General features: G+C 53.9%; 2 protein-coding genes across 2 annotated transcripts; both read left to right on the top strand.

Moving 5' to 3' along the window:
- Positions 1-14,828: 14,828 nt before the first annotated feature.
- Positions 14,829-40,050, top strand: LAPTM5 (lysosomal protein transmembrane 5). Its single transcript, XM_060017761.1, has 8 exons — positions 14,829-15,007; positions 29,772-29,865; positions 30,550-30,626; positions 32,237-32,371; positions 33,425-33,547; positions 34,752-34,847; positions 37,522-37,614; positions 38,883-40,050. The coding sequence occupies exons 1-8, from the start codon at positions 14,921-14,923 to the stop codon at positions 38,970-38,972; spliced, it is 795 nt and encodes a 264-aa protein (XP_059873744.1). The 5' UTR covers positions 14,829-14,920; the 3' UTR covers positions 38,973-40,050.
- A 10,922-nt stretch (positions 40,051-50,972) lies between these two features.
- MATN1 (matrilin 1) lies at positions 50,973-58,791 on the top strand. Its single transcript, XM_060003315.1, has 8 exons — positions 50,973-51,063; positions 52,783-53,129; positions 54,245-54,467; positions 55,424-55,549; positions 56,019-56,435; positions 57,002-57,154; positions 58,037-58,117; positions 58,742-58,791. The coding sequence occupies exons 1-8, from the start codon at positions 50,973-50,975 to the stop codon at positions 58,789-58,791; spliced, it is 1,488 nt and encodes a 495-aa protein (XP_059859298.1).
- The last annotated feature ends 10,707 nt before the right edge of the window (positions 58,792-69,498 follow it).

Genomic DNA, 69,498 nt, shown 5'->3' with positions numbered 1-69,498 from the left:
TGAAGCCACCAGCTCCCTGGGGCCACGTGGATGCCATGCCTGTGCCTCTGTGGGTGCAGGGGAGGATGTTCATTGCACCTGCCCCTCTGAGGGGAGAGCTTTCTGCTCACCGGCCATGGGGTGGGGCTCTGGCTGCCCTGTCCGCCCCCAGGAAAGGCCATGTCCCCAGCTCTTGTGCCAGGTGGGAACTCCGATCTCACCACATCCCAGCTCTCTCCCACTGTCTTGGGTCTCCAGGGCATCCGGAGAACTCCCACTCTAGTGGGGGCTCGGGGACCCCTAGCCCCTCAGCTCCCCCCACTGCTTCTTGCATCTGTTCCCCTGCAGCCCCCAAATCTACCTGGTCTCAAGAGCGGACGTCTCCGGTTCATCACCAGGGCTTCCACAGTTTCTACACTATGGCAGAGTCTGGACTTTTGAAACTCAAAAGCCAGTGAATTCGACTCTTTGTTACCTGCACTCTTCTGGGTTATCCCTGAGGATAGCAGTGTGCCAGGCTGCCCCAAGGTGGGCACCGGGGAGCAGGGGGGCAGGAGTGGGACAGGACACAGAAAATTCTAGGGAAGGAGGCACTGGTGGATATTTCCACATGTTATCCTACCACGTGCTGATAAGGAAACAAATGCAGAAAGGTTCAGTGACCTGCCCCAGGTCATCCAGCGGGTCAGAGACCGAACCCGCTGAACCCAAGTCCCCGCAACTCCCAGACCCACAGAAAGCCATGGGTGAGTGAGGCAGAGCGAGGACGGAACTCAGGGCTCTGGTCTCTGTCTGGTGCTGGCCCCATGGGACCAGGTGCTGCCCAGAATCCTGGGAGGCCTCAGAAGGCCTGAGGGAGGGAGAGAGAAACACAAGAAGAAAGGAGCTGCTAGTGCCTGCTGCCCCACTCGCTGTGTGACCTCAGGCAGGGCTGTGCCCTCTCTGATGTCCATTTCTTATTTCATTTGCTGGAAGTGCTATGAAGGAGGTAGAGGCGCTGGCCTCCTTCGAGGCAACACTTTTCTCCTCCTGGTCTCTCCCGGGCATCTTAGCTCGGGACTCAAAGCTGTAGATTCATGAAGTCCTCCTCCCCTCTCTAATTTTCTAATGATCTTGAACATTATAGAAAAGTTGCAGGTCAAGTATGAAAAATCATTTCCCCCCGACCCTTTGAGAGTAAGTTGCTGCCGTGGTGACCCATCCCCCTGAATATTTTAGTGTCTGTTTCCCACCAACAGGGACCTTATCCCCACAAACACGATTCGACCTGGAAATCAGGACACTGATGCTGACACATCTCAAAGGACATTCTTGAGCCCCATACGAGGTTGCCTGTGGTCCCAGGAATGACCTCGCGTGGAGTTGTCCTCACGCTGAGTTGTCTCGTCTCTCCAGTCGCCTTGGGCCTGGAACAGCTAGTCCTTCATTTCCTCATCTATTCTTCACTTTCTTGGCCTTGATGCTGCTGAAGATGGGGGGCCAGCTGCTTGGCAGAGTGCGCCTCACTTGGGGTTTGTTTCCTCGTGGTTAGGTTCAAGCTGGGCCTCTTCAGCTGAGCTGTCACAGAAGTGATGCTGGGATTCCCGCTACTTCCTGCAGGTGGCCCGCACTTGGGATTTGCCCCGTTACTGATGAAGCCGCTCCGGACCCTCGGCTGGGCTCGACCTTCAGGCCTCTCCAGAGTCAAGCTACACTTTCCTCTTTGTATCGGAAAAGCATTTTCAGGCTGGTACTTTGAGATAGTGCAAATCGCCGTTACTCATCACACTTCTAATTCATTTGTTCATTTATTCAAGGCGATAAGTGATAATTCCTGTTTTATTCAGTGGGTGATAATGTGTGACTGTCCGTTTTCTTCTGATGCTCAAGGGAAGCTGGAGGGGGCCCTTCTTGCTGGCTCTGTGGCTCCAATGACGGCCTCATTGCTCTTTGAGTTCCTCCTTACTTCCTGGCACAGAAAGCTGTCCCGGGCTTATCTCGTTCTGTCCCTGGCCTGACCCTGGAATCAGCCATTTCTCCAAGGAAGGGCCTCATTTTAAGCTTTCCATGTGATTCCCAAGTGAGGGAGAACCAACAGTTATTGTATCATATGTGTGTGTATGGGTGAGTGTTAGATGTGTGTTGAGAGTATATTTATAAGATACATTAAAAAAAAGAAAAACCCAGACATTTGACTGTGTTTGGGCAAGTTCTTATTTTTTATTTTTATTTTTTTTGCGGTACGCGGGCCTCTCACTGTTGTGGCCTCTCCCATTGCGGAGCACAGGCTCCGGACGCGCAGGCTCAGCGGCCATGGCTCACGGGCCCAGCCCCTCCGCGGCATGTGGGATCTTCCCAGACCGGGGCACGAACCCGTGTCCCCTGCATCGGCAGGCGGACTCTCAATCACTGCGCCACCAGGGAAGCCCCAAGTTCTTATTTTTAAAAAATACACTAGAAGCTTTAAAAGCTGGGCGGCGGGGTGGAGGTCATGGGAAGGTGCTCTGGGCTTCTTGTGGATTCTGCTTGGCCCCCTGGCCTATGAGGTGCACGTCTGGGCCCCTCCTGTCTTGGTCGGCATAGCTGGAGCTCAGAGGGGCACAGGCGAGGCTGGGGGTCCCGCCAGAGCAAACACAGCCCCTGCACAGGCCAAAGGAAAGAGCCCTAGGTCAATATTAGCTCGTGCGGAACGGGTCCGAGGAACGCGCGGTATGTTCCATGTGGCCTCTGGGGGGGGGGGGGGCGGAGGCTCAGGAGCTCATGGGAGCCCTAGATGTCATAGGTCCAGCCTCCTTCTGCGTGGATGGGAACACTGAGGCCTGGAGGTGGCAGGGACTTGCCTTGCGTCACAGTGTGAGTGGTGGGACTGGCCATCAGTGGAACATTCATTTGTGTTTTCCATTCTTTTCCTTTAGGTGCTTCCGATTTCTCCTCTGTGGCTTCTGAGAGGCAGCGGAAGGCAGGTCGGCGAGCACTGGACTGGGGGTCAGGGATCCTGGATTCTATTCCCGGTGCTGCCCGGGTCCACGGTGGGACTCCAGGATGTTACTCTCTCCCTCCCTTTATCTCAAAGACCCCCTTTCCCTGCAAACCGTCATCTCTGCCCTTCTGTGCTTCTGCTCCACGAATTCAGGTCCTCAAACTGAAAAGTCACTGGGGGCCAGGTAGAGAAGGTAGCTGTGTGATGCGAGCAGTTGTGAGGTGGCAGGGCGAGCTGGAAAACACGGGCCCTGCATGACAGCGCTCACGGTACAACGAGATGAACACACCAGCCAGTCACAGGAGGCACTGAGAGTTTGCAGGTCCTGTTGACTGTTTTCATGTGTAGGTGCCGGGAGGCAGACAGACAGACTACATGCTTCCTCTCCTTGTCCTGTTGTCTCCCAGGACCCAGTGGAGAGGGAGGCCTGGCTGGGGCTGCAGCATGCAAAGCGCAGGGGAACATCCCAGGAGGTGCTGCAAAGCTCAGCCGTGAGACGCGGCCGCGAGAAGCAGGGAGTGGGCTTACTGGGGCCTGGGAGCAATGTGATCCCTATTCTAGCCTTTGCGTTGGGCTAGTCGAGATTTCATCTAAACTCCAGCTGCCGGGATGTGCACATTGACCGCCCACCTCCTGCCTTATCTGTGGGCTCTTGGCCTCCTATCGCCCAACTCCAGCTGCTTCCCCATCCAGCCTCCTACCACGAAGGAGCATCACTGACCGCCAACCACCGTCCACACCCTGAGACAACCTCCCCCCACCACCGCCAACTCCGGCTCTCAGAGAAGCTGAGAACCAGCTTCTGCTCATCCTAGGCCGGCATCTGAGTTCCAGCTCTACCATGGACTGGCTGTAGGATCCTGGGCAAGTTACTCAACTTCTCAAAGCCTTGGTTTTCTCATTTGTGAAATGGAAAGAGTGAGGTCTCACTGGCTCACTGGGTTGTTTTGAGGACTGAAGCAGATAAGGTAAGAGAGTTTGGTACAAAGCAGACGCTTCTGTCATCCTCGGCTCCAAGACTGGATCTGAGACTCAGGTCTCAGCACATCAGGCCTGGCTGGAGGCCTGCCTTCTCCTGGAAGCCTTCCCTGATTTCCACAGCCCAGGCTGAATTCCAAACTCCAGCCTCAAAGAATAAATAGATCAACAGTTGGAGAGAGATGGGAAGCAGGAAGGGACCTTCTTCATGAGCACTGAGGACAACCTCCTTGTTCTGAATCTCAGGGAAGAGACGGGACTTGAGCTAAGGTTGCACAGTGACCGAGGGACAGAGCTGGATCTAGAAGTCCCCACTGTTCCTCCTTCTGTAATCCCCCTGCTCTTCCCGTTTAATGTCCTTCCAAGTGATATAACCACCGAATATCCACGAGGGATGTCTCTCTTATTTGGTGAATGGGTAAACCGAGGCACAGAAGACTCTGTCTGCACAAAGCAAGTAAGACCGGCTTCCAGTATGGTGCTCTTCCCAGCACAATGCTGGCCTCCTGTGCTCTGCATCCCTTCCCTTCCAGTCACCCACGGGGCGGGGGGAAGCGGTGGACAAACGTTTATGACACCCATTCTGTGTCCATCCTCACCCCTGCCTGGTTGAGCCTCCACTCTAGACTAACACAAAAACAGGATGAACAGACTGTATAATTAGGGCCTGAAAAATGGTACAAATCAGGATACACAAGTAATTCAGAAGAGGGAATGATGTAGAAACAACAGCATAAAAATACTAGAAAAAAATTGAATATTTTTATAATCAGACACTTAAACAAATAACTATAACTTAAAATAGCAATGAATTCAAGTAGCCTTTAAAAATGGTAAAAAAAAATCCACAAGCAAATCAAAAGATAAACTGTGTGAAAATACTTACAACTTATATTACTAACAAAAGATTAACTTATGTAATATATAAAGAGCACCTCCAAATCAATAAGAAATAAATCACCAACCAATAGAAAAAATGGGTAAAGGATCTGGACAGTTTTATTAGAGGGGGAAATACAAATGGCTCCTAAACATATGAAAATATTGTTAACCTTACTTATAAAATGAATTGAACTGCAATGCAAGCCATTTTTCATCTATCATGTTGATAAAGATCAAAAAGTTTGATAACTCACTGTGTTGGTGAGAATGTGGGAAACAGGCACTCTTTTACATTGCTGGTGGGAGTATATACTGGTACAAACTTTATGAAGAATGATTTGTCAGTATTGATCAAAACTGGCATGTTTGTACCCGTGAACCTAATAATTCCACCTTTCAGAATTTATCTTACATGTGTACTTACTCAAACATGTGAAAGTGATGCATATAGAATGATACCTACTGCTGTAGTGTTTGTAATTGCAAAAGTTTGGAAACAATCTAATATCCACTGGTTAAAGGTTATTTAGTTATGAGACAGTCACTCAAAGGAATACTATGCAGCTGTAATAAAGAATGGGAACTCTCTTTATGCACGTAAATGCCACAGGCTCCAAAGTTATCCTTCAGGGAACACCTGGTGCAGAACGTAAGGTAAGCTACTATTTTTGATAATGAGATGTATATGAATTTGCTTGTACATGTGTAGAAATCTCTGGAAGGAAACACTAGAAACCAGGTCATAGTGTTGCCCCAGGGGAGGTTAATGGGGCAGCTTTTGGACAGGGGTGGGATGGATACTTATTTTTCACTGTATATCTTTTTGGACTTCCCTGGTGGTCCAGTGGCTAAGACTCCACCCTCCCAATGCAGGGGGCCTGGGTTCGATCCCTGGTCAAGGAACTAGATCCCACATACCACAACTAAGAGTTTGCATGCGGCAACTAAAAAAGATTCTGCGTTCCGCAACTAAAGATTCCTCATGCCACAACTAAAGATCCTGTATGCCTCAACGAAGATCCCGCACACAGCAACTAAGACCCGGTGCAGCTAAATAAATAAATAAAAAATAAAATTTTATACCATGTGCATGTTATCTATTCAAAAATAAATTTAAAAAAGTGAATGGTAAGGGTATGACTTTACCCATAGGGAGAATGTACTCCCAACAAACCCATTCTCCCCTGGAATCCTCAGTTTCTTAGTCTGTAAAATGGGGACAAGAACAGCACCTTCCCAGAGTGAAAATGAGACTATGCGTGTGAAAGGCCAGCCCTCCAGAGATGCCCTGTGATGCTGCCCCTTCAGTTTCCCCGGACCTTATCACTACCCTCTGTCGTCCTGGGAACCCCCCAGGAGGCAGGGCTCAGCCCCCTGCCCTCCTCAGGCCGGAGCACAGGGCCGTGTTGCTTAGCAAAGCACCTGGGGGGTGGGGTGGAAAATGTCAACATCAGATTAGCCCTGATGGGAAATAGCACGCTTCTCCAACCACAAACACCCCCACATTTCCCTCCAGTGTAAGGGGGTTTTGGGGGAATGGGGTGGGGCTGAGGTGGGTGATACCAGTGACACCTTCAGGCCTTGTACACCCAAGGCCTCTTGCCAAGGTATCCTTGTGCGGGGGTGGAGCATGCATCTGCAGGGGCTCCAGCCTCATGGCTGCCCTGCTCTCTGGGATCCGGAAGAGCTCTGCCCCAGAGAAAGTCTTGGCTTCCCTGGGGAGCTGCAAACAGAGCCCCTGATTAGTGGCTGCCAAAGAATAGACCCTGTAGGCCCTAGGGAGCCACTGAAAATTCTTGAGCCAGACAGGGCTTTCTCAGAATCAGCCTTTAAGAAGTGTGATTGGCAAGGGGAAAGGTGATAGGCTGGGCCAGGGATAGATGCCTCAGATGCCACCTGTCTAGTCCAACGTCCTTATCGTTATCTTAATTTTCATAGTGATTCTGCCAGAAAAGCCGGCCTATTGTTATACCTATTTTACAGATGAGAAAACTGAGAGAGGCAGTGAGACTAGCCCTAGGTCACACAGCTTACCAGGGGCGAAGGTGGGGTATGAACCCAAGTTTGTCCCCCTCCAAGGTCTGCGGATTTCCCCTAAACCTGATGCCTCTCGAACTGAGGGTCCAGCTATTTTTAGACCACCAAAGTCATCTTGATTATGCCTTTTACTAAGAGGTGGTATTGTCACCTGTCCCTGTGATGCTATTAATAATGTTGTGACTATTACTGCCCTCTGCCTTCCCCAGTTGAGTTTTGGCTGGAATCCCTGGGGCTGCCACCTGTGGCCCCAGGCTTGAGGCAGCCCTGACTGGCAGGAGGCCCTCACTTCGACTTCTAAGAGTGGTGGCTGGGATCTAGCTGGAACTCTTTCAAACGGCAGACCCTTGCAGGCGGGGCCTCTGTCTTGCCCACTGCTCCATCCCCGAGGCCTAGCACTGTACCTGGCACACAGTAGGCAGGCAGTAAAAGCTTGTCAAATGAATACAGGGATGAGGCTGTCACCTGTCAGATTAGCATCTCTGCACTGTCTCCCCAGAGGAGGCGCCGGAACAGACCCAGGTTCCCTGGACCGTAAGGCCAGCGTGGATGGGGCTGCAGGGTCTGAACAGGGCATCCTCACAAGCACAGAGCTGGACTTCAGGCACCTGGGCAGATTCTGTACGAGGAGATGCGGCCTTCGAGTCAGGCATGTGTCCTACGTGGGCTTCTTGTAGTTTGTCCAGTGCTTTTAATGGTTAAAGTATATATATATATTCATGTCAATTACGCCTTTTGCTAGGAGGTGGTATTGTTACCCATCCCTGTGATGCCATCTCTCTCTCACTCTCTCTCTCTCTATATATCATCTATCCATCTATTCATTGATTCTGAATTGGTGGCCCAGACCACCTCCTCTTCAGACACTTGTAGGGGGGCAGAGGGCCCTGAGGTCCAGGTCTGACAGCAGATCCAGCCCTCCAAAAGCCCTCGGACCAAAGAAACACCTTCCCTCCTGGGAGAGTGTGTGGTCTGGGACTGGGCAGCAGCCCCCGGAGCCGGCTCAGCCCGGGGGCCGCTTCTCCTTCTGCCCCAGCCTCTCTCCACAGCTAAGTCCAGTGGGAGGTGGTGGTACTGGGGCCCTGGAGGTGGGGATGGAGAAAGGCAGAGGATTTGGGAGGTGAGAGGGAGGCTGAATCCACAGGGCTTGGTGACTGGGAGGAAGTGAAGGTGAGGGTAAGGTGAGAGGGGTGCTGGGCGATGGGGAGGCTGGAGGGTCCACACGCAGAGGGCTTGGTTTGGGACGTCCTGAGTACAAGGTGGATGCAGGGGTACGGGTGGGTGGGGCTGAGGCTCAGAGGCACACCTGGGCAGGGGTTCCCCAGAGCAGGGATGGTGGCCTGGGACAGCAGCAGTGGTGGCTGCAGAGTACAGCCTGGCCCCCTCTGGCCTGGCTTTCCGACATGACCAGGGTCTTGCACTGCTGGCAGGGAGAGGCCTTGACCACAATGGGGCTGTTCAGTTGCAGCCGGCCGGGAGCCGACCTTTCAGCAGTTGCTTGAGATTTACTGGAGACTCTGAAAGTGCTGCAGTCAGGAGGCCTGGGCTGACTGACCAGGGGCCTCACAGCTGTTTACCCAATGCCGAGAAGTTCAAGGGCAGCAACAGCCCAGACAGCCTGGAGGGTGTCCAGGCTCTGCGTGCAGCTTCTCAGGGTAAGTAACCTGCCTGGCACTGGGGCCTGGCCGAGGAGGGCCAGGCCTCAGGAGGGTGGCTTTGGACCACTCCCTGATGTTACAGACAGGGACACAGAGGTTAGAGTGGGCAAGTGATTATCCCAAAGTCCCACAGCAAGTCTGTTCTCTAGTAGAGACCAGAAGCCAGGGTGGCAGAGGCAGCAGAACAAAGTGATTGAGAATGATCACTTATTGAAGTGAACTTGTTTACGTGGGTTCTTGTTTACTTACTATCTCCCCTACTACACTGTTCACCCCATGAGAGCAGGGACCTTGTCTGTCTTGTCCACTGTTGTGTCCCAGGCACCTAACACAAGCCTGCTGTTGAAAGGATGAATGAAGTCAGAATTCCTGGGTAGGGTTTCTTTTTCTCACAGTACAGGATGACCAGAGAAAGGGGGTTCAGGCCTGTTACAGAGGCTTCATGATGCCATCAGGGCCCCAGGCTCTTTCCATCTTTCTCCTCAAGTATTCTTAGTCTTTTGTCCTCATGCTTCCAAAATGCCTGCTGCTCCTCCAGCCATTGTGCCTACATTCCTGGCAGGAATAGGAGAGTTAGGACAGCGGGTAGACAGCATGTACTTATAGAGTCTGTCCCTTTTTAATCAGAATAACCATAGTTTTCCTAGAAGTCCCTTAGTAGTGCTTTGGTCAGAACCATAAATATTAGTTCTCAGTCTTTCTTTTTAAAGAAATCTCTTCCAGGGACTTGGCTCTTTGCAGGGCCTATCACTTTTGTTGTTTGGTTGTTGTTGTTTTTATTTGATTAAGTAAAAATCCCCTATCTGGGGGAAATGCCCTAATGAGGTCATTCTTAATGTGGGGTTAATGGCAGGTGTGCGGCTTTGCAGGGACCTGGAGCTTTGAGGCTCTTTCCGAGGGTGGGGTTGACAGCTGGGAGAAGGGAAGTGCTGCCGGATACAGATGCTTCACAGGGATTACCCTCCAGTCCTCATAGCAGCCCTGGACACAGTACGACAGTTCCCGCTCTAAAGCCTCAGAGCAAGAAAGAGGCTGGGTGGAGACTAGAGCCAGGAGGGGAGCTGGGTTCCCAGCTCCGGGATCAGCGTTCTTTTCCCCATAGACAGCACCGGTGGCACCCATGGTCCAAGGTGCTGGTGAATCTTTGGTGAATGCCCAGAGCTGATGTTCCGCCAGAGGGCGCTGGCACGGCTCTTCATGCTATTTCTAGCTAGCACCCTTTACAACTGCAGTGCCGTCACCCTAGAGCCTCCTACTCCGGAGCCTTGGCTGTCCTGCCCAGGCTGACCCTCTGAGGTCAAGGCCTAGCTCCCTTCCACACGAGTAAGGAGGGGCCCTCAGGTTGCACGTGCAGGCCCCAGCCCCTGGTGAGCCTGCTGAGTTGGGGGGGCAGGAGAAGGGGAAGGAGGCCTATGTGGTTTCTCATATTTTCCAGGCCTCTGGCCTTGGCCCTGCAGGTCCCAGCTCCAAATCTCACAGGCAGAAGTGAGGTGGTGAGGGCTACCAGGAGGAAATTATAGGCCAGTGGTCTGGCAGGAAGCTTGAGCCTCGGCCTGGGCGAGCCACAGAGGGTACCCAAGACCCCCCCGGGGAAGAGAGCCCTGGAGTTACCCTTGGCTACATCACTCACATGCTTCCCAAGCAGCTGTCCCTGAGCAGGACCCGATTTCCGGTTCTGCTGTGGTCCAGCTGTGTGTCCTGTGGCAGGCCACTGTCCCCTTGGGCCTGCCAGGTCCACATCAACACCTTTATGCAGCCTTCCTCTCCAGGCTGGGTCTGGGGGAAGCTCAGCTGAGCTATGAGCTGGGAAAGCGCTTAGCTAATAACAGAAATAATCATAACAGCAATCATAATCAAAAGAGCTCCCTGTGCTGGGTCTTTGCTGTGATCCAGATCCTCCAAAGTGCTTTGCCTGGTTCATTGAAAGGACACAAGACTCCCCAACTCTTTTTTTTTTTTTAATTTATTTTATTATTTATTTATATTTATTTTTGGCTGCGTTGGGTCTTCGTTGTGGTGCACGGGCTTCTCATTGCGGTGGCTTGACTTGTGTAGCACGGGCTCTAGGCCTGTGAGCTTCAGTAATTGTGGCACACGGCCTCAGCAGTTGTGGCTCGCGGGCTCTAGAGTGCAGGCTCAGTAGTTGTGGCTCGTGGGCTTAGTTGCTCCATGGCATGTGAGATCCTCCCGGACCAGGGCTCGAACCCGTGTCCCCTGCATTGGCAGGTGGATTCATAACCATTGCACCACCAGGGAAGTCCCTCCCCAACTCTGTTTAAATATGAAACCTGATAGAGTCATGGGTTTTATTTTTATGTCCAGGCACGTGGGTGAAGAGGGAAGTTCCAAAGATGTTCTTCTGGCTTCACAAAGAAAACTCACAAGTAATTCTGCCTTTGAGGAAACAGAGGTGTCTGTTAAACATGAATATACCATGGCAGCAAATTATTAAGCAAGACAACCAGCCAGAATTATAGACTTTTTCTGGATTAAGACTTTCTAGGTTATGGGAATCATCCCTGAAGTCAGGGAGTCTTAGAAGACTCTTTTGAAAGAAGTGGAATTTAGGAGGACAGTTTCCTAAGCAGTTTCATCTCTGCGGAGATGTGGAACATTTCATCCTCCTTATTTTGAGTAGTTTGGAAGGTCTGAAGTTTTCAAAGCTTCCACCGGTGAACAAAGATCGTTTAAAGACTAGTCTGGAGGAGCCCAAAACTTGTCATTTGTAACGGAAAAGGGCAGAATAGGAGCCAGGGGCATATACAGCATTGCCACCTGCATGTGCATTTTCTTATTTAGTCCTCACAGACGATGAGATGGGCGTTATCATTATCCCCACGCTGTGCAGGAGGAAACTGAGGCTCAGAGAAGTCCGTGACTTGTCCAAGATCACACAGCAGGAGGTCAAGGGCTGCACTTGTGAAGATGGGGACTGGGGCTTCCATGGAGTGTGCTGAGACTCCAAGGTCAGAGTCTCCCAGGTTCTACTGTGGACTCTGCTGAGTAGCCGTATGAGCTACCTGTTGCTGCTGTAACAAATTAGCATAAATGCAGTGGCTTAAAACAACACACATTTATTATCTTACAGTTCTGGAGGTCAGAAGTCCGAAACGGATGTCACTGGGCTAAGATCAAGGGTTACATTCCTTCTGGATAGGGGCAATCTGTTCCCTTGCCTCTTCCAGCTCCTAGAAACTGCCTGCATTCCTTGGCTTGTGGCCCCTTCTTCCATCTTCAGAGCCAGCAGTGTAGCATCTTGCAGTCTCTGTCTGACTCTGACATTTCTACCTCCCTCTTTCACTAATGGGGTCTCTTTTGATTACATTGGGCCCATGTGGATAATCCAAGATAATCTCAAGATCCCTAACTTAATCATATCTGCCAGTTCCCTTTGCCCTGTAGGGTAACATATATTTGCCGATTCTGGGGATTAGGATGTGACACTTGGAGGGCCTTTTTTTTTTTTTTTTGCAGCGCCATGTGGCATGCGGGATCTTAGTTCCCTGACCAGGGATCGAACCCGTGCCCCCTGCAGTGGAAGCTCAGAGTCCTAACTACTGGACCGCCAGGGAGTTCCCGGGACGGCCTTTATTCTGCCTACCACGGCGATCTCGGCCAAGGGACCTCGCATCTGGGATAACAGCTATCCTTTCCCTAGGAAGTTAGAGGGGGTGAAAATAAAGAGGGTCAGGCTCCAGCCCGCAGGGACCAGCGTGCGCTGGAGGCTGGCCACCCAGTGAGGAACAGAAGATCCCTCAGAACCCTGGTGCTTCTGGGAGGGAGACAGTGCTTGGGGGATGTCACCTGCCCACAAAGCGGCTGCCCCTTGCAGTCACGGGCCCCTCCCCTCCTAGAGGCGTGCCCCAGGACTCAGCATCAGACAGATCAGAGTTCAAATCCCAGCTCTGCCTCCTCCCAGAAGCCTGGATGTGGTTGAGATGGGGGAGCAGGGTGGGCCGGAAAGGGAGGAAACAAACAAGATGCGTGTGCACATGACCTCATTTCATCTTCACTGAGGTGGAGCTTCTGCCTCCATTTTGCGGATGTGGAAAGAACAGCTCAGAGAGATCAAGTGCCGAGCCTGAGGCCACACACCACGGTGGGATTTCCCATGCGCCAGCATTCCCAAACCGGTGACGCCCACACCGCCTCCATGGCTGTCTGCCACATCTGCCTGCCTCCTGGGCTGTGGCTGCCTTGATAGTTTTCTTTAAATCGACTTACTGCTTTTTTAGTTAAATGCACCTGTTTTACCTTTTTTTTTTTTTTTTTTGCGGTACGCGGGCCTCTCACCGCTGTGGCCTCTCCCGTTGCAGAGCACAGGCCCCGGACGCGGAGGCCCAGAGGCCATGGCCCACGGGCCCAGCCGCTCCGCGGCATGTGGGATCCTCCCGGACCGGGGCCCGAACCCGCGTTCCCTACATCAGCAGGCGGACTCTCAACCACTGCGCCACCAGGGAAGCCCAAATGCACCTGTTTTAAAATGAGACTTTATATTACTCCCCAAATGGAAAATCACAGACTTCATGGGCTAGTTATATATATTTTTATAATGCACATTAAAATGAATTTATCATCATAAAAATGAAAAGTATTCATCCTTTTACCATGTAAAATGATCTCTTCTCCATTAGTACACTTGGCCCTCTGGGAACTGGCTCTGGTTTCACACACCTGCTCTGGTTTCACCAAATCATAATACTATTCATGGCTATCGTTTATTACAGTATTAAATTTTCAAATGTCTTCCCAGCACCATTAAATCCAGACTCCTTAGGCTGGCCTCAGGGCTCTACTGGCCTCTGCTGTCCTCATCTCTAGCCAGTCTGGCCTTGCTGCTCTTGGGCAAAACGGGGCTTTTCTTGCTTCATTGGCTACCCAGCTAGGAGGTGCCAGGGTTTGAACCCAGGCACGAGCCTTGGAGCCAAGCTGATAATCACTACACTGTACCACGTTTCTATGATGCCTGGTCTCAGCAACGCCTATAACAAAGGAAAGACAGGCCTGAAAATGAAGTAGTGAAGGGATTGGCTGGGTCACCCAGGAGCCCCAAGCTTGTAGAGCCCCCCTTGGTCTCATTGGCAAAGAGAAAGGCTTGATCAAGTCCTCCAGCCAAGTTTTGTAGGTCCAATAGAGCAACTCCTGCCAAGGGGGAGGAGCTAAGAGACCTTTTATAACCTCTCCTGGTGTAAAAATGATGGGCAGCTGTAGTGACCAATCCTAAATCTGAGATCTCATAAGAGGGTGGGACTTCACGGCAGGTCCTGCTGTGTTCTCCATTGGAAGATTCACATAGTGAGCTCAGTGTCTGGGCAGAGCAGACTTCTTACAGGAATTCTGCAAATGCCTCATATTCCCTTCCTTTATTGCCCTATGGATGGATAATTTATCATCTGAGAAGGGAGTATAGATCCCAGTGTAGCTTGCTTAATAGTCACGGTAGATTAATTCCAACTTTTCCCAGGAATGAGGTGGGGGGGGATCCCTGATTGCCTGGGAGCATCAGGGGGCCTTGAGGCTCACAAAGGGGGGCTTGACGGCAGGTCTCCCAGATTGCTGTGACGCATTAATGACCCAGCTGTGGGAAGAGCCTAGCCCAGGGCCTGACGCACGTTGATGGACTTGTTTAGTAATTATTCTTGTCCTGGTTTGGACAGAGTTCAGGAAGACATGCTTCTCTCTGAGGCTTGGGGTAGAGTGAAGAGAACACCAGCTCCGAGGGGACAGCTTCTAGAACCAGTCAAGCCTTAGTTCAAATTCCCACTCCTCCACGGGCTAACTGTGTAACCTCGGACAAATCACTTCCCCTCTCTGCGCCCCAGTTTCTTCATTTGCAAAGTAGGGATAATAATAGTATCTCTCTCAAAGGGTTGAGGAGAGGATTAAAGGGATGGTTAGAGGATTCAAGGTGAGGATCCAGGACCATGCTTAGAACATGTAGGAAATACTAGACAATAGCTATTTTTGTAGCCGGACAGACCTGGGTTTGAATCCTGCCACCAGCACTGACTACTGTGTGATTTGGCTGAATGCCTTGACTTCTCCGGACCTCTGTGTCTGTATCTGGAAATGGGATTGCTAACAGTCCTTGCTTCCAAGGGTGGTGGTGAGCATCCTCTAAGCAAGGCATGGGTGAAACTGCTTAAACCCCAGGACTGGCAAGTGGTAGGTACCGACGGTGTAAGGGAAGCCCCTCCTGGGAGTGGCAGGGGCCTGCTGCCGTGCTCTGAGGAAAGCTGGGGCCCTTCCCAGCTGCCCCGCCCCAGTTGTGACGCCCTTACCCCTGCCTGTCTGAGGGGCAGGAAGGAAGTGAGGAGGGCGCCCGCAGCTTTCCCTTTTCTGCCCTGTTTCAGGCTCCTGGCTCCTTCTCTGCTCCAGGCTCCTGGCTCCTTCCCTGTCAGTGCCTCGGAGGAGGGGAGGCAACACCATGGCCCCCCGCGCGGCCGCCATCCGCCAAACCTGCTGCTGCTTTAACGTTCGCATCGCCACCACTGCCCTGGCCGTCTACCATGTGGTGAGTGTGCAGGCGGCCCGGGACACTGTGTGCGTGTGTGTGTGTGAGGGCGGCCCCGATCTATAGAGACCCCTCGAACGGGAGGACCGTTGCTCACCACCTCCTCTTGGAACCCTGGACAAGTCCCTGCCCTGCTCCGGGCCTTGGGCTCCTTCTCTGTCCAAAGCGGGGGAGGGGACCCTGCAGCAGTGGCAGGAGTGGGAGGCGGGGTCCTTGTTCTAAGCAAACGTACCTCACATTCTCTCTGAGGCTCAGTTTCTGCCTCTGTGAAATGGGACCTTTAGCAGCCACAAGTTCATCCGGGTACAAACGGAGCAGCAGATGTGAAAGTGCTTTGGAAGCCAGGAATCTTGAGAGACATGTGAGCTGGGATCATTGTCAGGAAATGGGGTCAGGTCACAGGCATGGGGCCTGGGCCACTGGAGGGGATGAGAAGTGCGAACCTCCCCTTTGTGCTTCCAGAGGCGAGGGAGGGGGCTGTATCCTCTTAGCTTACATACGAGCAGGGTGCCTGGCCTGGCCTGAGCGCCTGTGGGCCCAGCCGAGGAGGAACGGGCCCAGAGGTTCCCCTTTGGAGGCTGGTGTGCACAGCCGGGTACGGAGTCTTGTCTCTTATTAACTCAGAGTGACTCTGCGTGAGTCACAGCCCCTGGGGCCAGAGGCTCCCCCTCTGTCTTGGTGGCTGGAGGTTGGGGTCTCTGTTCTGCCCCGTCCAGAACTATCCCCCCAGCCCACAGCTCCAAGCCACACTCAGCTCCCCCAGACCCGGGGGCCTTCCTCCCAGGGTGACTCAGGGCCTGTGGTTAACAGTTCTTTTATGAGCCTGGAAGGTCTTCCTCAAAATTAGCCTAAATCTGGCACACTGTGGTGGGCCGCTGGAAACTGCTCAGACCTGGCTGCATCTGCTTCCTGCCGCACGCAGAGCAGGCAGGGCTGCTGGCAAGAGCCCAGCCTTCGGAGGGCTGGTGCTCTTCAGTGTTTGGTGCACAGCCTCTGGATCCAGACTCCTGTGTGCAAATCCTGGCCTCATCACTTCCTAGCTGTGCAGCCTCAGGCCACTTCCTTAACCTCTCTGAATGTCCATTTCCTCGTCTAAAAAATGGGCATGAGAATAATAATACTTCTCTGTTAGGGTTGTTCTCAGGATCAAGGGAGTAAATACCTACAAGGCACAGAGCAGTGCTTGACAGGTGTTTGACTGCTTTATTATTAGCAGTGCCTCAGACACGGAGCCTGCTGCCAGCACACCTGTAAGTCAAGCAGTCAGACCTCAGAACACTGATTTTGGGCGGGGCCCAGAGGTTGCTCTGCCTAGCTTCTCCAACGCAAGAGTGCTCCTGAGAGGAGTGAATGGCTCTTGACTGTCCCCAGACCAAGTCCTTAGGGCCTCTTCAAGCTCTCAGATTGTGCAACATTCTTGGAAACACAGTGTAGTAAGCAGGGGTGTCGCCGTGGGAAGCAGGCCCCTGGGTCCCTACCCCTGCTCTGCCACTAACTGGCTATGTGACCTTGGACAAGCTGCTCCCTTGGGCCTCAGTTTTTCCTTTATAAGATGATGGACAAGAGGGTATGGACCAGCTCAGAGGTCTCAAACTCCAGTGCCTCCAGGGGCCAGGCAGCTCCTGTAAGTGAGCGTAGTGGGGCAGATGGACCTTGCAGTGACCTGGGGAGCCTGCTCTGGGTCTATTCTGGCGGCCGCTCTCTGTTTCCGCTGATTGTTGCCATGGAGGAATGTGGGCCCCAGCAGCTGCTCTTTTGACATTTGGAGAAACAGGAAACAGAGGCTTTTATGTCACAATTTCTGCTGTTTCCATGTTGATGACTGATTTGAGGTAAAAAAGAAATCCCTGTGCAGACCAAGTCAAATCCATTTGCAGGCTGCTGGGTCTGACTTGCAAACCCTGGGTTTTGTAACCCTTGCGGTTTCTTTTTGATCATGCCGTCCGAGGTCCTCACCTGTACACAGTTAAGTGACATCAGTTCCTGCCCAAAGAGCTGGAGGATGTGTGGGCAAGTGATCAAGGAAGGCTTCTTGGAGGAGGTGTCACTGGCAGAGGTGTAGAGTTTGGTTGTGGGGAGTATGGATGGGGGAGGGATAGGTGTGCAGAGGTGTGGAGGCTGAGGACAGTGGCTTGTGCAGGGGACCCTACATAGACTAACCCGGGGGCTTTAGGTTGGGCAGCGAGAGGTGGGAGGGATTTGGAGGGACAGGCTGGAGGCTGGGCCTTCACTATAGGGCACTATTGATATTTGGGACTGGAGAATTCTTTGTTGTGGGGACTGAACAGTACATTGTAAGATGTTTAGCGGCATCCCTGGCCTTTATCTACAAGATGCCCGTAGCACACCGCCAGCTGTGATAACCCCAAATATCTACAGATATTGCAAATGTCTCCTGGGGCTGAAATCACTCCCAGTTGAGAACCACTGTCTTTAATGTGGGTCATGGGGAGCCATGGGATGTTCTAGACCCGAAGGCAGGAGAACAGAAGAAAAGTCTGGAAGCTGTACAACTGGCCCCGGGAGGTCTTCTCTGGGCTGGGGTCCTTGAGTGATTCCAGTGGAGGGTCATCCTCCTGCTTCCTCTGTAAGAGGCCTCTGCTCCTTCCCAGAAAGGGCAGGGCCTGGGGGCTTTCTCTGTGGCCTGGCAGTTGGGCGGCAGGTGTGCTGTCAGGGCCTCGAACATCTGGATGGAAAAAGAGAAGCTGCCATCCAGATGTGTTGATCACCCAGATTGGTCGTCGTCTGGAGCCAGTCATGGGCGACGGCCCTGCGCACGGAGAGCTATTCGTGGACCGGACCCCTCTGGGGAGGGTTAAATCGGGCTCTTGGCATCCTGAGACAATGCCCCACTTTACTGAGTCATCGGGCCGTTATTACTGGAGGACATCCGTGTCCAATGGCTGGAGGACCTTCCTCAGCATTTCACTGGGTTTGTGTAGAGGATTCCCTGGTTCATGAACATTTTCTGACTCCAACTTGCACACACAGAGGAGTCAGAGAACTTTTGTAAATTGGCCTCTTTGGTTCTGGTTTGCCTGGCAAGCCAAAGCATGTCTGTCCCAAGTTAATGGCGGGAGATAGGGACCCAGAAGACCTTTTTGCCTAGAAATATCTCCCTCCCTAACCTCTCCTGTCCAAGGCACCTGGAATTCCATTAGAAATTTGTTGTCTGATCAAAAGCTTAAAGCTGTGGCGATTTCAACCCTGTAGCAACAGGATACACCAAAACAGGGCCGGGAGGAAATGAGACTGATGCTGGCCATGGCTTGTCTCTGGGTTATAGATTGTGAAAGCTCTCATTTTTTGCTACTTTTCTGTATTCTTTGTATTTGGTACAATGAACATGTATTACGTTTTAAAATAAACGTTTTATTTTAGAACAGTTTTGGATTTACAGAAAAATTGTATAGCACAGAGTTCCTGTATACCCCACGTCTGGGCTCCATGACTGTTAGCATCTTATATTAATATGGTACATTTGTCACAACTGATGAGTCAATATTGATATACTATTATTAACTACCGTCCATACTTTATTCCGATTTCTTCAGCTTTTCTCTAACGTCCTTTTTCTCTTCCAGGATCCCATGTTATATATAGTCATGACACCTCCTTAGATTTCTCTTGGCTGTGAGAGTTTTCAGATTTTCCTTGTTTTTGAAGACCTTGACAGTTTTGAAGAGTACTAGTCACGTATTCTGTCAAATATTCATCAAATGGGACTTGCCTGGTGCTTTCTCATGGTTAGACTTGGGCAATGTGTTTGGGGAGGATGACCACAGAGGTAAAGTGCCCTTCTCCGCACTTCATATCAAGGGGGTGTACTTCCGCGTGTCTTATCACTTGATGTTGACCTTGATCACCTGGCTGAGGTCGCGTTTGTCAGGTTTCTCTACTGTGAAGTGACTTGCTCTACCGGTGCTCTGGGGTCTGACCACTTGACTTACGGTTGTGCTGACAACAGGCTCCGTGTCTGAGGCACGGCTAATAATAGAGCACTTAACCTCCATTATTTAAAGGAGCCTCCAGTGAAGGCAGATTTGTTCTCAAACGTGTCTTTCTTTTTGGTGCCCAGCCCCAGGCCAGCACATGGGCCTGACTCACTCCTGGCCTCTGCCCTCTAGGGATTCCAACCCGCCAAGGAAAAACTGTGATGATGGCGTTGATGGATGACAGTGCTGGCTCTTATGGGGGCACAGATGAGAGGCCTTAGCCCAGCCCTGGGGTGGACGCTGGGGATTCAGCGAGGGCTTTTGGGAGGAGGCCGGAGTGATAAGGATGAGTGGGACTTTGCTTGGGAATGTTGGGGGAGAAAAGGGCATATGCTTGTGGAGGGAGCAGAGAGCAAAGGCGGGGAGGTAGGAAAGGTCAGGTGATGCTCTGGAAGCACGGAGAAGCTCATAGAGCTGGGGTCAAGGGCAGGATGGTCGTGAGGTGTGGTGGGGGAGGCTACAGAGGTCAGCAGGGTTAAGACTGGACCAAATGCCTGACTTCTTTCAGGCTTCATGGTAGAAGGATGGATCTCTGTTTGACCCAGTTCTCTCATTTAACAGATGGGTGAACAGAGGCCCAGGAGGGTCCCTGACTTGCTCCAGGTCACACAGGGAGGTGGGGGAAGGTCTTGCTCCAGGCCCCAGCTACCAGCACCCTGGTGTGTGGGATGAGCCAGCAAGTGAACAAATGAATTCTTTACCTGGCCCACGGCCCAGGGGTGGTCTGTCTCTCTGAGAGACCCTTCCGTCACCCAGTCTTCATTTCTTCTTTATGGTCCAGCTCATGGGAAGTCTCCTCCTCCAGGAAGCCCTCCTGCTTGTCCTCCTCAGAATTCCAGTGGCTCTTCTCTCTCTGCTCCACTTTGGGATGGAAAAGATCACAGACCTGTCTCTATTACTCACTCATGAGGTGACTTTGAGCAGGCAGGTGCCTTTGCTGTCTGAGCCTCAATTTTCTCTTCTGTTAAATGGGGCCAGTGGTCCCTGTCTCAGGGTGACTGTTTTGAGGTATTGAGCTGATGTGACCCCACTGGAGAGGAGGGCTGGCAGGCGAGTGCCCAGTGTGGGCTGTGGGACGTGACCAGAGGCCACTCCCCTTTCGAGAGCTCATCTGTTTGGGGCCTAAAAATAGGTCCCAACTGTTAGGTCGTCTGTTAGAACCTCTGCCTTCACGCCTGATGCTCCCATGTGGGGTAGAGTGGGAGCCGTGGCCCCTCCCCAGTGCCCTGACCAAGGGGCCCTGGTGGGAACTCAGTTGTGCTCCCCATCTCTGGGGTGTGCACTCTGCCTTCTAGCTTATAAAATGTTGGAGCCATCGAGAGGACCACTGGACCCCCTGGGCCAAAACGGGGTGACACGCAGGGCCTTCTGGGGGCAAAGTTGGTCTCTTCCTGCACCAGGCCTGGTGGGCTGAGTGATGGTGACCAGTCATCTGTGTGAGGTGGGCCAGGACAGGCCAGACCCCAGGCTGGGCCTTATCCCCTCCCCACTTCCTGGTTCTCAGGCCCAAGGGAAGGGAAGGGAAGGGAAATAAGGGGCTTCTGGGAATGGGGGGTAGGGAATGGTGGTTCCAGACATCGGGCATCACCTTGGTCAGAGGGACCCACTGCTGTCAGAGGGCCATAGCTGGGAGAGGCACCAACCTGGGGGAGGGTCCGGGGGCTGGTGCAGGGGCTGGGGCCCCACTCAGACCCGGCCCCGTGGCTGGAAGGCAGAGCCTGGGTGGGCCGAGGTTCTTGGTCACCACCCTAGTCCAGAGCCTCCCAGGAAGTGAGGCTTTTATTTTGAGCCCAGGGCAGTGGCCTGGAACCAGGGCTTCGCTCTGAGCTCACTATGAGGCCTGCATTGGTCTCCCAGGGGACCCGCACCCCACCAGGGGAAGGGGAGGGTGCACAGAACCTCTAATGAGGCAGGAAGCTGAGCAGGGAGCTGTACAGAGTGAGGCGCCGGCTCCCGCCTTCCACCCCGCAGCCCTGCTGCAGGCCCGGCGTGTCCCTCCCCCTCCCCGAGCCTCAGTTTCCTCCCCTGTCAACTGGGGGCCAATAACTATGACCTGCAAGGTCAGAGACTCAAAGGAAACCAGGTGGGAGACACACCTAGCGCCCAGCGAGTGCCTCACACATTGTAGCTACCCCTGGAGCCCCCATTTGACAGAAGAGGAAACCGAGGCTTGGACAGGCCAAGCGACTTTGCAGCCCGGGGTAGGTAAAGAACAAGAGCCCGGGTGTCCTGCTCGGGGGCCCAGGCTCCCCTGCTGCTGCTCCAGACCGCGGTGGGAGAGGGGCAGGCTTCTTGGCAGCAATGGGGTGGGGTTCAACCGTAATATCCGGGGGGCCTCGTTCTTAGAAACACAGGGCCCACATGCAAAGATGCAGTCTCAATGGCACCTGCAAAACGGGGGGAAAATGGGAATAATAATTGAAGTTGCCTCAAAAGGCTGAGGCGAGGAGGAATGAACGAGTGTGTGTCAGTGTTCAGGGGACCTGGCCTCTCCTAAATGCTCCAGTCATAGTAACATTTACTGTCACGTGGGGACCTTTGCCCTGAAGGTACATAAGGAATTGATGTTTTATGGGGCTTGCTTGGTGGGTGCAGGGTACTTCTCTAGATACTCAAGAAGTGGAGGAGGATGGGGGTGTGGACCCAGCCTGGAGGCTGACTCTGAGCTCCCAAATGGGTGCCCATAAAGGATGACCACTGCCCCCGCTACCAAGAATGGCAGAAGCCACTGGGGTTCACTGGGCCAGAAATTTTGCCCTTAGTGCCTGCTCCTTCAGGGGAAGGCTTGCCATCCTGTCTTCTTTCATGGGGGCAGGTCTGAAAGGTCAAAGGGCAGAGAGCAGAGGACAGGCCTTGCTGGGCTGTCACACGCAGGGCACAGGCAAGGGACAGGGCTCAGAGGATGACATGCTGGCTTTCCTGGACGTGGTGCCAGAGCGAGCTGCTCCCGTCCTGGCCCTTCCCACCCTGCAGGGTGATGAACCTTGGCACACGCCATCCGGACTGTGATCTCTGCCAGCTCCCGGCCTTTGTACAAGCTGTCCCCTGCCCGGGGTGCTCCTTCTCCCACCCCTGCTGACCCCAAAGTCACATCCCTGTAAAACCACATGTCCCCCTAGCATCTCCTGCATCCCTCCACTGGCCCAGCCACCCAGAAGCTGCCATTTCCTGGGGGCCTCCTCTGTACCTGGCACATGGTAAGCCCAAGTCACAGTTCCCCAAGAGAAGCTTCTTGCAGTTTCCTAAATGCGTCTCACTCTCTTTTGCTTTCGCCCCTGCTGTTCCCTCTGCCTGGAACACCCTTCCCACTGCCCTTTGGGAGAAATCTTCTTTTAAGACTCACTGTCTCTCAGAAGCCTTCCTGGAGCCCCCACTCCTGGACCCTGAGCTCCCAGCGTTTCCCTCCATCCCAGGGCAGCTCCCACCCCCACCTGCTGGGGTCCTGGGGGTCATGTGGTCCGCCCTGGAGGCCCGGAGGCTCAGCCAGGGCTTGGCCCAGCCTGATCCATCTGTGAAATCCCCAGGGTCTGACCCGGTGGCAACCAATCTCGATTTTATTTTACTTTTGCAAACCTTTTATTGATGCATAATTTATATAAGTGCATATCTTGGTGACCTTTTTCAAAGTGAACAGCCAGGTAACCTCTACCCAGATTGAGAAATAGGATGGGACCAGCCCCCAAGGGCCCCTGGTGTCCCCACCTCATCACTACGTGGGCCCCACTGACTTCTTCCAACACACGTAGTTCTAGAAGTACCCAGGGATGAGATTACACAACCTGGGCTCTTTCTTTCTCTCAACATTGCATTTGCGACCTTCCTCCGTGTGGCCGTGTGTATCCAGCTCATTTCCCCCTTGCTGTCTAGTATTTCACTGCATGAATATATCACAACGTATTTGGCCTGTTGTACTGGGGGAGGACATTGGGGTTGTTTCCAGGGTGGGCTATTACAACGGCCACGGGGACCTGTGGCTTGGAGTCCACACCAAATGCTTCTGCTGGTCACTCGATCTTTCTGAATCATCATCTTTGGTAGCAGACATATGTCACCTCATGCGCTCCTTCCTCACTACAGCTTTGCTAGTGGGTGGAGCCTTCTCTCTGTTCTACAGATGAGGAAACTGAGGCACAGAGGAGTAAAGGGGCCAGGCGGGGTTGTGGGGGGACAATTAATAGTAGGAGGGGGCGGGGATGGGAGGGTGGACAGCAGAGCCGCAGCCTCCAGAGGAGCCAGGCTCCCAGGGAGGTGAAGGCTGCCCGGCTGGGGCAACAGCTGAGCCTTGGCTTTGGCGGGGGGGGTGGGGGTGGGGGGGCACATCGTGATGTTTATCTGGGCCAGCTGGGGAGGCGGCTGGGGAGATAGTGCTGCAGCGGCGGGGGAATGATCCCCACGCAGTCGCCCCCGATAAGCTGTGACAGGAAGTATGGGGTGGGGTTAGGGGAGGGGAGCTTCCTCTTGACGCTGACACATCTGGTTCTTTGCTCCCATCCTCTCGCCAGACAGCCCCAGGGGACCCCCAGGGAAAACAGGGTGGGTGGGTGAGGTAGAGGGGACTGAGCTTCAGGGTGGGGGCGATGCTGCTGCTGCTGAAGACGAAGAGGACGACAGTGATAATAATAACAGTCTGAGTGTCAGAGCCCCTGAGTTCTTAGGCCGCCAGAGCCGGAGGATGTAGGGTCAGGGTGGAGCAGCCCTGGAAGGGGAGAGGGGCAGGAAGGGCTGTGCACTTGGGACCGGTTTCCCATTGTGCAAACGGCGTTATCTCTGTTGGGAAGGGTTGAGGACAAGCCCAGGCCGGACTCCTTGTGCCGCTTCGGCCGCGGCACCCACAGTCCCTGTTCTCCTTGGACGTAAGTGGGTAAACAGTCCTGACCTCACAGACTTGTGAGGAGAAGTGGAGTTAACAGACAGGAAAGTGTCCACGCACTGGCTGGCACACAGTAAATGCTCACTGAGCATTGGGTGTCCCTGTAAATTTTATCCCCCGGAAGCTCAGAGGATGGGTTCCTGCCTGCCTGCTTATGAGAGGGTGTGTCTTAAGCCCCCCAGGAGGTCCGAGAGGGTGGGCCCATGTTCTCGGACCAGGAACTGGTGTTTGATCCCCAGAGCCAGGGGATCTGGTGTCACCACCATCAGAACATGCCCTCACCTCTGCCATCAACAGCAGCAGCACAGCATGGCCTGACTGTCATTGCAGTTAATTACCACTTCCCAGCAGCCCTGTGGTTACCTCTATCACCAGCACCCCTGCAGCATCCACCGCCACCTCTATTATCACTGCCCAGAGGGTCATAACTGTCACCGGCCTGCCAAATGCAGCCATGGGACGGCCAGTTCCGCCTCCCAGCGTGTCACCATTGTCAGTCCCGCCTGACCCTCATCTCTCTTCCATTCAGCTGCGGCATCGCCATCGTTATGGCCACGGCCATTTTCAGTAGTGCTCTCATCCCTCCACCCTACCTGATTCTTCCTCTCCTCCTACAACTGCTGCCCCCTTCATTTCAGCTCAGGCTGCTGGTTGCTTCTCAGAGCCACCAGGAAAACAAGTAGAAATTCTCCTGGCCTCCCAGCCACTTCCTCCATTGCTCAGCTTAGGGAAGTTGTGTTTGTTACTGAGAAAGAAGAGTCGGGGAGGGGATGAAAATGAGAACTGAAACCAGGGAGAAGCCGAGGGAAGAGGTGAGAAAGGGGAATGGAGAGTGGAGGTGGCAGTGGGCGTGCTGAGCGTGGCCAGGACTGATTCGGTCATGCAGCCCGAGCCCTGGTGTGGTGTCAGGAGGACTGAGGCTGATTCTGACTCTGCAACACGCTTGCTGTGTGGCCTTGGGCTGGCTACTGCCTCTCTCTGGGCTTCACTTTCCCACAAGTGACATCCCCTCTTTCAGGCAAGAGGCCTTCCCTGCCTCTTCCCTGCCCCCGAGTTTCGCTGGGTCTGTACTGCTGGCTCTGGGCCTTTACACACGATGATCACTCTGGCTGGAATGCTTTTCTCTCCTCTCTGCCACGGTCAAGCTTTTCCTGTTTGTGAAACCCTCCCTGTGCCTTCCAAACAGCTGTCATCACTCCCTCATCAGGGGACTCTGAGTCCCCTGCATGTCCCATGTCGTGATTCTAAACACACTGGTCACCTGTTGGGTTCCCCTGGGGACTGTGACACTTGCAGGCCAGGGTCCGTGGTTTTCCCAGACAGGGCCTGGAGGCAGCATGTGCTCAGAGAGTGTTTACTGGATGAAGAAACGAGGGAGCAAGCGTGTGCCTGTCCAGCAGTGTGCACTGATGGAGCACTTGCTGTATGCCAGGGTTGGCGCGGGCGCGTCATCTGACCTGAGAGCAACCCTACGAGGCAGGTCCAGTTATTAGCCCCATTTCCCAGATGAGGAGACTGAGGATCATAGAGGTTAGTGGCTTGCTCAAGGCCACAGAGCTGGGGCTGGGGCCCTGGTCACTTGATTCCAGCACCTGGCTCTTAACCACGTGATCTCACCATGTGGAATTAAGGTACAGTGAGTGAGGAGATGCTATTATGGAGGAAAAGTTGGGCGAGTGAATGCCATCTGCCTGGGCACTGTGGGAGGAGAGAAGACCCGTTCTTGTAGCAGGAGGGCATGAGTCATGGCCCAGGCAGGTCCTCAGAGATCAGGGAGAGGGCAGCTCTGTGTCCTCTCCCTGAGGGGAAACCAGGGGCGTGAGGGGAAGGGGAGAGCCAGGTGGCCTGGGAAATCTTGACTCTTGGAGTTTCCTGGCCTCTCCCAGCTTATGCTACAGGTAAGCCAGGCACTTTCTGGAATTACAAACAGCTCTTGGTTGGGGACTTGGGTGGAGCAGTGAGGGCCTTCTGATGAGTGGGGTGCAGCTCTGGGGTGGGAGACCCTGGGCAGCCTAGGTGTGACGTGCTGCAGTTGGCAGGAGTTCAATCATTCCAGTGCGAATAGGGGTGACTCTCCACGTTGACTGGAGGAGGTAAACTGAGACCACGGAGGAGCCAGGACCTGGCCAGGGTTACACAGCCGTGAGGCAGTGGGAGCGGTCTCAAGTTCCAGCTGCTGTCCTCTGAGCTGCGGGTGTCCAAGGATGGGGGTCAGCTGCCAGATGGTTGGTGAGACCAGGGCTGGGCCCCAGAGCAACCACTCAGCCTTGAGTGGAGCCTGGACCCTGGGAACCCAGGCAACAGGGATCACATCCCAGCCTGGCCACGTGACACAGGGCGTGTGAATTTTCCTTGCTGAGCCTTTATTCCTCATCTATACCATGGGGAAAATGTTGCCTCTCTTGCAGGGTTTTGGGAGATGGTGGTGCAAGCCTGTGTGTACAGGTCCAAGCACACGGTAGGTGCACAAGAAATGTCAATTCCTCTCCACCCCATCTCCTAGGGAGCTGAGACGCCTATCTTTCTCCTGGATCAGGGACTGGTGTCTTCCATTGAAGGTTAGGGGCCAGCAGAAGGTCTGAGTCAGACTCTGAGGTTGCCCTGCTCTGTGACCTGGGGCTAGTTCTTGCCTTCGGTGAGACTCAGGGTTCTCGTCTGGCAAATGGGGACAGAATTATCTCCCTCTCTCTACAGGATGGTTGAGAAGGTGAAACGGAGTAAAGGATGAGGTTGGTTTTAAACACAGGTGGTTTTTACAAAAGTAGAAATGCTTCTGGTGTCTGCTGCTGCTGCTTGCACAAGCTGTGGGAGGTGGAGGAGACGGCAGAGGGAAGAGGAGGTGGGTGCCCTGCTGACTCTGCTGGGCACCCACATGGGAGTGGGCGAGGAGGGCAGGCCCCAGGCAGAGCTAGGAGGCTGGGAGATGCTGGGAGGACAGTGGAGGGGGGAAGAGAATCAGATCCAGGGCCCACTGGCCTGGGTTTGAATCGCGGCCCTACAGATGATCAGCTGGGGGGCTTTGGACAAATTACTGGACTTTTCTGAGCCTCGCTTTCCTCATCTGTGATATGGGGGTGGGAGCATTAAGAACAGTCTCTTGGCTGGGTTTGGGAGGATCGCTGGGATGGTGTGGGTGGCAAAGCTGGCATGGAGTCGGGCTGTACAAGTGTCCCTCCTCTTCCCTCCCCTTCCTGGGGTCCCAGGATATTCAGGAGGCGTGGTTGGAGAGGGGCAGCTGGGACGCTAATGGCAGGATTGCAGACATGGTGGCAGGGCTGTGGGAGATGTTGGGGCCAGAACTGAGGATCTGGGGAGTGGTTTGTGGGTTAGCACTGGTCTCCAAAGTGGGGTGATACCCAAGGTGACCCCTGGGGCCTCGGAGTGGCAATATTAGCATTTCTAAATTTGTCAATCATGTTCTTTGTTCATTTCTGGATTTTTTTTGGTATGTGTGTTTTATGATGTTCATTATAAATCAAGACAGGAGCACATGCATATAATTTGGAAATCAAGAAATAGAGAGTAGTGTGTGCAAAAGGTTTTGTTGACATAGGCACATGATCAAAATATCTGAGCCCTCTGGGGTCGGGGCTAGCAGGGCTCTGAGGTGACTCGGGGAGTGGGGTGTGTGGGAAGGCATCAGGACAGCACTGGGACACTGGGACTCCGGTCTCCACTTTGTCCCCAACTTGCTGTGTGTCCTTGGGCGAGCCACCTAACCTCTCTGAGCTTAGAAAACAAGCAGAAGGAACTTATAAAATAAGTGGGCAGAGGCTCTTTCCAGTGATTGGACGTTGGGGTTGTCTGATTCTGAGCTTCTATCTAGATCTCAGACAATCCTGGACTCTTGGGACTTCAAAAGCCTTCTTGTGCCACGGCCGATGAATGCTAGCGCCCTTCTAAGCCCAGCTGTGGTGACTCATTTGTGCTCTGCTGGCACACCGCAGGAGCCCCAGAGCTCCCAGTCTTTCAGGGTGCCCTGTTCTGTCCTGGACTGAACCGTCATCTGCCTCCTTTTCTCTCTTCCTCATTACAGGGGAAACTGGGAGAAGAGGGGCTGGAGCTCCAGGCTTTAGGGGATGAGGAAGCCACATTTCTCTCTCCGAGCTGTTTCCTGTGGGTACCAGCCACAGCCCCCGCCATGTCTGCTTTCCGCTCTGAGCTGTTTTGCACTCTCCTGGTGAAACAAAGCCTTTCTGGTTCACCCCACACCACGTAGAGGGGGCAGCTAGAACAAGCTCACTGTCAGCCCCCTGGCACTCTCCTCACGGTACTGCTAGACTGCCCCACGTAAGCTCACACCAGCCAAAAGCAGATTATACTTGCTGAGCACCCGCTGCCAGCCTCCAAGCTCAGTGCTTCGCAAATACAATGCAATTTGTTCCTTATTAAATCCAGTGATTGCCAGTTTCCAGATGAGGGAATTCAGAGAGGTAAAGTGACTTGCCCAAGGTCACATAATGACCTGGATACAAATCCACCTCTGACTGGCTCTGGAGCCCAGTTCCTCATCAGTCTTCTCTGTTGTCCCTTTCTGTCCCCTGAACAAGATGTGATATGGTACGAAGACAAATCGAAACCTATGTCTGAGCTAAAAAAACCCACACAATCAGCTAGGGGGAAACAGATGGTGGGTGTCTATTTGCTTGTCAGCCGAGCGTCAGTTACTAGTGGAGGGCCGCCTAGAAAGCCAGTGTAAACTTAGGCCATATTAATAGAGGTAGGACATCCGCTACAAGGGAGGAGACATCTTGTTGGCAGAGTGGGCAGATGGCATCTGGAGAAGTGTGTGTGTATGGCGGGGGGAAAGCCTTGCTGTGAGAACATGGACACACAGAAGGTTGTGGGTTCCCCGTGGTTGGAAGCATTTAAGTAGAGGCTGCATGGCACAGTATTCTTGCATTAGAAGATGGAGGGCAGGGGTAAGGTGACCTCCAAGGTTCTTTCAATCTGCAGTTTCGTGGCTGGACTTCAGTTATTGCCAGGGCCATGGCAACACTCATGCCCATTAGATTTGCCCCTTCTCTGTCATTCTTAACAAGGTTCCCCTGAGGGAATAGGGTTTATTCGTTCATGCATCCATCCCTCCATCCATCCTTCTGTTCATTCATCTACAACAGCTAGAGCAGTGAACAAGAGAGACACAGTCCTTCCCTACCTAGAACCTATAGTCTAGAGGGAATAATAACAATAATAATAGCACAGATTGAGCGCTTACTATTTGGCAGGTACTCTAAGTGAATTATCCCATCTGGCCCCACTACAACCTTATGAGACAGGTGTTATTATTATCTCCATTTTGCCTATGGGAATTGAGGGGCCATGGGGGCTGGGATTCACAGGTCAGATGCTCCCAGGCCTGTGTTGATGATCCCAAGAACTTGAAGTTCTGTGATGCTCAGATGCTGTGACTAAGATCCCATAATGCTCAGAGTTTGTCATTATAAAACAAGGTGCAGAGCAGGGGCCCAGTCACTGGTGAGAGCCCTCAGTCTCCCCCACTTCCTCAAGCCTGACCTTCAGAGGTCACAGTTATCACTTTATGGATAACTGGGTGTGGTTCTAAGTGCCCTCTTGGGATGTTCTCATTTACTCCTCCCATCTGCCTCCTTAGGAAGCTATCAGTATTATTCTCATTGTACAGATGGGGAAACTGAGGCACAGAGAGGTCAAGTGACTTGCCCAAGCTCACACAGCTAGGAAGAGGAAGAAGGAGGAACTACGAGCTTGAGCTGTCTACCTGTACAGGCCACACTTTACCTGGGGTGCCCCACTGACCCTCATTCCATCTCTTCCAGGACCCCTCCTCACAGGCCCTGACTGCACGCCTTCGGGGTGGGAGGGGTTGGTGGCGGAGCTGTGCAGGCCCCGGCTCACTGATGCTCTGTTCTGTCCCCAGATCATGAGCGTATTGCTGTTCATTGAGCACTCAGTGGAGGTGGCCCACGGCAAGGCCTCCTGCAAGTTCTCGAAGACAGGCTACCTCAGGATCGGTAGGTCCAGGGGAAGCCAAAGTGGGGTGGGGTAGCAGGGGGATGGGCACCGGCTAGGGGTGGAGTTGAGGCTCTGCCACTTGTCCTTTTTGACGTCTGCAAATGGAGAAATTCCACTTGTTCACACTGAAGTCTCCAGGTGTGAGAGCAGATAGGATGGCGCTTTGCAAACCAAATCAGCTTAGAACGGTGACAGCGGGACTCTCCTGCTCGATAGCAGCCCGTCACCCAGAATAAAATCGCAGCTCCTCGTGGGGGCTCCAGCCCCTGCTGCCCTCCCTGGCCACATTCCCACACCTCGTGGCTCCGTCCACGCTCCCCCTCACTCCCCGCGCTCCAGCTGCGCTGACCCCACCAAGCTGGGCCCTGTCTTGGGGTCCCTATCTGGACTCCTGGCCACTCGGCCCACAGGCCACCTCCTCAGAGGCCTTCCCCCACCTCATCCCGGTAAAGGCAGACCCCAGGCCCCCTTCCCACCCTGCACCCTGTGTTATACTGTCCTGTGTCACCTGAAATGTTCTGTGTGCCCCTCAAGACTGAGAACGGCAGGAGGGCAGGGCCTGGGCTTTCTGGTTCACGGGCATAGTGCCCACACCAGTGGTTCCCAAAGTGTGGTCCTTGGAACCCCAGGTGTGGGTTCCTGGGGGCACTTCCGGGCCCCTCACCGCTCTCTTCGCCTTTCAGCGGAACTGATCTCCAGCTTCCTGCTCATCACCATGCTTTTCATCATCAGCCTGAGCCTGCTGGTGGGCGTGGTCAAGGTGAGTGCCGGTCGGGGAGGGGAAGGGGAGACAGGATCTGCGGGCTGGCAAGGAGGCCCAGCTGCCCTCCCGGGTCCCTCCTATTCATACCCACTATGTGGACAGCACTGGATGCTGGGAGGTGGGAGGTGGGTATTTGGAGGAGATCCGATCTGCACCCTAGAAATCTTCACACTTACTTTTTGGAAACCCCCTTTTTCACACCAGATCCGTCAGGTTGGAGGCCTCGGTTCCCTGTGAAAATACACCCTCCATGCACGGGGGTGTGCACAGCCGGCTGCGGCCACTGCCGATCATTGACACTTCGGCTGAACTAGCTGGCAACCCACATCCTTTTGAACTGCAAATGGTGGCAGGGAATTTGGTAGAGAAGAAAAGAAGGGTCATTTTGAGGCCTAGGTAGAGGGGAGAAAGCAGTGGGTTTTGAGATCAGTGAGAGGAGCAGAGGGGAGGGTGTAGATGCGTCCAGCTCAGTGCCATCCAGCTGGCGATTGAGAGGGAGAGGCGGGCTGTGACTCAGCCTCCTGCAGAAAGGAACCCGTCTGTCCCTTGGCCCTCAGCAGGGCAGGAAGCCAGGGCCCCGCCACATAGCCATGAGAGCAGACCTCGGAAAGAGAATACTTCCTGGACAGACAGTGGTGGACTGGCACTCCCAGGGCCAGCAGGATGGGCTGGAGGTTTGGTGCTGGTTTGGAATGTCTCCACCTTGCCTGAAATGCCATTGTTCACTCCCTAGCTAACGCTGCTCTCTCGGGAGCCCTACACCGCAGGGAGTGATTTCACCTTGGTTCCCGGTGGTCCACGCAGAAACACAAATGGCCCAGCTAGGAAAATGGGTCAGGTCATCCCTGAAGCCCCTGAGCTTCAGTCTGGGCTGTTTCGGCTGCCTCCTGAGTGATTTTAGACAACCACGTGAGAAACCACGAAACCACCTTTTCTGTGATTTTTGTCCCCAGCTGTGGGTTCCTACCCATTTATACTGGTCATAGTGGTCACTTGCTTTCAGTTGAAGGAGAGGGATTTCAGCCTCAGCCTCCCAGGGTCCCTCACTATGACTGAACATCCCCGGGGGTGGCCCACACAGAGTCAAGACCCACTGTTAAAGCAGCACAAGTTTCTTCACCTCCGGGCCTTGGCTCAGGACAGCCCTTCTGCCACCAATACCCTCCCCTTCCCTCCTGCTTCTTTCCAGCTCTCGCCCTGGTGCCCCCACTTCCAGGAAGTCTTCTCTGATCCCTCCTCATTTGTCAAATGGACACAAAGTCTTTGGTCACTGGGTTCTTAAGAGCGAGTTGAGGCAGACCCTGGTCCTGGAGCCCCCAGGCGCTTATCTCTGTAGATGGGAACTATTCCCGGTTCCTCCTGGGACACCGAGACTGCTCACCCTCAGGACCTGGGCCTTACCTTCTCCCCGCGCCCAGAGCCTCACTCAGAGGAAGGCACGTGGATCCCCATGGGGTGACCTCGGCCAAGATCCACAGGTGATTCAGGAGAGCACCGAGTTCCCCGGGACGGAAGGGACCTGTGGGCCAGGGGGCCCGTGGAGCCATCAGGCTGCATGGAAGCGCCTTGTGCAGGGGGCCCCTGACCATGCTGGGCCTGCCTTTCAGAACCGGGAGAAGTACCTGCTGCCCTTCCTGTCCCTGCAAATCATGGACTTCCTCCTGTGCGTGCTCACCCTGCTGGGCTCTTACATCGAGCTGCCCGCCTACCTCAAGTTTGTCTCCCGGAGCAGCAGCCGGGCGGTGAGTATGTCCCATGTCCCATAGCCGGCCAGCGGGGGAGGTGCAGGAGCCCAGGCCAGTGAGCGTGGGAGCCCCCAGGGTCCTTTCTAGTCGGTGAGCTTGAGCAAGTCCCTGAGCTCCTCCAAGTCACCCCACATTTCTTCTTATTTTTTTTAAATTTATTTTTGGCTGCGTTGGGTCTTTGTTGCTGCGCGTGGGCTCTCTCTAGTTGCGGCGGGGGGTGGGGCGCTGCTCTTCATTGTGTTGGCGTGGGCTTCTCATTGTGGCGGCTTCTCTTGTTGCGGAGCATGGGCTCCAGGCATGCAGGCTCAGTAGTTGTGGCTCGTGGGCTCTAGAGCACAGGCTCAGTAGTTGTGGTGCACGGGTTTAGCTGCTCCGTGGCATGTGGGATCTTCCCGGCCCAGGGCTCGAACCCGTGTCCCCTGCATTGGCGGATGGGTTCTTAACCACTGCGCCACCAGGGAAGTCCCTCACCCCAGGTTTCTCCCTGTAAAATGTGTCTTGAGATCATGTCTCATCAATATGTCTTATGAGCAGTACATGAGGAAAGCGTGCACAGGGTGCTTAGCACGTGGTAAGAACAGAAAAAATGCCAACCACGTGTGAATTTACACCATAAGAACCGGGACGTGCCCCGTTTCCCTCCCCAGCCCCTGTTTTGTCTCTCCTTTGTAACCGCATTAAAGAAAGGAAGGTAAGGATGGTGAACATCCTTGGTGGGAATGCCCGCGACGCCTGGTGCCAATCACAGACGCAGTTCCCCAAAGTTGCTTTTCACACTTCCCCTGACTGTGGTCCTTGAGGAGGCTGAGAAGCTACATTATAAGGCCCTGGGCTGGGAGTCAGGAGACCCTGGTCCTAGTCCTGGGTTTGCACCAGCCCATGGTGTGAACGTCTGAGAAATGGACCTCCATTTCTTTCTGGGTACCATGGACCAGGAGTCGTCGATGTCTCTGGCTGACAGTCTCTCAAGCTGAGGGGCCACTGTGTGCCCCGTGGTACCCAGGCCGCTGGGTTGGGGCTGACTTGCTTGTCTGTCTTCTTCCTCCAAAGGGCCCCTCCAAGGTCCCACTGATGACCCTGCAGCTCTTGGATTTCTGCCTGAGCATCCTGACTCTCTGCAGCTCCTACATGGAAGTGCCCACCTATCTCAACTTCAAGTCCATGAACCACATGGTGAGTCTGGGCTGAGGGTCTGCTCCTATCACTGGCTCTGTGGCCTTGAGCAAGTTGCTTTCCCTCTCTGTGCCTCAGTGCTTAGGCTGGGTTCTCTAAAAGTGGAGCTTGGAGAGGGGTTCTTGTGCGAGTGATTTCCTGAAGGAGAGCTCTCAGGAAGAAACTTGAAAGGAATGAGGGAAGCAAGTTAGACAAAAGGAAGAAGCCAGGCAGACATGTGGCTTTAGAAGTAGTGCTGCTAGATCCCAGAGGGTGCCCTGGAGTATGAACTGCAGCGCAGAAATAGTATTGGTGTTTTCATTGCTGTCTAACAAATGATCCCCAAACACAGTGATTTAAAACAATAAACAGTTGTTACCTCACATAGTTTCTGAGGATCAGGAATGTGGGAGTGGCTTAGCTGGGTTGTTCAGACTCAGGGTCTCTCTTGAGGTTGCACCTGAGATGAGGATGGGGCTGTGGACGCCAAGGGCTTGACTAGGTCTGAAGGATCCACTCCCAAGCTGGCTTACTGGCGTGGCTGTGGGATCTTTGGCTCGATTCCCCACCGTGTGCGCCTTTGATGAGGCTGATTGAACATCTTCATGCTGCCGGTCCCGCCCCCCCCCCCCCCCCCCCCCCCCCGCCAGGTGAGTATCCGAGAGAGAGCAAGGAGGAAGTGGCCCTGTGGTCTTGGAGATCACACTCGCCTCTGCCACATCCTATTATTTGTGAGAAGTGAGTCTCTAGATCTAGCCCACACTCGAGGGAAGGATGTCAGAGGATGTGTGCACATGTTTGCAAATGCCACAGCAGTTGTCCCACCAGAGCAGGAACCTTCCATCAACAAGTCCTGCTTGTGAGGTGCCCCTGGGGGATGAGGCATACCTCCCAGGTATTTCAGGATTAGGTGGTTCCGTCAACCAAGACTATCCTCCAGAGAAGGACACGGGTGTGGCCCACCAGCTGGGGGATGGGGCAGCAGCCAGATAATGGTCACCTGGACAGGCATCAGCTGCATCTGTCTCCCTGGGTTTGCCCACCTGTCAGATGAGGCTGATGGTAGGTGGCCTCCTAGGGCCCTTGAAGGGTTGGGCCAGGATAATGGTGGTGCCACTGCACGTTCCTGTGTGCGTGGAGAGCTGGCTTTTATTCCTCGATGTGTGGGTACTGTTAGAGTTCCTTATGGCCAGAGACACTGACGTGGCCCCCACATCTGTTGCAGAATTACCTCCCCAGCCAGGAAGGTATGGCTCACAACCAGTTCATCAAGATGATGTTCATCTTCTCCATCGCCTTCATCACTGTCCTCATCCTGAAGGTGAGCGGCCCCTGCCCCACGGCTCAGGGAGGGGTGGAGAGGCTGAGCTGCCCCGGGCCCACCCATGCCAGACTGTTAGGAGGCAGGGAAGTGTGTCTTCCACCCCTGCCCCCGCTGCTTTTGGCTCCTAACTCTAGCCCTCCCCACACCAGCCCCTGTGCCCACACGTGGGATCCTCGGGGACGCCTCCTTTAGAGCAAGTGGATCTGTGAAGACCCACCTGTGTTCAAGGGTCGGGGACTTAATGTGTGACTCAGAGAGACCTGATCCAGGGGGAGGAGGAGCTATTTTGTCTGGAATTAGATTCAGGAAGTCCTGGGTCTGAATCCCAGCTCTCCCCTCACTAGCTGTGTGGTTGGTTTTCAAGTCACTTCTCTCTGGGTCTTGGGTCTCACCTGTGAAAGGGACAACCTAAGTCTTGCTTTGCCCACGTTAACAGCTTTATGTGATTCAGGCACCAAAATGTAGATGAGCCCTGAGGTCATATTACTAGAGGTTTGGTGATGAGAAGGGTGGAGGGGATTGGTTTTATTCTTCTCACGGGTAGTCAGGCCCAGAGGATAGAGTCCTGTTTCAGGTCCCAGTTCTTGGAGAAATGGTGACAGACAGGAGTGCACTAATAGCAGCACCACAGGACTTCCCTGGTGGCGCAGTGGTTAAGAATCCGCCTGCCAATGCAGGGGACACGGGTTCAAGCCCTGGTCCAGGAAGATCCCACATGCCGCGGAGCCTGTGTGCCACAACTAAGCCTGTGTGCCACAACTACTGAGCCTGTGCTCTAGAGCCCACGAACCACAACTACTGAGCCCACGTCCCACAGCTACTGAAGCCCACGTGCCTAGAGCCTGTGCTCCGCAACAAGAGAAGCCACCACAATGAGAAGCCCGCGCACCGCAACGAAGAGTAGCCCCCTCTCGAAGTAACTAGAGAAAAGTCCGTGTGCAGCAATGAAGACCCAACGCAGCCAAAAATAAATAAAAAAATTTATATTAAAAAAAAATAGCAGCACAACAGGAGGGTGAAGAGGCAAGAAAACGCTGCCGTCTTCGGGAGTCAAGGAAACCAGGGCAGTTCAGCTTGGGAAAGAAATGACTCAAGGGGGACCTGATCGCAGCCTCCAAGTACCCAAAGGACTCTCATGGGGATTCTAGAGGCCACAATGGGGCCCTGTGGCCGGAAGCCACAGGGAGGCTGATGTCGACTCAAGAAAAGGAAGGGCTTTTAAAAGTGTTCTTTTCTGATTGTGAAAGTAACATATGATCACTGTAGAAATTTAGAAACTACAGATGAGCAGAAAGAAGACGATCAGCCCACCAACCACCGCCACTCGGAGAGCAGCACCTCTGATATCTGGGTGCATTTCCGCCCCCTCTTTTTATGTGGGTGGTGTAGCCAGACATCACTGGCTCCTTACATCCCAGGCCCTGAGCAGTCTCTGCTCTCACCCAGTGCCAAACTGGAAACAACTTCGCTCCTTTTAACCTTTCCTCAGAGGACTGACCTAGCACAAGCGCATTAGTGCTGCACAGTGAGAACATTCCTGAAGGCTTGGGGGGACCAACGTGGAGGTTTACGTCATAGACTCTGCTAGAGAGAAACTGCCCAAACCCCACCACACACCTCCATCCCTCCCCACCCCTCTCCTGTTCTTTATCTTCATCCAGTGGGAGTTCTCTCTGTACCCCGACTCCCAACTCTGCCTCACTGGCTACCCTTCACCTACTTGCTTTGCCCTGGCCCTTCGTACTTCATTCTTTCATAATTCATTTTATTTATTTCTGCTCCTTTTAAGTCCCCATCATGGGGCTCCATAAAACAAGGGACCTTCTAGATGCCAAGACCTGCTCTCCTTCCTTTGGGGGCAGAGAGAGACTTATTGGCTATTGTTCCTTGAACACACCCCTGGGGACTTCACTCCCCACCCTGGAACCCTTCTCCCCAATTTTACATCAATTGCTAAGAGAAAGCCGTTGCTCACATTATCTGACAGATATATACATCCATACATATAATTTTTCTGCATTTATAAACGTGGGATACTACTGCATACACTGTTGGACAATCTGCTTTAAAAAAACAACATATCGGGCTTCCCTGGTGGTGCAGTGGTTGAGAGTCCGCCTGCCGATGCAGGGGACACGGGTTCGTGCCCCGGTCCGGGAAGATCCCACATGCCGCGGAGCGGCTGGGCCCGTGAGCCATGGCTGCTGAGCCTGCGCATCCGGAGCCTGTGCTCAGCAGCGGGAGAGGCCACAACAGTGAGAGGCCCGCGTACCGCGAAAACAACAACAACAACATATCGTAAGCAGTTTTGAAGACAACATTTCCCACTGTCAGCTCTGTCTCAGGATGGGCGGGGCCACCTCAGGAGATGGTAAGCTTCAGTCCTCAGGGGCGGAGAAGCAGAATCTGCAGGATTATTGCCTGGGAGGCTGGAGGGTGGTGCAGGGGCCTCTAAAAAGCTCCTTTCTGTGATGAGTCTGTGGGGCAGTGAAAAGGGAAACACCTGGAACATCTGAGACGGGCAGGTGAGGCCCCCTCCAACCAGAAGAGGGGTCTGACCTTTCAGGGTAAGCTGGGGGTCTCCAGGAAGCGCCCAGCATCTGTCCTGGGTCTGCTGGGGTGGTGAGAAGGAGGGTCACAAAGCACAGCCTGACCTGGGTCTCTTTTCTAGGTCTACATGTTCAAGTGTGTGTGGAGATGTTACAGATTCATGAAGTACATGAACTCGGCCGAGGAGAGGAGCAGCTCCAAGATGCTGCAGAAGGTGAGCCTGCTGGGGGGGTCAAGTCCTAGCTCTGCCACTCACTGTATCATTTAGGGCAGGTCTCTCTGCCTTGCTCGGCCTCAGTTTCTCCACTCGTAAGATGAGGGTTGGACCAGAAGAAATGGGAAGATCTCTTTCCACTCTGATTGTCTAGGATTCTATTCATTCATTCATGCGTTAAACATTTTATGCTTCTTACTCTTTCCTGGACTCATATCCAACCCTTTGGATGCAGAGAAAACTAAGATGCCACCCTGTCCTGGAGGAGAGTATAGTCCAGAGTGAATCTAGACACAGAGATCCAATTACAACTTGGTGTGAAGCACAGGGGCAATGGGAGCATGGAGGAGGCACCTGGTTTCACCTGGGGTGTCAGGGAAGGCTTCCTGCAGGAGGTGACACTTGATCAAGTCTTAGACTGTCAGCGGGTACAAGTTAGCTGGGAAAGGGGAAGGGGCCTTCCAGGCAGAGGGATTAAGTGTGCTTAGAAGCAGCTGATTGGAAAAGTGATGGGAAAAGTGCAGCTGGTTTAAATTACTGGAGGCTCACTTTCCTCAACTGTAAAATGGGGATTGTATTAGTCAAGAACTTTTTGGGTTGCAAGTGTCAGAAACCCAACACTCTCTCACTTATGTAAAAAATAAAATGAATTTATTAGCTTATAGAACTTGAAAGTCCAATGTAGGTCTGGCTCAGGCATGGCTGAAGCCTGATGTCCAGACATGATCTTATTTTCAGGATGAAAGGCAGCCCTTTCCTCATGGTAGCAAAATGGTTGCCCAAATCCCTAGGCTGTCATCCCACCCTCTCAGCAGCCCCAGCGGTAAGAAAGACATCCCAGAAGCATGTCTGATTGGTCCAGCTTGGGTTACAAGCCTATCGCCAAACCAGTGACGATTGCCAGGGGGATGAGATTCTACTTTGAGCGACCACCCCATCAGACATGAGGTCTCATGTCCACTCCCCCAGATCAATTCTTCTGAAAGCACATGGACTGAGGATGTTTTCCCAGGGAAAACAGTGTGTTGGTATCAAAACAAGGGGGCTTGATGCGGAACAGGCAGAGGCAAGTCTGTCCATTACAGGAACAGAAACCGTACCTGTCTCATGCATGCCGTGCCTAGCACATAGTAAGTGCCCGAGGCATGCTAGTCATCATCATCATCAACATCATTTTGCCAGGGGTGGGGGTTGGAGCCCCTTAACCCCAGGTTGGGGTAGAGTCGCATCTGGTCAGTTCTCGGCCCTTATCTCTCTGTTTCTCTCAGGTGGTCCTGCCATCCTATGAGGAAGCGGTGTCTCTGCCGTACAAGATTCCGGAGGGGGGCCCAGCACCACCCCCATACTCAGAGGCGTGACGTCCACCAGGCCCCAGCCCTGGTGCTGGGAGGGGCGGAGCTACCTCGCAATCCGCTTCTTTGCTTAGGTGGCCCCTGTGGCCTGGGTGAACCACCTGGCTGACTTCAGGACAATCCGCTTGTGTCCCGCTCGCTGGCCTGCTTTTCCTGCGGGGCCTGGGAGATGCTCACAACTGGGTCAACCCCTTTAGGCTGAATGATTGGGTCTCAAAAATTCAGTCCAACAGCACTCAGCTTCTTTTGATCAGCTCTGACGTTGGTTTAAACGATTGGTCTTTCTAAAGTCAGTGAGTTTGGTTAAATACCTCTCAACTTGACCAGTTTTACCAAGTGGCTGACAAATCAAAAACACACTTGTCATTTCAGTGAAAACAATGTGGTCAAACAAAAGAGTCCATTGTGTCAGTTTGTCAATAGTTGTCAATTCGCAGAGCAATTTAGTCAAGTAATCATCAGTTAGTCCTCCCCACCGAATACATCCATCCATTTTCTTCCAACAGTTCCTTAAGCAATTATTAAGTCAGCCAACCCTCAGTTAATTTAGAATAGTGATAAAATCCAATAATAAAAAAATCAACTTAGCCCCCCAAACCATTCAATTCAATCTAGTCCAATAACCGGCTGCCCCCTGTGGTCAATTCAGTACTTGTGAGTCCTGACCCACAGCCCATCCGTTGCCAGATAGGTTGTAGGCCACCCAATTCTGCCCGACACTTGTGGTCGAGCAGAAATTCAGCGCTGAAATCAGGCAAACCCATTTGTTGGACTAAATCCACAGGTTAGTTCAGTCAAAACAGGCAAACCCTTTGTGGGCACAGTCCCCGCCCGGGGGGTTCGTGTTGGTGGGGCCATAGGGGAGGTTTTGGTCCCTGCACCCCCTCTTTTGCCTGCTTCCCTGGGGGTTGGGATTCCCGAGGTCGCTGACCCAAAGGCGGAGATAAGGCCACAGAGGCGGGTTCTCTGGGGTCTGCGAGGGGGGTGCAGAGGGCGAGGGCTGTGCAAGGGGCTCCCCACCACACCCCTGTGTCATTGCTTTGTGTGACGGGGAAGAAGTTTCAATAAAGCAGCAACACGCTTCTCTCTGGTTGATGTGGTTCCTAAAATATGGTGTATGGCCAGGCCTGGGAACAGAGCCTCCATTACCTCAACACACACACACACACACACACACACACACACACACACACACACACACACACGACAGTTGATTCCGTCCAGAAACTCTCAGAGGCCATGTCCAGCTAGGGAGTGTCATGACCTGGCACTGTTTCTGATCGCAAATCGTGGCCCCTCTAAGCACCCTGATGTCTCCCTGATAAGGCATGGACCCCACTCACTTGGACAGCACCCACCTGGAGCCAGGTCCTGCACTGGGCACTGGGGTGACCACAATAGGTCAGACTAGCCTCCAGTTACCCCCCATCTGGGGAAGGGGAAGACAGACATGTAAATGATTATCATGGCCTGTGATGATGACAACCCCGTCACGGGGAAAGTCTGAGGGACCTAGGACAGCCAGAGGAGGCTTCTTGGAGGTTTCACCGAGCTGAGTTTGAAGGATGAAGGGGCAGCAGGGAGCAAACTGGGGGAGGATGTTTTGGGCTGAAGTGGCAGGATGTGGAAGTGGGGAGAGGAGCTGGAGAGGTAGCCTAGTGTGGCTGCAAGTGGGGAGGGGAGGGAGAGGAGGCTGCCAGGGGCTGGGGGCCTGGATCACAAAGAGCCTTTGTGAACATCAGGGTTCTTTGGCTGCGGGCCCACCCTGGCTAACTTCAGCCAAGAAGGGCCTTTACAGGAAGGAGATGCTTGCAAGTAACAGGAATCTTAGTGAACCAAGTTTATTGAAAACAATGACAACAACAACTGAAGGGTGGTCGTGATGTTTCTTGGCTCACATAAATGAAAATCCAGGGAATCTGGTCAGGCGTGGCTGGACCCAGGAATCAAATTCTTCAGTCACCTCTTTCTCTCTTTCTCCACCTCTTGCCTTCTTCCTCTCGGGCTGAGCTGCCTGAGAGTGAAGCTGGCAGAGAGCACGAGGCAGTCTGAGTTGGGCTCCACCCCCAGTACCAAATGAGACCTAACAGAGCCTTGAATGCTGTGCCCAGGAGCATGGGCTCATCCTGGGACAGGGGGAGTCTTTGAGGGTTTGGGGGCAGGGGAGTTACAGGATCGGGCTTGGGCTTTAGAAAGGAAGAGACCAAAGTCAGGGACCCATAAGAAGGCTGGTGAAGTCCTCCTGTGGAGAAGGAGAGAAGGGGATTTGAGAGGAATTGTCAACCTTCTGGAGTTGTCAGCTTTTCTTGGGGACAGCAGATTTCTTCATAGGTTTTATCTGCTCTTTATCAGATCCCCAAACAACTGATAAAGTGAGGCTCTAATAGAGACGGACAGCGACCTCCCTTTCACACATGAGGTAATTGAGGCCCAGAGACATCAAGTGACTTTCCTGAGGCCACACAGCAGTCAGGGGTTAGACTAAGTGCCTTTTCATTCTACTTTAAGTGGAGGCTAAAAGGGCTGGGGCCACAGTCTGTGTGAGTTCTTGCTTCTCGTGAAGATCCATATGAAGAGGCACCCCAGAAGCCCCCATCAAATGGGGATTGGGGGCAGAGGTCACAGGAGGAGGGGACTAGCCTTTCCTCCAGCCTTGCATCCTCATCAAGAAGATGCCGAGGGGCCATGGCCGTGTGTCCTGAGGACCAGCTGAGGTGATACCCCCATCCTCATTCCCACCCCAACCCTGGCTCGAAGCCAAAGAACGGGCAGAGGTGTATAGTGGAATTGTGCCCTGTGGCCAGGCGGCTGGGAGGGGGCTGGCCTGAGGAACAGGAAATAGCTGTGTTTGGGGAAGTCACGTGGCCCGGGCCAAGCCCAGACAGCCCACCATTGCTGGACAGCCCTCACCACGGCCCTATCAACGCCCCATTTGAGGCTCATGCCGGGGTCCTTTGACGGGGCAGGTTGGACCCACTGAGAGGGCCTGTTTGAACCAGATGCCTGGAAAGGGGCTGGCCCCAGGAAAAAGGGAATTCGTGCAGGCCAGGCAGGTGAGCGCCATCCGGACGGGCTGTCTCTTGGAGGGAAGGAGAGTCGACAAAGTCAAGCCCTTGTGGCGGAGCGGGAGGGCGCACCCCAGTTTCTCAAGGCTGTGATGGCAGCAGGAACGGTCACTGAGTGGGCACTTCAGTGTGTCGTCTGTGTGACTCTCTCACTTGCCCCACGTGCAGGTGCCATGCAAGGATGCTTCCTGGGGCTCAGGGTGGGCAAGCCACTTGCCCAGAGTCACCATTGGTTAAGGGGCAGAGCTGGGCTTTGACTCCGACAGGCCTGATGGAACCCGAGCTTCTCCCTCTGGTCCTTCCTGGCCCACCTCAGGCACCTTGCAGGGTGAGCAGAGTGATGACATGATTCCGAAACTTGAAGAGCCCCTTGAAGATGGGGACTGAGGCATAATTATCATTGAACGTCCCAGCACCGAGGACGTTCTAGGCCTGGCTCTAGAGCCCTACGCTGCTTGCGGTAGAGGAGGCATCCGTTGTGGGTGCAGGACCCAGACAGAAGCTGACAGGGGAAGTGGTCCAGGTGAGGTATGTTGGGGGCACAAACTCAGGCAGTGGACATGGGGCTGGGTAGATCCATGAGGCATTAGGGAAGCAGGACCTGCAGGGCAGAAGTGAGGAAGAGGAGGTTCACAAGACTGGTGCCCAGGTTTGGAGAGTCTTTGGGATGGTGGTGCCTAGCTCTGAGCTGAGGGTATAGGACGGGGGACAAAAGAAGATGCACTAAGCTTGCATTTGAGCTACCCTGGGGACCACATGATGGGAGTTACTCAGGAGGCAGCTGTGTCTATAGGTCTGGAGTCAGGAGAGTGAGGAAGGAGGGAGGTTGAGATGTGAGTGCCATCTGTGGACACGTGGGTGGGATGTCATGTGGATGGCGTGTCACCAAGCGGTTGGGTTCACGGAGGCGTTAACCCGTCAGCAGGACGTGATACTGGCCCATGGCCTCCCAGGGCATGCCCTCACGTGAAAGCACACGTCTCCTTGCCCTGTCCAGCCTCTGGCTTCCAGCCCGCCTGACTGCTTGTAGGGACTGAGACCAAGACAGCATGTGTGAGGTCTGACGGCCCATGAGAGAGAGTGGTTCACATACACAGAGGCTGTGGCCTGAAGGGGCCATAAATCTGGACAGCACAGCTACACTGCAACAGCCCCGCGGGCGGTGGGGATGATACCCGCATGGCGGATGAAGAAGCCTTGTCCTGGATTTATGGGCAAATTCTCCATTTTGTGAGGTCTCTGCTGACTTTGGGGAGACCAGGGATTCACGTCCAATCAGGCAATGAAATCTCCAATTTGCAATGAAATAGTTTTAAGTCTTAAAGACTCAAGTTTTAAGTCCCAGGTTAAAGGAAGCTGGGCCCGGGGGGTGTGAGAACACCTACGCTTGGTGTGAGAAGCTGCTCCTGTGGGTCTCTGAGGCCACAGGCCCCTCCCACTGCCCACCTGGATGGGCTCCCACTGCCCACCTGGATGGGCTGTCTGGGAGCTGGCGCTCATATTCCAGCCTCTCCCCTGGGACTCCCGGAGGAAGCGGGCCTCATTAGCCACAAGGGCGTTTCAATAGGCAGTGGGCTTGGCAGGGAGCGGCCAGCACGAGGGAGCCGCAGCCTTAAACAAATAGAGTCCATCTGGTAAACAGTTTTGCTGCCGTCTCCCCGGCCCAGGTGGTTAAGCAGGACACTGACCTTGCAGCTTCCTCTGTTCCACGTGCTGGGGGGACAGTCCAGGCAGGGAGGCAACCTTGGCAAAGGCCTGGAGACGCGACCACAGGTCAGAGGGTGAGTCCAGCCTGGGAGTCTCCCCTCTGATAACTCACAGCTTACAACACCATAATTCTTTCAGCCTTGACCTTGCCAGGGCCAAGCTGCTGAAATTTTACATGTAGGTGGAGCTGAGCTCCTGTCAGAGGGTTTGGGGAAAAGCCAAGGTGTTCTAAGGGGCTTCAGGTGGGACAGTGGAAGGAACAGGAACCTGCCAGGGACATCACCGTGCACCTTCCCAGCTCCTCTGCCCTGAGAGGTGACGGCAGTTGTCGTAGGGAGAGTGTGGGAAGGAAAGATCTAGATGTTCCTGGCGATGGGTGTCCTTATGGAGGCTGTAGGTGGAACAACCTTGACACTGTAACATCTCTCGGTTGCCCATGGTCACTCTGCGAGTGAGAACAGGGCCAGACCTTGCTCTCAGGTGGTCAGACTCCACAGGGTGCTGCCCCAGCAGCCTCCGTCGCTGAAGGCACCGGAGGCGGAAGGACCTACAGACTCAGTAACCACCAGGCGTAGTTTTGGTGTAATTATCACCTAGTCCCCCCCCTACTGACCCTGAAGCAACTTTTCCTGAACTAAAAAATGCTGTATTTCTTTCTTTCTTCCTTTCTGAGATCCAGTTTTTTTTTTTGCGGTACGCGGGCCTCTCACTGTTGTGGCCTCTCCCGCTGCAGAGCACAGGCTCCGGACGCGCAGGCTCAGCGGCCATGGCTCACGGGCCCAGCCGCTCCGCGGCATGTGGGATCTTCCCGGACCGGGGCACGAACCCGTGTCCCCCGCATCGGCAGGCGGACTCTCAACCACTGCGCCACCAGGGAAGCCCCCGAGATACAGTTTTTATCTTTTTAGATATATGTCTAGAAGTGGCCTTGTTGTAGCATAAAGTTCCAAATCGATTTTTAATTTTTTGAGAAATCGTCATCCTGTTTTACGTAGTGGCTGAAATGATCTACATTTCCCCCAACAGGCAAACAGGGAACAAGGATCCCCTTTTCTCCACGTTCTCACCCATGCTTGCTTTACCTTGTCTTTTTAATGATGGTCATTTTAACGAGTGTGAGGAGACGTCTTGTGGTTTGATTTGCATTTCTCTGATAGTGATGTTGAGCATCTTTTCAGGTATCTGTTGGCCATTTGTGTGTCTTCTTTGAAAAAATGTGTATTTACTGCCTCTGTCCATTTTTGAATCAGATTTTTTTTGAAGTAGATCTGATTTACAATATTGTGCTAATATTCCCTGTGTTATACGGTAAATCGTTGTTGTTTATCTATTTTATATATGGTCGTGTGTATCTTTTAATCGCATAATCCCTCCCCCCGCCCCCTCCCTTTCCTCTTTGGTAGTCACAAGTTTGTTTTCTATGATTGTGAGTCTGTTTCTGTCTTTGTAGATTCACTTGTATTATAAAAATGTTGTATTTCCTTGTCAATCCCCTGTCCTCTTCCCTCCCTCCCCTTGTTCTATGCCTATATATACCACCGGGTGGGCAGAATTCTAAGAAGCCTCCAATGACCTATGACCTTGTCTAGTTCTCTCCCCTCGAGTGTGGACGGAGCCTGGGACTCTGATGGGACAGTCACTCCTGGGATTGGGTTATGTTAGCTGGTAAGTTGACTTTGAGAAAGGGAGATTATTCTGGGTGAAACTGACCTGATCCGTTGATCCCTTAAAAGGGACTGGGCTCTTCAGAAAGAGGAGGTTTGGCATGGGAGAGATGTGACGCGTGAGAGGCCTTGGGGGAGAGCACATGACAAGGACTGTCGGGTGACCCCTGGGTGCTGAGTGGCCCCTGGGTAACAGCCTGCAAGCAGAGGTGGGGAGGGAGTTCAGTCTGACAACCGCAAGGCAATGAATTCTTCCAACCACCGTGTTAGCTTGAATGAGGATCCTCAGCTCCAGAAAAGAACAAGGCCCAGCCTTGATTACAGCTTGATTTCAGCCTTGCGAGGCACTGAGCAGAGAACCCAGACTTCTGACCTTCGGGAGCCATGAGGGGCTATATTTGTGCTGTGTTTAAGCTGCTACGTTTGTGGTCATTTGTTACATAGCAATGGAAAAAGAATGTAGCGCCCCTTCCCGATTTGGAGGAAGTTTTATTGTTCGTCCTTCAACATCTAAGTGACGGCAGCACCGACAATCCTGTACGTCTGAAGTCTTGGTCAGTGTACGTCCAGAGTTCTGAAAGATGAAACAGGTAAGCCAACCATTGTTTACACAACCTCAAGTGGTCTTCTCAGGTCTCCAGAGGCTCTGTGTTGAGGCTGAGGGGACAACAGCAGGGATTTCAGGCAACACAAAGGGAAGTTAGGTACCTTAGAAATTGGGAGAGAAAATATATTCTGTTCTGTGAGCCAGAGCGTTATATTAAATTCAGAGCTCACATTTTTAGGAGGGGGAGAGACAAATTGAAATGCCACTGGTCATGGGCTGAAATCCATGTGTTGTAAAGGATGGTTGTAGGATGTGAGGACGTTTTCATTCGGGAAGAATCAGCTTAGTGGGGGTGTGGCCATGATCTTCAGGTCGTTGAACATGGTATACCGGGAGACTGGCTCGCTCTCAGAGCCGGATGGAAAATACTCTGGGAAGCACCAAGCTCCCCATCCAAGAGGCTGAACACCATAGGCTGGACGACAGCTTTCCAGAGAGAGACTTTATGTTTCGTATGGGAGGTTGGGTGAGATTGGTGGTTTAGTTACATCAGAAGCACCTCAGAAATACAGACTCACTGGGTCTGGGAAGGATCCTGGGAATCTGCATTTTCTTTTGAACCACCTTAACCAAACTATCGACAGTTTGCGGGTAACGGAAGGAAGTATAAAACAGAGAGTGACTTGCAGATGCAGTGAATGAGGATTCTGCTTCATGCCCCGCAGATCCTAGCTGCCCTTGGGGTCCTGTAGGGGCACCTCCCTTCCTGGCCCTCCCCTTCCCCACCTGTTGGGGTCCTGTTCTTCCCGACCCCCAGGACGGCCCCAAAGGCATCCTCATCTTGGACCCCAAAGCTTTACCTTCGCTTAGCTTAAGTTCCCCCCAAAGCAGATCCTGAGACATGAACTTGGGTACAGGTTGTTTATTTGGGAGGTGGTCCCAGGAAGTAGAGTGAGTGGGGAAGTGAGGCAGAGAAGGGATAAAAGCCAATAAAAATGTTCAGTGAGAGAAGAGGAGGAGGGAGTGACTCATTCTGTGGCAGAGAAGAGAGGGGGATGGTGGGGGGAGGGAGAGAGACTGGCAACGGCCTGGAAAAGGTGTCAAGAAACAGATTTTGAAGGACCTTAAATGCCCAGCTAAATTTGAAGTTTCATCTAGAGGTGATATAAGGCCAACAGAAGCTGTTTTTCCTTGGGAAGCGTGATGGAGCACGTCCTTCTCGCTAAACACCCACATCCCACCCCTTGGAGTCATTCCATCCCCAGGTGGAGTCAGGTGATGTGTGCTCCTTTTCTCTCTCTTGTCCATGTGTCTGGAGACAAAGGATGTGGAAATGATGGGCTACCAAGAGAGAGGCAGCTTTGGGGAGGTCCTGTCTAGCGCTGGGCTGTGTCACAGGAGAGAAACAGACCCTTGTGTTGAGCCATTGTGATCCAAGGGCTTGCTTGCTGCAGTAACTTGGCCTCTTCTACGCTGATTAATACAAGAAGGCATTGCGAAAGCAGTAAGCGTGGATGCGGCACTCAGTACCTTGCGTTCTCCACCATCCTCTGACATCGGCATTGAGACCCCCACTTTATAGACATAGAACTAAAGAGCAGAAAAGTGAGGGGATTCATCTGATGTCAACAGAGCTGGCAGGTGACAGAACGGGGGCTCAAACGCAGCTCTGTCTGATTCCAAAACTTTTTCACTTCATAGGATTCCTCAATGTCTGGCATGAGCACCACTGACAGAAAGCAAGATAATTTCGGTGATACGTGGAAGAAAAAGTTAAGTTTAATTAGTTTTGAATTTATCTGAAGGCATTTTGGAATAAGTATGTCATCGGTACATCAAACCAGCGATTTCACGGCTGTTGTTTCAAATAAGAAAGAGGAGAAATTTTTGTCCAAAAGTGAGTTGGTTTAATGTTAGAAAGATTAATTCAAAAAATAGTAAAGGTATATGTGGATCTAGCAAACGGTGATGATGGTTTGGAAGGTCTAGGGGACAGGCAGCCCTGGACTGCCCTGCATCGAGAGATACCCAGGTTTGCTCTTCAGGAAAAGAGCTGAGCTTGGGGCACAGGAGGGGGAGTCCTGTGTGCTTTCTCCTGACCCACACTGTGCCCAGGGGCCTCTCAATGGATCACAAAACCTCTCTCTTGGATAAAACACTAAAGTCTTTAAGTTTCTGGAAACCCGAGGTGTGTGAAAACAAGGAGGGAACAGGGGGAGCGCTTCACGGCCGCCTGTGTAGCTGGCGGCCGCCTGTGAGCTGCCTTAATGGAGGCCCCTCAGCGCGGTTTTTCTCCTTGGCTAATACCGGCCACACTGTTCCCGATTTTGATTCCTGGGGTAAAATGTTTCACATTTTCAAAACACAAATATTTATTTTCTTTCCTCAATGTATATACTCAACTTCCAGGTCTCCTCCCCACCAAGCCCCCACTCCCACTATGGAATGTTAAAACTGCCCCTTTGGGGGGAACCCATCTCTGTTCCTGAAAACTTACCTGTAGCAGTTTCTGTGGCTCTGTTAATAAGCAAAGTGACACAGAAAAGGCGCTTCTGTTCCTCTGAGGAGCCCATAGACCTGCCATTCAGAGACAGAGCTGAAAGAGCTGTTTCATGGGCCCAGCTGCTGCCCTGGCCAAGAGGGCTTTGTACCCTGAGCTCCGGACACAGTTCTGTCCACTGGGGAGAGGGGTGGTGGGCTAGGAGACTCCAGCTCACGTTCTGCTCGTCTACCTTCAGCAGGGGAGTGGGGGGCGGGCACCGTGCCTCTCTCGCCATTGGTCACCATCACCGACCCCAGCCTGACCTTTGATGGTTAACATGGAAATGGACCCAGTTCATCATTACTTCCTTCTTTTAATTCATTTCTTCATTTGCTCACCAGATACCCTGTGATAGGCACCAAGCTGGGTCTGGGGGGTTTACTGGTGATGAGACAGACAAGCCCCCTGCTGGGAGGGAGCTGACATCCTCTGGGGCAAGGGTGGGGGTGGGGGCCAGATACCACATTCATAACACAATTTGGGGAAGTGATAAGGGCCACAATGACCACACCCTGTGGCATCTCTGGAGAAGAGAATTAGACTTTCAAGTTGCAGAGAAGAAAAGAAATCCATTTCAACTGGTTTTTGGAACTGGGGAGGCCTGTGAATTGTGAAAAAATGAAATGAAAATGGGAAAACTCAGAGGGAAATGCTTTTAACTTCCTTGCTCTCTAAATAGGGGCAAAGGGGAATGAGACCTGATTTCTAAGCTTGGCTCTGCCCCTAAACAGGCTGGGTGGCTTCAGGCAAGTCACGAACCCCTCTGGGCCTCAGTTTCCTCATCTGACAAATGGGCTAATACAGTTGGATCTGCTGACCGCAGCGGTTTGTTGGGGGAACAAAGGAGACAGGGTGATAGAGCGAGTGACTGTGCCATGTCACACATGGAAGGGACTGTTATCATCATCACCGCTGAAGATTGTGACAATGTTTGTTGGATCAGCTGTGCCCGGCAATCACTTTTTAAAAAGCATCTGTACACTTCCTTTTATTGAGGTATAATTTATACAGAGTGAAGTCACAGGCCTTAAGTATTAGCGATTATACCTCCCAAAAGATGATAAACTTTCAGTCCCCAATCTCCGCTTCCGTCCTCTCATCGACTCCTCACAGGGTTCCAGTGAGGCAGGCAAGACAAGAGCTACCATTCCCTTATCATCTTGTGCGGCAACAAGCTGAGGCTCAGAGAGGCTAAGTCACCAGCTCCAGGTCACCCAGCTGGTGAGCAGCAGAAGTGCATTTGAACGTGGTTCTCTCAGATGGCCAAGCCCATGCTCTCTCTGCTCTATCCCATCAACTACTGGACCCAGATGCAATGGTGGGGACCCTTCCTGATTATACTCCTTTACTTACAAGCCTTATTTTTGCCTCCTCTGTGCAGACCCTGGGCTGGTCCCAGACGCAGAGATGAATCAGTCAGACACTTACCCACTCATGGATGAAATGGTCAAGGCACGGAAGCACAGGGAGGGGGTCCTAACCCCAGGGGAGCCACGGGAGAGGTGGGCATGGAGAAGGCCCCTCCCGTGCAAGCTTTACCCGTGCAAGCAGGGTGGCTGAGAATACTGGTTTGGGGACCTTTCCTGGCACTGACACTGAGCTGCACTTTAGACAAGTTACTTCAAAACTGTTTTTCAGTTCCTCACCTGGGAAGTGAGAGTAATAATACCGGTTGCCTCACAGGGCTGTCAAGAGAATTCAGTGAGATGGTTCATATAAGTCTGCTCTTCCAATCAACCCCTCCCGGTGTTTCCAGATGAGGAATCTGAGGCACAGAGAGGTGAAGTAACCTGCCTACAGTCACACAGGCAGTACAAAGCCAACCCAGGCCACCTGGCTCCTAAGTCTGAGCTTTCAACCACTTTCCCTACTGCCCCCCACATACTAGGGGCTCGGGTACACGTTCACCCCGATACGACCTTGCAAGATGGTTAGGCAGAGAGTGATCGGGAGGAAAGGGCATTATGGGTAGATGGTCCTGCGTATACAAAGGCTTGAGGAGAGCTCAGAATCCAGGCGCGGCTGGAGAGCAGGGCGTGTGTGGAGAGGCAGCGGAGGCCAACGGGGAGACTGGGGTTGGAACGGTAGGGGCGAGAAAAGCGTGGCTGCGGGATGAGGGTGCGGGCAGTGCAGGGGAGCGAGGCCGCTGCACTCAGGTCTCCCTGGGCTGGGAGTGGCAACTTCGGGCCAGCGCAGGCTCTGCGCCCTGGAGGAGCCACCCTCCACCCACCTGAGATTTCCTGGATTCCAGCTGCAGCTCCTGCAGGCAAAGGAGCCCTTGTGGTCAGAGGGGCCTCCGGAGCCCAGGCCGGGCGGCTCCCTCCCTCCCTGGCACACATACCTCCATTCAGCCCGGCCCCGCCCCCCGAAGGGGGCCGCCCCACGTCAGTGGGGGGCCGTCTGGGCAGGCAGCGAGCTTGATAAGACCTGGCCCCCACTGGTCCCCACCACTGCGCCGATACTGCCCGCGCTGCCAGAACCATGAGGGCACTCTGTGGCCCCTGCCTCGTGCTCTGCGGCCTGCTGCTGCTGCAGGCCCCACGCGTACCTGGCCTTGCGCCCCTGTCCAGAGGTGAGGGGGCCCATGTGAGGCGGGGGACACCGGGCACAGAGACAGACAGAGCCTAAGTGGGATCCAGGATGGGGATAGGGGGGCAGGGAGGCAGGGGTGGCCTGCAGGCTGACCCAGGAGCAGACAGAGATGGTGACAGTCACAAGGGCTAGGGCAGGGTGACCCTGTCTGTTCTTTCCAGGGACATGAGTGGGGTTCTCTGAGCCTCTCTCTGGGCTTTGCAGCTCCCAGGCTGTCCTCAGGGACCACGCAAACTGCAGGGCCCTCGGTCTTCTGGGTCACCAAGGGCAGACGCTACCCAGAGAGCCTGCTGACATCTGGGGCTGCACCAGGCCCAGGGCTGAGCTCACGGCTCTCCAATAAGTGCAGACGTGGGGGTGGCCAAGAAGGGGTTCCCCCTTCCACCAGCCCTTCCAGCAGATTCCCGATTGGCCTCCCCATGGGCTGTACCCCACTGAGTTTCAGCCTTGGACACAGAATCCTAGAATGCCCAACTCCTCCTGTACAGATGGGGAAAAAGAGGCCAGAGAGGAGAGGACCCGTCTAAGACCACAGAGCGAGAAAGCCTCAGCCCCTGGGCTCCTGATCCACTGCCAGTTCCCTCACCCTCTCTGGGCCTCAGTTTACCCATTTGTAGCCTCAGCTAGTAGAGACTGGGGAGCCAGCGGCAAGGTGATTTCTGAGGTTCCTTGAGGACCTCTGACACCCGGGCCTAGGGCACTGTGGCTGGGGGCTGGGACAGTCCCGTACACCTTGCCTTTCCTGATTCTTCTTCCTGCATCCCTGTTTGGGAGCAGCTCAGACTCAATGTGGGACGGAGGGGGCTGGCCTTTGTACTAAGTCCCACCAGGCTGCAGGTCCAGGCCGGTGATACCACCAGGCATTAGGCCTATTCTTCCCCCCAGACAGATGAGAAAAGTGAAGCTTCAAAGGTGCAATGATCTGCCCAGGGCCACAGAGTGGCTGAGCTGGGCTTCGGACCCCTGTCTACCTCACTCGGGCTCTGTGTACCACCTAGCACATGGTGCTGCCTCCCAGGCTGTCTGGGAAGACATCGCTCCTTGGGAGTGTGTCTTGGGGGCCCATTTGGTCAGGCTGCCAAGGTGGCCGGTAGGAACTCCTGCCTGTTCTCCTGCTCTTGGACACCAGCTGGCAGATCGACGCAAACTGGGTCCGCTTTGCTGATTTGCTTTAATGCTCAGATGAAAGAGGCCATGTTGACAGGTGCTGCGTTGGCCTTCAAGGCCACGCCCGCCCGAGGGCCCACCCTCAGGGCCCTCCTGCCCAGCCAGGGGAAAGAGCTGCCCCTTGTTGGCGGTAGCCACTCTGGGCTGAAACCTGAGACATGAAAGCTGTCTTCTCCTTTGCTGCCCCCTGAACACCCTGCATGCCCAGCCCTGTGCTGGCACCCTACGTGCCTTTTTGCTTGTCCTCAAAGGATCCTGTAAGGAAGGGACCACCTGCTCATTGTACAGAAAGGAAACTGAGGCTCAGAGAGGTGAGGGCACCATTCGAGCCTCTGTCTTTCCCACGGGCTGAGCAACCTCTGGCAAGTTGCTTGCTCCAGCGTCCCCACCTGATGATAGGACCCAGCCAGCCTGGTTCGGGTCTGGTCTACTCTGCCTGGGGCCTCACGTCCAGACCTAAGTAGCTGCTGGTGCGCTGCTCCTTTGTCTTGAGTGTCTCTGGTCCATCCTCCTGACCTCTGCCGCCTCCCAGGGCACCTCTGCCGGACCCGGCCCATAGACCTGGTGTTCGTCATCGACAGCTCGCGCAGCGTGCGGCCGGTGGAGTTTGAGAAGGTGAAGGTGTTCCTGTCCCAGGTCATCGAGTCACTGGACGTGGGGCCCAATGCCACCCGCGTGGGCGTGGTCAACTACGCCAGCTCCGTGAAGCAGGAGTTCCCGCTGCGGGCCCACGGTTCCAAGGCCATGCTGCTGCAGGCCGTGCGCCGCATCCAGCCGCTGTCCACAGGCACCATGACGGGCCTGGCCATCCAGTTCGCCATCACCAAGGCCTTAAGCGATGCTGAGGGCGGTCGCCCCAGCTCACCGGACATCAGCAAGGTGGGGACTCACGGGAACGTGGCAGCAGGTGACAGTGAAGAGCTAGGTTTTCAGTGCCAGGAGCCTAGGCCTCTGGAGGGGAAGAGATTGTGCAAGGCTGCTCCCCAGGGGCCCCAGAGTAATGATATTAAAAATAATGCTGCCCCTTCCGGGCTTCTTACCATGAACCTTCTCAGGTGGGCCTCACTACACCCCCTTTATCCAGATGAAAGAACAGGGGCTCAGGAAGGTGAGCTGTGCCTCATGGAGCTGCATTTCTAACCCAGGCCTGTCAGCTCACCAAGACCCAATCCAAGGGGTTGGGCATCTGGGCCAGGGGTGGGGACTCAGGAATCAGAAGCAGACCCAGGTCAGAAGGAGAAAAGCAGCTAAGGGGGCTGGATGCCGAGTCTCAGACTCCAGCAGAGCTGTGAGGACCCAACTTCAGGGCAGGCTCCGGCAGGGGGTGATGAGGGCCGGCTCAGCACCAGGGTCCCCTCCTGTTACCCTTTCTGGGGTACGGCACACAGGTGCCTTGTGGGAGGGGAAGAGTGTTTTCCTCTTAGGAAAGGGCAGGTAGTATCTTGGGGAATGGAGGGAGAAAAGGCAGCATCTTCCTTCATTCCTTGGGCATCAATGTGGGAACAACCTTCCCAGGGTATACGGGAGAAAATGTCCAGACCGGAGGAAAAACTGCCATTCCGTAGCCTCTGCCTCCCTCTGGTGGCCAAAGGGTAGAACTGTACGGTGTTGAGCGCAGGTTGGGCCTGGCTGTCAGAGGCCCTCGTTTGACAGGGCAGACGAGGCTCTGCCCTCAGGCGGTCATGTCCGAGGGAGGAGACACCCAGAGCCCATAGTCAGATTAGAGAACAGCTCAGCCACGTCTCTCAGTCAGAGAAAACCTGTTGCCTCCTCCGCTATCCAGGTTCTTTTCCCTAGGCCCAAACCCTGGTGTTGGTGAGGGGCCAGATCCACCTGCTGCCGACTAGCTGTGTGACCTGGGCTAGCCACTCCGCCCTTCTGGGTCAACCTCCTCTTATGCCAACCATCCTAAGGGTTTACTGGAGGGCCAAGCGGCCCACCCAGCGCGGGGAGGGAGGTCGGGTCCTCACACACGCCCCGCGTGTGTATCGCAGGTGGTCATCGTGGTGACGGACGGGAGGCCCCAGGACAGCGTGCGGGACGTGTCTGCGCGGGCCCGGGCCAGTGGCATCGAGCTGTTCGCCATCGGCGTAGGCCGTGTGGACAAGGCCACGCTGCAGCAGATCGCCAGCGAGCCTCAGGACGAGCACGTGGACTACGTGGAGAGCTACAGCGTCATCGAGAAGCTGTCCAAGAAGTTCCAGGAGGCCTTCTGCTGTGCGTGGGGCGGGGGATGGACCAGGCTGGGAGGGGTGCTGGGGGAGTGAGGTGTGTGTGGGGGTGTATACCGGTGTCTGGGCGGGGCCAGAAAATGGGCGTGGCTTAGAGCGGCAGCGTGGGGGCGGGGCCTGGGCTGGAGGTGCCCTATATGGGGGCAGGGACTGAGACAGAGCCAACCTCGGGGCCGGGGCCAGGGCTCAGAGCCGCCTGATCTGGGGGCTGTCCCCTGCCTGGGGTTAAGGGAGTTGGGGAAAGGCGATACCAAAAAGAAGTCCTTTTCGTGGTAGAGTACTGGCAGGGACCAAGGAGGGGCCAGAAGCCAGTAAGGGGAGGGCCTAAAAACACCTGTGCTATTTGGACAGGGGTGGGGGTGGGGGGGAGTGTGTGTGTGTGTGGGGAGCGGGGGGGTAGAGGGGGTGGGGGTGTGTGGGGGGTGTGGGGTATTGGGGTGCCAGAGTCTTCTGTGATGTGGAAGGGTCTGAGGGGCCTGGGCATTGGGCAGGAGAAAGTTCAGAGTCTTTTGCAGAGGAGAGGTGGGTCTCTGGCACGGGGCGGGCCTAGGAAGAGTATGAGTCTGACTGTGAGAATTCCATGCACAGTACAATGCTCAGTACGTGGTATCTAACAAGTGTTTGTTGAGCATCTTCTTTGTGCTGTGTTCACTGCTGCACGTGTTGTTCTCGACACTTGGAATACAAAAGTGAACAAAGGGGATTAAAGGCCCCGCCTCTTTGGCCTCTACATTTTTAGCGGGAAGTTTTAGCTTATTATCCGCAATATCACCTTCTCTGGGGATGTCAGCACTGCTGCAGTGATTCTGGCCCTGGGCTGAGGGTCTGGGACCCCATCCAGTCGGGGGCCTCAGTTTCCCTGAGCGTGTTGAGGGGCCAACCTTGCCAAGATGTCCGAGGCCCCGTGACCATGAGATTCTGAGTCTCCTCTTGTCCCCACAGTGGTGTCAGACCTGTGCGCCACAGGCGACCATGACTGCGAGCAGATGTGCCTCAGCTCCCCGGGCTCCTACACTTGCGCCTGCCGTGAGGGCTTCACCCTGAACAGTGATGGCAAGACCTGCAATGGTCAGTGGGCCGGACACAGGCAAGCCTGGGGAAGGTGGCGGGCAGGGGACGGGGCCTTGGCCCCTCCCCAGGAAGCCCACCTGAGCCTCTCTGTACTTGGCCTCTGGACCAATCTGCAATAGATGCCTTCTAGAGTTTGGCGTCAGCAGTTCTCTTCTCACTACTGTCCCTCCTTCCGTCACAGTGGGTGGTAGGTTTAATATGGTGGAAGGAGTTACATAGTCTTGAGTTCACATCTTGGTGCCACTACTTCTGAGCTGTCTGATTTAACAGCTTTTAGAGCTTCGGGTTTCAATGCTGTAACACGGGGGCCAGGAACCTAGGCTTCACAGAGGAAGTTTTGAGGACCAAATGGGATGATCCTCCGTACAGATCTTGGGTGTGGTGCGTACCCAGCCAGTGGCTGTGATGAATGACTATGAACTTGAGCATCACTCCCCTGCCTTCCTATCCTGCCCCCCCCCACCAGGCTGCAGCGGTGGAAGTGGCAGTTCGGCTACTGACCTGGTTTTCCTAATTGATGGATCCAAGAGTGTGCGGCCAGAGAACTTTGAGCTGGTGAAGAAGTTCATCAACCAGATTGTGGACACGCTGGATGTGTCGGACAAGCTGGCCCAAGTGGGGCTGGTACAGTACTCAAGCTCTGTGCGCCAGGAGTTCCCGCTGGGCCGCTTCCACACCAAGAAGGACATCAAGGCAGCTGTGCGGAACATGTCCTACATGGAGAAGGGCACCATGACCGGGGCTGCCCTCAAGTACCTCATCGACAATTCCTTCAGTGTGTCCAGCGGGGCCAGGCCTGGTGCCCAGAAGGTGGGCATTGTCTTCACTGATGGCCGGAGCCAGGACTACATTAATGATGCTGCCAAGAAAGCCAAGGACCTTGGTAGGTGCTGTCTGAACCCTGAACACCACCAGTGGCCAGGGGTACACATGGAACAGCTCAACTATAGTTTATCTTATGTCTGTTCTGATGAGTGCCCTAAACCCAGATTCAGTGTGAATGAGGAGGGATTGGTTTGTCCAGCTGTTTTTTATACTAATGAGAAAACTGAGGTCCCAGAAAAGTAAGTGGCTGGCTTGATGGTCCTTTGGTAGGTGAGGCTTGGAACTTTTATAGTTGAATGTTCCCAAGAACATACCAACTGTTGGCAGGCAACCCCACTTTGGGACAAGCCTGAGTTTTATCACCTATTAAGTGAGAATAATAATAACCACCAGATGGATGGTTATTAGGGTTACATGAGATTGCAAAGTTCCCAGTACAGTCAGTACGAGTCTGATATATGGTAGAAGCTCAACAGATGTTGATTTCCTCAATCATTGTACCTGCAATTCCAGCATCTGCCACCAGGAGGTGTCTGCTGTTGATTGCCTGGGGATTCCCTGGGAGGCTCAGTTATGGCTGCCTGTCCCTATTGCCACTGCTAATCATCTTGTTCCTCTTGGCAGGCTTTAAGATGTTTGCTGTGGGTGTGGGCAACGCTGTGGAGGATGAGCTGAGGGAAATTGCCTCGGAGCCCGTGGCAGAGCACTATTTCTACACGGCTGACTTCAAGACCATCAACCAGATTGGCAAGAAGTTGCAGAAGAAGATCTGCGTGGGTGAGTGAGGCCAGAAATTGTGTTGATGGGAGGAGCAGGTGGGGCTCTGGGAGGGGTGTGTGTGTGTGTGTGTGTGTGTGTGTGTGTGTAACCATCCTGGACTGGATGTGGGTGGGGAAAACGGGAGCTGGGGTGGCATCATGAGTTGGCAGAATCAGGAGGAAGCCTGGCCAGTCAGACTTTAACAACCAGCAACTGTATATTGAATGCTCTTACACATGTGGCACTCTTCTCAGTGCACTCCAAATATGAATCATTTAATCCTATTTGGTAGGAATATTGTTATGTCCATTTTACAGACAGGAAAGCCAAGGTCAGAGGGGTGGAACCACTTAATAACTGGAGGAACCAGGATTTGAACCGTGCTTCCTCCCCTGATCCTCCCCGGTGACCTTGCCAGCTGGTTCCCAGTGGTAAAGAGTATGGATTCCAGAGCCAGACACGCCTGGGTTTGCATGTTTGTTGACACTAACTAGCTGTTGGCCATAGGGCAAGTTGTTTTCCTTCTCAAGTTCTTCATTTGTAAAATGGGGTTAATGACTTCAACCCCAAAGAATCGGGGTGAGGAGTCACCATGATGACCTAGAGGCCCCTGATGACAGTGTCCTTTGCATAGTAGGTGACCAGCGTGGGGAAGCTAATATTGGAGTTCTTTATCAGGGCTTTGAGGGAGCAGGAAGACATTCAGGGATCGTCCCCCCTCCATCATTCCTAGGAACTCTGTCTTAAGAATTTCACGTGTCTCTCTGCCTTCTCGCATCTCCTAGGCCCCACACTCCCCCAAGACACCCTAGTCCTGGCCTTGGGCAGTGACCACCCGCCTTTCTGGCAGGCAACCACTCACCATCCTCTTTCTCTTTCCCTACTTTCTGTCCACCCCAGAGGAAGACCTGTGTGCCTGCGAGTCCATCGTGAAATTCCGGACCAAAGTGGAGGGGCTGCTGCAGGCCCTGACCAGGAAGCATATCCTTTTCCAGAGGCTGCTGCAGGGAGAGGGAGGGGGAGGGGAGGGGGAGGCGAGGGGAGGTCCCTGTCGGGAGAGGAGAAAGCCGTGCCCCTTGTGTGGTGTGATGGGGCAGGCTCCTCCTTGCCTGCCTCCTGCTGAAGACGGGCTGGATCCTGGCCAGGTAGGCTGGCCCCGGCTTTGATACTGACCCTGCCAAAGCAAAGGCAGGAACCAAGCTGTAGACTGGACACACACAGAGTCCTGGACACGCTCAGGAAAACATGGTGCCCACGGACTTCCATTGCTCAAGCTCTCGGTGACATGACTACCCACCAGTCTCCACTCAGATGGGGCTGGAGCCCTCACAGCTCCCCTGGCTCAGGCAGAACTAGGTGGGGACCCAGCAGGCCTACACCTGCAACTGGACAGCGCTGGGCTTTCCGGGCTCACTGTAACTGCTTGCTTGTTTTTGGAAAGCACCATTCTGAGGGCTGTGGATGGATAAGTTTTGACATTGGGGGGAGCACACGCTATGAGGGGGAAGTGAGAGAAAGTCCTGGAAGGGGGGCCCTGAGTGCAGGTGCCACTCCGTCACTGCCCTGCTCTGGCCAACCTACACATCTCCTTAACTCCCAGTCCACTGGAAGCTGTGAGTAAGCGGCTGGCCATCCTGGAGAACAGAATCGTCTAAGGCTACCTGTCCCCCACGACCTCTCCATCTCCCTGCCCCCAGTGCAGCTCACAGAGCCCAGTGTGTGTCCCCTAGAGCCTGAGTTTAGTCTAGCTTTGCCATTTCAGCGAGGCGGGCTTGGGAAGGGTGGGGCCCTGGGGCGGCACCAGGTCTCTCCCTCTCCCACCCTGCGAGCCTGGGGGGAGTGCGTGTTTGAGTGTGTGTGCAGGGAGCGTGTGCATGTTTGGGAGTGTGTGTGTGAGTGTGTGTGTGTGCGCGCGCCTGAGGCTGGGTGTGTGTCTGAAAGCATGAGTGAGAACACAGGGGTGAGTGTGGGAGGAACTGCGTTTGCATTTTTTCAATCAAAAGCTTAATATATTCCCATATTTTTTAGTTCACCCTTTCTTGACTGAGAGCGCTGTAATCTCTTTTCTGATTTCTCTATTCCCCTTCAAAAAACCATTAAATGTGACTTAACTTAAGCACTGAATGGGGCCAGTGGCAGTGTGGTTATTTGGGGAGCAGGAAGAAGGACCGTGAGGGTGTTGGGTGATGGGGATGGTCGCAGGATGGCAATAGTGGTGGTAACGGGGATGAGGGCCACTGCTCCCAACCTGGCTCACGTTTGTTCTGCCTTTTCAGTTACAAATTCCTTGATGAGGTCTCATTTCATCCTCCCAGCAACCTTACCCAGAACAGACTTGAGTTGTCCCCATTTTACAGATGGGAAAGCTGAGTTCCTGAGTGATAAGATGACTTGCTCGGCAGTGAGTCAGTTGGAGAGACAGGGCTTGAATCCAGGACTGTGAGACATCAAAAGAAAAAGGCACCGGATAGGGCCATCCACCATTCATTCATTCGTTTATTCATGCAGACAGCAAACACAGAGCACGTGCCCTGTGTCAGGCGGTGGGGAGATGGTGGCCTATGGGACAGATACTCTCCCATTTCTTTTTTTTTTTTTTTTTTGCGGTACTCGGGCCTCTCACTGTTGTGGCCTCTCCCGTTGCGGAGCACAGGCTCTGGACGCGCAGGCTCAGCGGCCATGGCTCACGGGCCAAGCGGCATGTGGGATCTTCCCGGACTGGGGCACGAACCCGGCAGGTGGACTCTTAACCACTGCGCCACCAGGGAAGCCCTACTCTCCCATTTCTTAAGGGACTTCAGTTGAGTAGGGCGCCCTGTCACCCTCAACCCAGCTGGAGGAAAAGAGAGACGGTTTGGATTGCGCCAGGAGCCCTGGGGTGAGTGCGTGTGTGCGTTCACGGTGGGGTTGGTGAGGAGCCTCGGCTGGCCCACCGCCCCCTGCCCGGCCCCTCACCCCCTTGGCGTCTCCTCTGTTGCTTCCGGGTGCGTCAGCAGCCTCGGTCCCACCCCCAACACAGACAGCTGCAGCCCCTGCCTCAGGGACAGCGCAAAGAAAGTCTTTGACCCCCATGTCCCGCTGACCCTGTCCCAGGCCCCTCTGGAGTCTCAATCCCGCGCCTCCCAGAGGGGGAGCTTGGCTGCTTTTTGGAACCCATTCTGGTTTAATGGAGCATTTTTAGCATAAGAACTAGATTCCCACTTGAGAGCACGTAAAAGGCTTTTATAAGAAGCTCAGACCGTCCTGAAAGATCTTCCTTGGAGGCAGTTCAAGGAGGTGGAATAACACCACCAGCAACACCCAGGAGCCAACCTGGGAGTTGGTAAGACAGCACAACCTCATAAGAGCAACGTAAAAGTCACACAACCACGCACAGCTTTCATCCGGCCCTTTCTCTGTGCCAGGCCCTGGATGAGGGGTTTTTCTGCTGTCCAAAGAGGCACCTTGTCACAGCCCCTGTGGTAATTGCTCAGCCCACACTTCCTGTCTTCTGAGATTATCCCCACTACTGGCCCCCTACCCCACCCTACCCCTCCATGGCGGAGGGGTATCAGGGCCATGTGGGTGCAGGGTAACCCTGCCTCTTGGACTCAGCTGATGGGTTAAAGGAGGTCACATGACCCAAGTTGGGCCAATCAGTGTCTCTCTTCTGGGAATTTGGACCTGAGGACCCTAGGTACCTGGCTGCTGGTGCTGGAGCTGGGAGGTCTCTCTCATCTTCCAGATGTGCTGATAGTTTTCCAATCCAAGGCTGTTTCAGTGACATTGCTGTGTAACAAACCACCCCCGAACTTAGTGGCTTGAAACAACCACCTGTTATTGTGCGATTCTATGGTTGACCAGGCTCAGTCAGGTGGTTCTTCTGCTCTGCCTGGTGTTGGCTGGGGCTGCAGTGGTCTGGGTCCCAACCAGGCTGGAGTGTGTCCTGCTCACATGACTGCTGCCTTGGTGAACACACTAGCCAGACTGGGTCCCTGACTTTGTCTCTGTCTCTCTCTCTCCGTGTAGTCTCAGGACCTTACTTTCTCCATGCGGGGGTCTCCAGCAAGGGAACTGGACTTCCTACATGGCAGCTCAGGGCTTCCAGAAGCTTCTGAGGCCCCAAATTGGCGCTGCATGTCTTTCACCATATTTTGTTGGTCAAAGCAGTTATAGCCCAGCTCAGATTCAAGGGGTGGGAGATAAACTTCACCTCTCCTCCTTGAGGGGAGAGTGACAAGGAATTTGTGGCCATCTTTAATCTACCACCTGGGGTCACTCCCTGGTCCCCCTGGGCCTGGCTACACTCCCTGCCTGGCCATGCATGAGACACCCAGGAAACCTCAGCAACGTCAAACACGGTCAAGTCAGTTTCTGTTTCAGGCAATGCAAAAGCACTGACTTGGGGCTTCCCTGGTGGCGCAGTGGTTGAGAGTCCGCCTGCCGATGCAGGGGACACGGGTTCATGCCCCGGTCCAGGAAGATCCCACATGCCGTGGAGCGGCTGGGCCCGTGAGCCATGTCCGCTGGGCCTGCGCGTCCGGAGCCTGTGCTCTGCAACGGGAGAGGCAGCAGTGGTGAGAGGCCCGCATACCGCAAAAAAAAAAAAAAAAAAAAAAAAAAAAAAGCACTGAGTTGGCTGTCCCCTTACCTGTATTTTCCCCCACCACGTGTGGGCTTGGTGTTCTGGTTCTCAGCTTTCAATTCTGGGAAGTGGCTGGAACATCCTGGCTTCTAACTCCTCAGCTGCCTGGCGACTTGGCAGGGCCTTTCACCTGAGTCCCGCAGGCTGCGTGCCTGGAAAAAAACTACTGGCCCCGCCCCAAGGGGGGTTGCAGGGGGTGACTGAGGAGCGAATGGGAAGCACTCAGCACAACGCTCACCCACACTTTGTGTCCAGAGTGGAGCTGGCATCACTGGTGCCGTCTGGGGGATGGTTTCCTGGCCTCAGGGAGGCACCCACACCTGTCAGTTCCTCAGCACCTCCTTTGCTCCCATCTGGTACTGGTGTCCCTCGAGATACTGCAGCCACCTGGCGTCCAGTGACTGTACCACCTGGGACACCTGTTACCTGCTGGGAGGCCACCCCAGAGGGTGTACCACAGACCCCTGTAAGCCTTCTGCTCCTCAGCAGGGAGCTCGGCCGCCCTGTGTCATGGTAACAGGTGCCCATCCCCTGGCCCCTCCAGGAGACCAAGATGAGGACAGCCTTCCCTCTGCTTCGAGCAGCGCCGGCCCGAGTGCCAGGGCTCAGGAGGCAAGGCGGGAAGGGTATACAAGCCTGCAGACTCCTGGGGACAGTAGCCAGCTCCACCACATGGTCACATGGCAAACGTTTGTACCGCACCAATGCCAGGCCCTCTTCTGGGGACTAGAGATGGAGGAGAGAACAAAATAGACCGAGGTCCCTGTGCTCATGGGCTCACATTCCAGCCTCACGTATTTCTTTCTCTGTGAGCCTGGGAAAGTCATCCCACCTCGCTGCTGGCCTTAGTTCTTCATCTGTTAGATGGAGAGATGATCCAGAAACAAGGAGTAAATGAGGAGAAATCTCCAAATAAGTGTGTGGTGTGCCCTCAAAGATCAAAAGCTGTCGACACTTCTTTGATGAACTCAAAGAAACAAAGGTAGCCAAGTGCCCGGGGGCGCCTGTCTGGCCTGGCAGAGACCAAGCATCGGCCTCGAGTTTCCAGGAAATTTCCCACGGGGAGGTGAGAGCAGAGGGGTGAGCAGCCTTGTCTTTGGAGCCACACAGCCCTGGTATGGGTCCCCTACGGCCCCCTTGCCTTGAACAAACTCCTTCGCTCTCTGACCTCAGCTTCCTCAGCAGTAAAGGGACAACAGCACCCTCCTCGCAGTGGTGATCACCTAGACAGACAGAGGGCGTGGCATGAGTGTGGCCCGCCCCACAGGGCTCCCTGGAGGAGACAGCGGAGGGGGATTTGCAGGGAGCTGGAGGGCTGGATCTGCAGGGGAAATCTGGAAAGTGAGGTGTGTGGGGAGGGAGCTGCAAAGGGGCACGTGGCTGGGGGCGGGAAGGGAGCCATGAGTCAGGCTGTGAGGCTCCAGGGACAGTTCTGGTCTGATTCCTCCCTCCTTCCCTACCTTCTTTCCTTCCTTCCACGTCTATTAAGCATCACCAAAGGCCAAAACATACACCAGGCACTAGGGACAAAATGCTTACAGTCTGGTGGGGCAGACAGACATTGGACAGAAGGTTGCAGTGAGAGCTCGGCTGTGATAACAGGACGGAGGAATTTGGGTGTCGACAAAAAAAATCAATAAACAATCCATAATAGAATAGAAAAGAGTTTTATTTGAGCCAAACTGAGGACTATAGCCCGGAAGCCAGCCTCTCAGGTTACTCTGTGGACCTGCTCTGGAGAAACATGGTTTTCAGCACAGTTTTATGTCTTATTAGAACAAAGAACATTAAACAAGTTGCGGATACATTCCTTCAAGGTTTCAGAAAAACAGACCTGCACGTCCACAGCGAGTCGGCGTGGCCTTGGCATCCGGGAAAGGAGTCTTAACATCGAAGGAGGACCGGCACTGGCGTCCCAGGAAGAGAGGCATTTGATCTTTACTTTTCACATGGACATCCTTTACTTCTGGTCAACACGCCCTTTTCTTTAATAATTAAAGCAGGTGTACAATATTTGATAAGCCAGAATGACTTCCCCAAACCCCAATACGTGAAAGTTTGTTTGATCAAGGGTGTGCCGCAGGGGGCTTGTAACAGACAGTAATCAAGCCATGCAGAGGTAGAGAGGCATCCTGGAAGGTGGACCTAAGCGTGGATCTGAAGCTGGTTTAAGAGGAAGGTGAAGGGAGGGGGTGGTGGAGAAGAGCATGTCACGTGGAGGGAGCAGCACGTGCAAGGGCCCTGAGGCAGGAATGCATGTGGTCCTCCGAGGGTCTGCATGCAGCTCTACGTGGCAGGGAGCAGCCAGGAGCAGCAAGGAGGTCCAAGACCAGACTGGGCAGGGGCTTCGTCTGCCGTGTGATGTGAAGCTGTGGAAGGGTTTTAAGTAAGGAGGTGAAAGGACCAGAATTCCCAATTAGCGATAAGACGCATGTTTCTTCCATAAACCCTTGGATGGAGTGTAAGGCAGGCTGTGAAGAGGCCTCAGCTGGGATGGGCAGGGACCAGACATCCATGTCACACCCCCGAGCAGGGGATGTGACCTTGAGGCTGGCCCTGTTGGGTCAGGTGCGGGCAGCTGACCCGCCTGTCAGGGTGAGGCAGTGAGCCCCGGGCTGGTTCAAACCCTTACTTGCAGGGAGAGTTGAGAAACTACTCCCGAGGGTGACACTGAGGGCCCCGATGAAGCCGTCCAATGACCCTAGGAGGCAGCATTAGTGTGATGCATGTTCCATGTGACGAGACTTGTCCAAGTCAGTGGAAGAGCTGATTCCTCAGTTTATCTGATGCTGAGGGCTTTCTCAATGACAGCCCGTACTTAGCTCTGCTGCCGTGATTATGGATGTCAAGCCGGGGGCACGCAGTAGGTGCTCAGCAGACCCTAGTGGCCTCTCTCTCCCCTCCCCCACCCCCAGGCAGTCTGCAGCCTCTCATTCTGGCAGAGGGTGGACCTGGTCTTGGAAGAGCCTGAGGCTGGACCTCGGAGAGCAGAGGGGGCAGGGTTGGACCCCAAAGGTGGGGACTGGTGGGGGCCAGGTAGGGAGTAAGGGCCTAGGGCTGGAGAAGGTGGTGACCACGGAGAATGCACAGAGCCCAGTGCCAGGGAAGGGCCACAGAGTGAAGGCTGGGGGAGGCCACAGCTCACAGGCTAGAACAGGTGGGCCTGAGGCTGCAGTTGGGCCTCCTGTCTGGTCAGGCCCCAGTCCAGGTGGAGCTGAGGTGGGTTGGTGATCCGGGGTCTCTGGGGCTGAACCTTAGGGTTTTCCATGAAAGCAACAAACTGAGCGGTGAGTGGGCCCAGGACACAGGCATTTCTGCAGGGGGTGGTGGGTGGGGAGGGCTGCTTCCTGTTTCTAGCACTCCTGCCTGAGGGATTCCATGCCAGGAGGGAGAGTAAGACGCAGCTGGTGGGAGAAACAGCGTGATCAACCACCCGAAGACCGGACCACAGGCACCGTGGGTCAGAATCGGGTGAGTTAGGGCTCCCGGTTGCAAGTGACAGAAACTCCACACCAAGCAGCGTAAGCCTGAGAAGGGAGTTGATGGGATCTGGTGACTGAAGGTGCTGGGGGGACGGCACTGGGCTCAGGCCTCCGTCTCTCTCCACTCTTGACTCTGGTTTCCACCATGACGGCCTCAGGCCCAGGCTGGTCCTCTCCTCCAGAAGGCCCCACAGCCCCACGCTGACACCCCGTCAACTCTAAGGGTGTGGACATCCCCGTAATTCAGTCCCCTTGGCTCTGATTGGGTCCTGTGCTCATCCTTGAACAATCACTGTGGCCAGGGCGATGAAAGGCTGAGACTGGCCAGGCTTGGGGGCTCTGCCTATCCCTGGGTGATGGGTGGAGCCAGCTGCACGGGATTCTCTAGGTCTGAGAAGACTGGTCAGTGTTGCTTTAGGGGGAGGGGTTGTTAGATGAGCTCTTAAGGGACCACGCCGTCAGTCTCCAAGGAAGGCAGGGGTTGGCATCCTGGGATCTTTCAAACCCAAACTCCTACTGCTAGCTCATCTCAATTCTGCCCACAGCTACTCCAGGTCCCCGTGCCATTCCCCCCTTCCATGTGATTTCCCCGGCTCTCTCTGCTTTAAGTTTGATTAACAGAAGGTTATAAACAAGTCCCTGAAAGAAGGAAAACTGCATCTCCCCAGGGCAGCTGCAGTCTTTTGGCAGACGGCAAGTTACTGTGTAACCGAGATTTTTGTTTTTTTAATTTTTGTATAGATAAACAGGACTAAACTAATCAGGATTTTTTCTTTCTTTCTTTCTTTCCTCAGGTCTTGGAGGACAATGGAGTCTCTTGGCCCCTAAGTGAATTGGTTACCAGGTTTCAATAAAGGGGTTTGTCTTTGTAATTACAGTTTATTAATGGATTTACAAGGGAGGGAAGATGGCAAAGTCCGCTCAGGGGTTTGTTTTGCATTTCTCCTCTTTTAATTACATGATTTTCTCCTGAACCAATGCACTGTGAAATATGGCAGGGGGTGGGGAAGTCCCAGCACCCCATCTGTTCCAGATGTAATTGCAGTTAATACAGGAGGAGGCAGGAGATGCTCAGAGGCCTCCTGCTACTGGAGCGTGGCTCCCTCCTCTCAGAGCTGCTGCGTGGTGGGGTGGGGGAGAGGGGGAGGGGAGGGGGCTTGGCCACCATCAGGGTATGTTGACCTGGGGAGGGCACAGCTCTGCCCACGGGGGCATGGCAGCCTTTGCATGTTTGGGGTCAGAATCACATTTAGTTCACCTACTGAGTTACCTTTTTTTGATCATCCATTAGGTGCTCGGTATGATAATATACACACGATTCCTAATTCAAACTTCTTAGTGATCTTTTTAATATCAATACTTTTTTTTTTTTTTCACGAATGGGGAAATCAAGGTTGCCAGATATAAAGCATCACCCAGCCGGTAAGTGGCAGGGCTGGGATTTGAACTCTGGAATCTCCAGCTCCAAAGTTAGGGCTTTTTCCAGGACCTTCCCTCTCTGAGGTCCAGGCTCACTAGGATGAAAGGGGGTTCTAGTCCTTTCTCCACACTGCAGGTTAACTGTCTTTCCTGCCTTGTCTTCAGTCCATTCTGCATCCTGATACCAGAGTGATGGTCCTACAGTGCACATCTAATCAGGTTACACTCCCACTCAAGAACCTTCTCTGGCTCCCTATTATCTCCAAGATAAAATTCAAAGTAGTTGAACATTCTAGGTGCTGTATGGTCTGCTTGTTGCTCAGACTTGTTGGACAACAAATTTCCTACTATTCCCACTCACCCTTTGCTGCTACGTGGGTGACCTTGTCTCCCCACTTGTGAAATGGACCCCTGACACTGGGCAAGAAGATCTCAAGAATTGTCTTGGACCTTGGAGTGAAGTGATTGTAGTGGGGCTGAAATCGCAGACCTGGGGCTGCTATGGCAGTATCTGGCCGCAAGATGGCAACATCAGCCCAGGAATGGGGTAGCCAGACTGGCTGGGGCCTGGGGTTCAGCAATCCTTACTGTGAGCTGGGCTAGTTCCATCACTTGTCACACTCAGTAGCACCTAATCTAATCCCTTTAAACTGCCCCTCCCTCCTGTACACAGAGACTCCCAAGGAGGTTAGCGGCCACTCTCCAGGGCAGACTGTGGGTGTAAGTCTGCTCAGAGGTGGTTGTTGCCTTCCCACTCCTATCACTTGCTCTGAGGTGCCCTGAGAAGGGCCTGGGCTGGAGGCTCCTCTGGTGTCCCAGGGCCTGTCCAGGGCCTTTGCTGGACTACGGGTGGCAGCTCAGACGTGAATGTTGGGGAAGGGTAGGGGCTAAGTAGGAGCGCCCCCAGCAGGCATCTTCCTGTTCCCCTACTCTCTCTTGTTCCTTTGGGCAACGGTCAAGCCTTCTGTCCCCAAATCAGGGTATAAGTGTCTTCAGGACAAAAATAACTGCAGCCTGGGGGCAAGGGGGTGCGTATTAGAGACCCTGGAGTAGAGGTGACTGGGGGCCCCGAGACATCTCACAGTCCAAGGAGTTGGTGTGAGTCGCAGCACCGTCCCCAATGTGCTGTGTTGCTTCGGGCACGTGACTGTCCCTCTGGGTCTCAGTTTGCTCACCTAGGAAATGGGGAGAACAATTCCCACCTGGCTGGGGCGTGGAGACCGAAAGGAGACAGTGTGTGGGTGCCGAACACAGGGCGAGGGGCCTGAGGGGCTCAAGACAGAAGCTGCATCTTCATCAGGGTTTGGGTCCAGGAGCCCCGTCTCAGTCACAGGTCTCCCCCAGGGCTTCACGGAGGAGCTGCGTCTCCTCACATCAAGAATGGTCCTTTCCTTCCTCATAGAAAACCTGCTAACAGGTCAGGACACGTCCCCTCCCATGTACCCCTCAGGTCCCGGGGCCTGAAGTGGCTCCTTTCTGTCTGCCCCCCTCTCCTTGTAAAGTGTGAGCGGCTGCCCTACTCAGTGACGGGGCCCGTGGGGTCTGCAGGGGACGGCCTAGAGGGTGGCCACTCTGCCTGTGCCCGGACCTGGGTGTGAGGCTCCACACTGAGGCCCTGCGTGACTGTGGCACGTCCTCCGCCGCCCTGAGCCTCATTTCATGGATGACACCGGGGACCACACCAGGCCCGCAGGAGGGACATCATCCCTGGGACCTGAACTTAGAACCCCAGCGCCCTAACGGCTTCCAAGGTACCCACCGGAGCAGGTGTGACTCTGCTCAGTCAAGCCCCAGCATGAGCTCTTCTCTGCTTCCCAGGGCCTTGATAAGTATGTGTATTGAATGAATGTGGGAAGGAAGGAAGGTATCCGAGCCACTCAGAACATATCTGCTCCCTTGGTCCCCCTTGCCTTGTAGTGGTAACAGAAAATAATTTATAAACAGCGATTTATGGTATATTACAGTGTATATAGTATATCTCTATACTTATATGATACTTACATATACTTAATACTTACATAGAACACATCATGACATTTAAATTAAAATAAATAATAGGACCATGCAAGTAATATAGATATAACATATAAGTAAATATATTATTATACAATAATATACTTACAGTATAACTGTAAATAGTAATTATAAATATAACTCTATGAATAGCTAACATGTATCTGTCCTTACTGTGGGCTAAGCCTTGTCCTAAGAGTGCTAACCTCGTTTATTCCTCACAACCACTTCGGGCGATGAGATTATCGCCATTGTACAGGTTGGGTACATGAGGCTCAGGGAGCAGAAGGGACTTGCAGAAGCAACTAGAGGCTCGGGACTTGAACCCAGGCCTGTCTGCCTCCCATGATCCCTGAGTCTTCCTTCCTCCAGGAGAAAACCCCTGCGTAGGTTGGGGTCCTGGCCCCAGTGTTTCTGCCTCTGGACCCCAACCATTTTGGCCACATCCCCTCTTCAGTTTGGACTGGAACAGACTCCTTGCCTGGTCTTGCAGCCTCCACTCCCACCTGGAGGCCTCTCTGCCTGCCGCCTCCCTTCTCCCGCCCCCCCTGGTTGGCACAGCTGCTTCTTGGGCATGTGGCCACACTGGGAAAGGATTGGTATCAAATTTTCCCTTGCAGTTTCCTGCTTTCATTCCTGGCAGGAGCCCTTGGCCCATGGACAGCAATCCCTCCCAGCCTGTCTCCTGTGTTTGGTGCAGAGCCAGGAATTCTGTCCCAAGCCTGGGGGGAGCGGATGTGGTGAGCACCCGCATAGACATCCCACTGGAGCTATCACGGCCTTTTGGTCCCTTCCCCCAGGGCCCTCCCTCATGGGGCCTGTGG

Source organism: Delphinus delphis, chromosome 1, assembly GCF_949987515.2.
Source record: "Delphinus delphis chromosome 1, mDelDel1.2, whole genome shotgun sequence".
In the NCBI taxonomy this organism is placed as follows: domain Eukaryota; kingdom Metazoa; phylum Chordata; class Mammalia; order Artiodactyla; family Delphinidae; genus Delphinus; species Delphinus delphis.
The sequence above is the reverse complement of the archived record's forward strand: the minus strand, read 5'-3'. Positions and strand labels throughout refer to the sequence as shown.

What these genes read in the sequence shown, in the direction of transcription:
- LAPTM5 (XM_060017761.1), top strand. Translation starts at nt 14,921, where the DNA reads ATGGCCCCCCGCGCGGCCGCCATCCGCCAAACCTGCTGCTGCTTTAAC. An exon ending in GACAGGCTACCTCAGGATCG is followed by an intron (nt 29,866 to 30,549) that starts GTAGGTCCAGGG and finishes TTCGCCTTTCAG; the next exon opens with CGGAACTGATCTCCAGCTTC. An exon ending in CCCGGAGCAGCAGCCGGGCG is followed by an intron (nt 32,372 to 33,424) that starts GTGAGTATGTCC and finishes CTTCCTCCAAAG; the next exon opens with GGCCCCTCCAAGGTCCCACT.
- MATN1 (XM_060003315.1), top strand. Translation starts at nt 50,973, where the DNA reads ATGAGGGCACTCTGTGGCCCCTGCCTCGTGCTCTGCGGCCTGCTGCTG. An exon ending in GCTCACCGGACATCAGCAAG is followed by an intron (nt 53,130 to 54,244) that starts GTGGGGACTCAC and finishes TGTGTATCGCAG; the next exon opens with GTGGTCATCGTGGTGACGGA. An exon ending in GCAGAAGAAGATCTGCGTGG is followed by an intron (nt 57,155 to 58,036) that starts GTGAGTGAGGCC and finishes TGTCCACCCCAG; the next exon opens with AGGAAGACCTGTGTGCCTGC.